Source organism: Ranitomeya variabilis, chromosome 1 (genome assembly GCF_051348905.1).
Source record: "Ranitomeya variabilis isolate aRanVar5 chromosome 1, aRanVar5.hap1, whole genome shotgun sequence".
In the NCBI taxonomy this organism is placed as follows: domain Eukaryota; kingdom Metazoa; phylum Chordata; class Amphibia; order Anura; family Dendrobatidae; genus Ranitomeya; species Ranitomeya variabilis.
In genome coordinates, this window is record NC_135232.1 from 563,885,095 (window position 1) to 563,957,183 (window position 72,089).

A 72,089-nucleotide genomic window follows, 5' to 3' on the forward strand; every position below is an offset into this window, starting at 1 on the left:
AACTCGCATGGTGCGAGTGCTGTGCGATTTTTTTCTCGCACCCATTGACTTGCATTGGCGAGTCTCGTCCGAGAATCGCAGCAATACGCAGCATGCTGCGATTTTTTTCTCAGCCGATCCAGATTTTTCTCAGTCCGATTTCGGCTGAGAAAAAAATCGCAAATCAAAAGACACCTATTAACTAACATTGGTCCGAGTGCAATCCGATTTTTTATCGGATTGCACGCGTCCGTTTTCCTCGCAAGTGGAAAGGGACCCTTAGGGACATCTGTAAGAACCCTGTATTTAACCCGTTTCTCATGTACCGCACCATGGATTTAATGGTGTTAGCTAAATTAATATATGAAATAAATACCAATTTGAGGATAAATACTTCAAAGGAGTTGGGTACTGCTGTTTCACATTAAAAACAATTTAATAACATGAGTGTACTTACTTATTTGTCTCTGTGCCTCACGTGGCTGCTGGTCATAATGTGGGAATAGGGACCCACATATACTGCTCCATGCTGCCTCTTTTTGGGCCCTGTTGGCATAGTTGGGATCTCTCTGGTCCCAAATGACTGGCTTTTCTTGCACCAAAATAATTAGCATGTCCACATTGATGATAGCCATGCTGATTCTCACTCCGTGGAGGCGTGCAGCAGACTTCCGGGTTCACTGTCTGGCTTTCTCAGCTAATTAGCATGTCTCAGCTTCCTGATTGAGGGCTTGGGACATTTCCTGGCACCTGCCAGAGTGTAGCGTATTTCTCGCAAGTCACACGCATGGTCCGTATGCATTCCGTAATTTGCGCGCCCCCATAGACTTTCATTGGCGTATTTTTTGCGCAATACGGTGACAAACGCAGCATGCTGTGATTTTCAAGGGCCGTACAATACCGTATATTACGGATGCGTAATATACGGCTGATAGGAGCAGCCCCATAGACATTCATTGGGTCGTGTGTAATGCGTATTTTACGGTCGTATTTTCGGCGCTCATACGTCCGTAAAACTCGCTAGTGTGACACCGGCCTAACTGCTACCTCAATCAAAGGTTCTTTTCCTTTAGTAAGCTGCTGATCATCCAGCAATATACGATGACTCTGGTCCACATAAATAAATGTCTCTCTCTGTTTCATTGAAGCAGCAGTGCCATCTGCGATTAAACCTCCTCTTTGGACAGGCAAAACAACAAGTTCTTCCACTCCTTTATAAAAATGCCAGGAGTTAATACTCAGCTTGCAACTTTTTAGTCACTGTAAATGGGTGATGAAGAAATTCCTTCAATTCAGCCACCTGTGTCCATTGACCTTCATGTAGTGTTACCTGAGGGTTGGCCATATCTACAAGGAAGGGTTTCAGCTCAAGCAATCACTCAGTCATTAAATAGGTGCTGCCCCACTGAGTGGCTTGATCCACAATTGCCCTTTTTCCAGCACGTCTCTTCAAGATGGAATCAATTTTAAGGGCTCTGGCAGCAATAGTCAATTTCCTCACTTTGCTAATCAGAGTTCCAGCATGCCCCGCTTGCAGACTATCCCTTATCGCCAGCTGCAGCGTGTGCACAACAGAAGCAGCTTCAACAAGATCATCTAATAGCAAAGTATAATTTTGCTGTTCTTCTGTAGTAATATCTGTTTGTTCCTCCATTATGGGAACATGACTTTTGGATATGGGATGGATCCCACTCCTTCTTAAAACCACCATAACTACTGTAAACCTAGGTATTAAAATAAATACACAAAACACATTATTTTGGTTGTCAAAATGGCCACAGCTTTTATTCAAATCACAGGATTAAATAATCACAGTAGGAGTCAGGTGGAGTGCCAGTACATTGGGATTCACAAGTACTGCGATATCCCCATCTGTCTGACATACAGCACCAGGACAGCCATAAAGGGGCGGCACGCACTGGCTTGCCATTCAAGCAGAGCCAGTAAACTTTCAGGGCACCAATGACCCTATTATCCTCACTCCTGTGCTTAACCACTGTGCCCGCCCCTGATTGATTTTACCATTACAACGTCCTTGAGGCTGGCCACCAAAGCCGAGCCTGCTCACCACCATGAGGTTTTATATCCTCTATTAGTTAAAATGAGTCCACCTTAACTTGTCTGCAACTTCCACCTGACTCCTAAACCACAAAGCCGTGACGGGTTATAAATTCCAAGTCTCATTTAACACTTTTTTTTTTTTTTTTAAATAATGAAATCATTTTTGTAAACTTAAAAACTAGAAGTCCCTGCAAAAGCATTAATGGGACTAAACTTGGCAAACTCCTGACTCACAAAGAGTCATCCTACAGCGCTCAGGAGAGGAAAAACCCCCTGTGGATGAAACCTCCAGGGAACTATGGCTGAAGGATTGCCCTTCCCTTGGGCTTAGAAGGTTACCGCAAATAATAACTCTTTATAGCCTATATACAATTGAACATGGTACAAGATATACAATGACAAATTCAAAAATACAATAAAACATTTATCATTATACAAGCAATAATTAAAAAGTTTAAGGACAAAGATTATAAACAGGGCGGGAGGGCGGGTAATGTTTCCTCCTGTCCATCCTGTGAGAGAAAGAGGGAGAGCCAGAGTTGCCTCCCCTATATAAGCCCCAGGCACAAACATCTAAACTTCCTCTTAAAGCAACAACACTCCTGTTTAAAATCTACACCGCAATACAAACAAAAGCTACAGGAGTTCTCGGTCCACCCATCCCCAAGTCATTTCCACCTCCGTCTAGTCTCCGGTCGTTTCTGGACTGTGGCCTTCCATCTCCAACATACTGAATGTGAAATGTTCTTCTTGCTGCTGTTCACCTTCATTATTCTCATTCATTAGTTTAATTGTACTTATCATGTTTGCAGCATTATTACTTACACTAGCAAGAACCTGTTTTTTTAGTTGATAATCTTGCAGAACTTTTTCCACTAAAATGTGGAGAAACTGGCTGCTGTGAAGAGCTTTAGTATCTTTTAGTGCCAGCATCTTAGTAACAATTTTTTTGTTGTCACAAACATATCGAACATTGATAGCAAAGTAGTTCACTCTGTGACGTGTGCGGGCATCCATTTAAGTCTTTTTAAGCTCTTCCTTTTGGTTAAGAGCTTCTTCAATCACTAATTTTCTAATACTTTCTCTTTCAAGAGAAACACCAAGTTAGTGGGACAATTCTCCATTAAGAGCTGTAAAAGCTGGTCATGCAAATAATGATAATGGTACACAGTCCTTCACAACAAGCTTGATGAGCTGTCTTTCAAACACATCTTCTGTAATTGTTGCAGTAACTTTGTCACTTACAAAATATCTTGTAACTGATGTTTGAGACGCTCTTTCCTCCTCCTTTGCCTGGCAGGAAGTGCTGGTCTCTGGTTTCTTGGTGCTGCTGTGATCTTTTTCAATCACAGCTTTGTAAATTTATGGGTAGCAGTGTCTTCTTAGATTGGAAGCTCTTGAAGGAGCATTTTTATCACTGTCTGAGTGTGCACTGATTTTGGCATCACAGCATTTGTTTTCATCTGGGTCGCTTATACACTGACACACAAAATGTTTTTTCTCCTGAGTCACTGTAAAATGCTCAAATACAGCTGACTTCATAAGATGCTTCTTAGACATTTTGTAATTATGTAAATTCGCTCTCAAAATATTTTTGTCCTGAAAAAAAATAAGGTATATTGTAATTCTTGCAAGAATAGGGAATCATGCACTGTATAATTTAGGATATAAATCTTTACATGAATCAATAAGATAGTATAAAGTTTGTAAAATATGTTAGATAGCTTTATGCTGAACTTTCAATGTCAGGCTTGCCTCAGGGTACAGTTCACTAAATGCTTCACATCATATTTCTTCACAGTCTATGAAGAGGGAAGGAGGGAGGGATCATGTTTGCGCTGAATCATATATATGTTCTCATCGATCCTGTTACTGTATTTCTGAATTTGAGATGCTAGAAAACATTTTTTCCCCTTATATTCTACGTATGTATAGTGTATATAAGTCATCAAGGCAGCTAAATTCTCCAAACATGAGCTAAGAGGAAAAACAAACTAAAACATCAAGCAATATATAGTGGACTATTGATTTATGCACAGTTTATTGAAAGTTTAGATATGCTTTAGAAAGTAATTACCTTTTTTAATCCTGCTTTCCTGTTCACTCCAGAAGTTCTGACATAAATTAAGGCTTTCCTTCCATGTGTGGTTGTTATTTTTTCCCCTTATCTGTAGAGGAGGAGCCTCACTACTTATCATGAACATAAACTGCAGCATAGATTCATTTCAGCTAAAAGTCTAGACTTTAGATCAGGAGTAGGACAGATATTTATAGGACATTTCATAACTTTCCCAAATTCTTATGAAAAAAATATTCCCCACAAACTGCATTTAACTACTGTACCCAATTTATTATATATTTTAGGAGTCAGAGTCGGTCCATTTTATACCAAATCCAACTCCACCAAAATGGGCTCAGAGACTGACTACACAGCCCTGGGTGGGTGAAGTCCTTTATTGTCAAACTACTGTGTTTTCTCTTTTTAAATCATAATGACAACCCTAAACATGCAAATGACCCTGATCTAAAGTTCACATACCCTGCTGATTTTGGCCTAATAACATGCCCAGAAGTTGACACAAATGGGCTTGAATGGCTACTAAAGGTAACATCCTCACCTGTGATCTGTTTGCTTGTGATCAGTCTGTGTGCATAAAAGCTGAGTGAGTTTCTGGGATCCAGACAGACTCTTGCATCTTTCATCCATCCACTGATGTTTCTGGATTGTGAGTCATGGGGAAAGCAAAAGAATTGTCAATGGATCTATGGGAAAAGGAAGTTGAACTGTACAAAACAGGAAAGGGATACAAAAAGATATCTAAAGAATTGATAATGCTAGTCAGCACAGAGACAAGCTTCAAAATTTCTGGAACAAGGTCATTTGGAGTGATGAGATCAAAATTGAACTTTTTGGCCACCAGCATACATGTTACATTTGGAGAGAGGTCAACAAGGCCTATGATGAAGGGAACACCATTCATACTGTAAAGTACAGAGGTGGATCACTGATGTTTTGGATATGTTATCAGCAAATACTGGAGGCAAATTTCCACTCATCAGCTGGGAAGCTGTGCATGGGAGGTACATGACAACGATCCAAAACACAAGCACAAGCTGACCTTTAATTGGCTACAGCCGAACAAAGTGAAGGTTCTGGAGTGGCCATCTCAGTCTCCTGACATCAATATCATTGAGCCACTCTGGGGAGATCTCAAGCGTGCAGTTCATGCTTCACAGCCCATAAATTTACAGTAACTGAATGCTTTTTGACAAGAAGAGTGGACAGCTTTACCATCTGAGAAAATAAAGAACCTCATCCACAGCTATCATAAAAGACTTCAAGCTGTCACTGATGTTAGAGAGGGCATGATGTTAGAAATGGGGGTATGTGAACTTTTGATAAGGGTCATTTGGATCCTGTCCAGTAAGAGCAGCATATGTGTCTTGGGCTACTTTCACACAACAGTTTTTTGCCGTCAGGCACAATCTGGCGAATTTTGAAAAAAACGGATGAGAGAGAGAGAAGAGACCAGAATGGAAAATTCATGATTTGAATGGAAAATGCATGGTTTGTGTATTGCTGGGCGTTTTTTCACCGGACAGAAAAAACGTTCCTAAGCAAGTTTTCTTCGGCCGCCAGAAAAAGAATTTTCGACGGATGTGGCAAAAAACGGATGAAACGTGAAGCCATCCGTCGCAATCCAGCGCTAATACAAGTCTATGAGAAAAAAAACGGATTGGGCGGCCACTTTTGCCAGATCTGTTTTTTTCAAAATTTGCCGGAGTGTGCCTGACGGCAAAAAATTTAATAGCATTCTTCTGGCGACCAACCATGCAGTCCATTTTTCTTCAAGTGCTGACCTATTGTGCATCTTGAAACAGCCACACCGCTAGCTTTCAGAGAGTCCTGTATTTCAGCTGATGTTATTTGTGGGTTTTTCTTTGTATCCTGAACAATTTTCCTGGCAGTTGTGGATGACATTTTTGTTGGTCTACCTGACCGTGGTTTTGTTTTTACAGAGCCCCTGATTTTCCATTTATTAATCACAGTTTGAATGCTGCAGACGGGCATTATCATTTCTTTGCATATCTTTTTGTATCTCTTTCCTATTTTATACAGTTCAACTACCTTTTCCCATAGGTCTTTTGACAATTCTTTTGCTTTCCCCATGATTCACAATCCAGAAACATCAGTGGCTGGATGAAAGATGCAAGAGTCTGTCTGGATCCCAGAGACTCACTCAGCTTTTATGCACACACACTGATTACAAGCAAACAGGTCACAGGTGAGGATGTTACCTTTAGTAGCCATTCAAACCCATTTGTGTCAACTTCTGTGCATGTTATCAGGCCAAAATCACCAGGGCTTGTGAACCTTTGATTAGGGTCATTTGGATATTTTGGGTTGTCATGATTTAAAAAGTGAAAGCACAGTAGTTTGAGAATAAATGGCTTCACCCAACCACTATCCATGAGTTGAGAAAAAGTTTTGGTGTTCTCATTCATATTATCTGAAAAAAAGGCCAAAAAAGCAAAAATTCTGCTGGGGTATGTAAACTTGTAAGCACAACTGTATATAGCCACACACACATAGATATATATTTCTTACTTTGCCTCATTTATTATGTATATTGCTGTCCCTTTTGTTATACACAGCTCCGTCCCTTATACATCGGATTATATAGCGCCCCCTGTTTTTTATTACATACCATCCTGTCTTGTTAGATATATAATGCAATGACAGCTAATGTAACATGGGAAAGCATCTTTTCTAATGGAGGAGCTGATGAACTGGTCATCTGGTCACCGGCTGCTCCTTCAGCAGTCATTTTATATCTAACAAGCGAGGATTATGTAATAAAAGAGGGCGCTGTGAATAACAAAAATAGCAAAAATACACTATGTAAGGGACAGCATTGTACATAACAGCAGAGGAATCTATATAATAAGGGAAGGCACCATACATAACTAGAGAGGATAGTACGTAATAAGGGAAAGTCTTATACATAATAAAAGAGAAAACTGTGTAACTAAGGACGGTTCTATACATAATAAATGAGAACTCTATATACTAAGGGACTGTACTATACATAATTTAGTAGACCATATACTAAGGGACTGTGCTATACATAATAAGTGAGTACGCTATATGCTAAGGGACTGTGCTATACATAAGTGAGTACACTATATACTTAGAGATTGTGCTGTACATAATGTGGCTACATTCTTGTATTCGTGTGCAGTGTTAGGGTACGTTTCCACATTCAGGAAACGCTGCGTTTTTGACGCTGCGTTTTTCCGCAGCGTCAAAAACGCAGCGTCCAGATGTTACAGCATAGTGGAGGGGATTTCATGAAATCCCAACTCCACTATGCGTTAAAAAATGCATGCGTTTTTGCCGCAAAAATGCATGCGCGGTGCGTTTTTTCAAAACGCAGCATGTTGCTACAATGAGCAAAACACGCAGGAACACCGCAGGTGACCTGCCAGTGACCTCAGGTGCAGTTTTGGTCAGGATTTTACTTGCATAAAATCCTGACCAAAGCCTGAAGCAAGCCTGAACGTGGACACATACCCTTAGTGTGCTGCGTGCTTTTACAGATGCATTGAGCCTCAAAATTGGATCAGAACAGGACATTCTCTGACCCTCACACATCTCATTCTCAGATCTGGGATTTTCACAGATGTATGAATGGACTTATAAAACCCTGCGAGTTTGTGTGCCGTCTGATAAAAAAAATTTGGAAGCACACGGATATTTCACACAAATGTGAGAATGTGACCTAAGGGCACACAGTGCAGATACAGAATAATATCTACATCCAGGCACTTACCACTGACGTCTCGTCTAATAAGAGCCATTTTCTGCTTTTTCTTCTCCATCTGGACAGACCTTTGTATCTACATCCTTCAGTCACGACTCATCTTGCCTCAATGATCGTCGCAGACCTGAAAATAACAAGATCACATACATTGTATACATACAAGTGTCTCCCCCCGAGTACAGATATGTACCCACTGTTAATACACTATTAGCCAATCACCATTAAAAATATAAAGTGATAAGCAGAACATTTCCCTCCATTAACTATAATCTCTGACTCCCAGTAATATAAACTATTCAGTCTCGCCCCAATTAACTGTAAGGCTATGTGCTCACAGAATATATGCAAGGTTTTACAGTACAAGCAAAGTGGCTGAGATCCCTGAAGTCTCATGCGCATGTTACTTATTTTTTCCTGGCAGATTTGCAGCAGATTCAAATCTGCATAATGTCAGTTTTTGCAATGAATTTCACCCATAATAATGAGTGGGGGAAAATAAGCAACAAAAGCATGTCAAAAATATTGCAAAAAAAAATAAAAAATTGCTCAGTGTTCTTTCTGCCAGCACATTAGGACATGCAGCAGAATTTTCTCCTGCAAATCCTGAACGTGTGCACATAGCCTTAGTCCCTGTCCTGTGTAACCCCCACTCATGATAAACTCTTGTTAGCATTATAATGAATTTGTGGGTGGGAGAAGGCATTACCAGGTACTGAACATCCTCTCCCACCTCCCAATTCATTACAAGTCCCTGACAGCTTCTTCTCCCACCTTTCAATTCATTATATAGGGGCTTATGTCACTTATTGCCTCCTCTTCCCAATAAATTATAAGTTCCCGATAGCATCACAATTAATTGTCAGATGGAGGAGGACACTATCAGAGGCTTAGCACCCTCCTCCACCACCCAATTAATTTAACATCCATATCTAACGTTCTCCTCCCCCTAAGTCCATTATAAGTCTCCCTTCCTCACATCCCAATCCCTCATTGTCCTCTCCTCCACCTCCATCATTGCTCTCTCCACCACTTCCATCATTGCCCTCTCCCACCACCTCAATCATTGTTCTCCACCACCTCCATCATCGCCCTCTCACATCACCTCCATCATTGCCCTCTCCCACCACCTCCATAATTGCCCTCTCCACCATCCCCTAATGTATTTTTAAAATAAAAAAACACCACTCACCTCTCCGGACATTCCCGCGCAGCAGCAACATCATCGTCTCCGGCAGCTTTCTCTCTCTAGCACAGGTGCACTCTGAATCATTACTTCATCCAGCCGTGCAGCTGTGTCAGACAGAAAGCGCCATGCAAGAAGCAGAGGAGAAGGCAGCAGAGCTGCAGGGATCACTCTCTGCCCAACGCACATGAGAGCAATCTGATCATGGGCCCCCCAGAGCCTCAGGACCGGAGAAAGGCCAGATTGGTCTGATTATTAGATGCCCTGCAGGGGACACCCCCACCTCCGGGCCTCGATGCAGCAGCACCGATTGCACCGGCGGTATGTCCACCCCTGTGTCCTACTTACAATGCCTGGGCATGGTCCTGATGAGGCGGTCGATGTTCTCCTGAATGATCACCTCCCAGACCTGGATTAAAGCATCAGTCAACTCCTTAACAGTCTGTGGTGCACCGTGGCATTAGTGGATGGAATGAGACATGATGTCCCAGTTATGCTCGAAAGGATTCAGGACTGGGGAACGAGCAGGCCTGTCCATAGCAGCAATGCCTTCATCATGCAGGAACTGCTGACTAGAAACGAGCGAATATTTCAATGTTCAGTTTGGATTACGATTGCTGAATTTGCAAAATTCGCCAATTTATTAGTTGAATATTCACCGAACTCTATTCAAGGCAATGGGAGGCAAAAACAAATGCATGCACAACATCTTATAAAGGCCCCAAAAGCTGCCAAAACACATGAAGACATGGACAGACACCAGAAAAGTGGCCTCAATTCACCCACAGTACAAATTGTAGCATTGCACTGCAGCAATCAGCCAGGCATAAGGAATCGGGGTCTGGACCAGCATTTACAGCTTTCAATTGAGCGTCACAGTAAGACGAGGTGGGTGAGGGATTGGTGTAGGCCTCCTGTGCTTGGTGCCCTGATACCACATGCAACAGCTCAACCTGCTTTCATGCTGAGCTACACTCAGGTGTCACAAATATACAACCCCTGGCATTTCCTGTTTTGGAGACATACGTCTTTAAGTTTCCAGTCTTGATGCTTTGATGTCTTCCTTGGTCTACCAGTATGTTATCCTTTAACAACCTTTCCATGTTGTTGGTATTTGGTCCTGATTTTAGACACAGCTGACTGTGAACAACCAACATCTTTTGCAACATTGTGTGATGATTTACCCTCTTTTAAGAGTTTGATAATCCACTCCTTTTTTTCAATTGACATCTCTTGTGTTGGAGCCATGATTCATGTCAGTCCACTTGGTGCAAAAGCTCTCCAAGGCGTGATCACTCCTTTTTAGATGCAGACTAACGATCAGATCTAATTTGATGCAGGTGATAGTTTTGGGAATGAAAATTTACACGGTGATTCCATAACTTTTTCCCTCATAATTGAGTGACTCCAAAATTTTTACCCTATGGTTACTTAAAAAAGTAACCATTATTGACTACCACATTTTTTGTTCTTGATTTGTTTTAGTGTTTCTAAAAGCTAGAAAGTTGCCATTTGAAATTACTTACCGTATATACTCGAGTATAAGCCGAGATTTTCAGCCCAAATTTTTGGGCTGAAAGTGCCCCTCTCGGCTTATACTCGAGTCATGATCGGTGGTGGGGTCGGCGGGTGAGCACTGTCATATACTCACCTAGTCCCGGCGTTCCTGTCGCTCCCCCTGCCTGTCACACTGTCTTCGGTGCCGCAGCCTCTTCCCCTGAGCGGTCACGTGGGACCGCTCATTAGAGAAATGAATAGGCGGCTCCACCTCCCATAGGGGCGGAGCCGCCTATTCATTTCTCTAATGAAGCGGTGCCGGTGACCGCTGATAGAGAAAGAGGCTGCGGCACCGAAGACAGGCAGGGGGAAGGAGCGGGACGCCGGGAGCAGGTAAGTATTATTACATATTCACCTGTCCTCGTTCCACACGCCGGGCGTCGCGCCATCTTCCCGGCGTCTCTCCGCTCTGACTGTTCAGGTCAGAGGGCGCGATGATGCATATAGTGTGCGCGCCGCCCTCTGCCTGATCAGTCAGTGCGGAGAGACGCCGGGAAGATGGCGCCGAGGAGCTGCAAGCAAGACAGGTGAGTATGTTTTTTTTTTTATATTGCAGCAGCAGCAACAGCTATGGGGCAATAATGGACAGTGCAGAGCACTATATGGCACAGCTATGGGGCAATGGTGCAGAGCACTATATGGCACAGCTATGGGGCAATGGTGCAGAGCACTATATGGCACAGCTATGGGGCAATGGTGCAGAGCACTATATGGCACAGCTATGGGGCAATGGTGCAGAGCACTATATGGCACAGCTATGGGGCAATGGTGCAGAGCACTATATGGCACAGCTATGGGGCAATGGTGCAGAGCACTATATGGCACAGCTATGGGGCAATGGTGCAGAGCACTATATGGCACAGCTATGGGGCAATGGTGCAGAGCACTATATGGCACAGCTATGGGGCAATGGTGCAGAGCACTATATGGCACAGCTATGGGGCAACGGTGCAGAGCACTATATGGCACAGCTATGGGGCAATGGTGCAGAGCACTATATGGCACAGCTATGGGGCAATGGTGCAGAGCACTATATGGCACAGCTATGGGGCAATAATGGACGGTGCAGAGCACTATATGGCACAGCTATGGGGCAATGGTGCAGAGCACTATATGGCACAGCTATGGGGCAATGGTGCAGAGCACTATATGGCACAGCTATGGGGCAATGGTGCAGAGCACTATATGGCACAGCTATGGGGCAATGGTGCAGAGCACTATATGGCACAGCTATGGGGCAATGGTGCAGAGCACTATATGGCACAGCTATGGGGCAATGGTGCAGAGCACTATATGGCACAGCTATGGGGCAATAATGGACGGTGCAGAGCACTATATGGCACAGCTATGGGGCAATGGTGCAGAGCACTATATGGCACAGCTATGGGGCAATGGTGCAGAGCACTATATGGCACAGCTATGGGGCAACGGTGCAGAGCATTATATATATGGCACAGCTATGGGGCAACGGTGCAGAGCATTATATATATGGCACAGCTATGGGGCAACGGTGCAGAGCATTGTATATATGGCACAGCTTTATGTGGAGTATCTATGGGGCAATGGTGCAGAGCATTGTATATATGGCACAGCTTTATGTGGAGCATCTATGGGGCCATAATGAACGGTGCAGAGCATTATATGTGGCACAGCTTTATGTGGAGCATCTATGGGGCCATAATGAACGGTATGGAGTATCTATTTTTAATTTTGAAATTCACCGGTGCCTGCTGCATTTTCCACCCTAGGCTTATACTCGAGTCAATAAGTTTTCCCAGTTTTTTGTGGCAAAATTAGGGGGGTCGGCTTATACTCGGGTCGGCTTATACTCAAGTATATACGGTAAGTTTTGAGCCATGTCTGTGATCTGCTTTTTTTCTACAAAATTAAACAACTGAATGAACAATCCTCCAAGGCTGGTGATTACGTAATTTTTGCTAGGGGTTGTATAAATTTTGTAGACTACTGTCAGAAAAATCTAAGGATAGTAACATGGGTAGCTGAGTCCAAGGAAGTGGAGGCTTGATGGTCTCGGAGGCCTACTGCTACAGTCAATAAGCATGAAGGAGACCCAATCAGGAGTGTTCACATTTGTAAAAATTATTGGCAGACACCAACAAAGTGGCATCAATTTCACCACACTATCGATAGTATAATATGGACTGACAGATCTTCCACTACACCCAACCCAGCCAATGGACACTCAACCAGGGGTGTTCACATTTTCAAACATTATTGGCAGACAATACCAAAGTGGCATCAATTTCACCACAGTAGAAATAGTATAATAGGGACAGACAGGTATTCCACTACACCCAATCCAGCAGATGGACACCCAACCAGGAGTGTTCACATTTTCAAAAATTATTGGCAGACAATACCAAAGTGGCATCAATTTCACCACAGTAGAAATAGTATAATAGGGACAGACAGGTATTCCACTACACCCAATCCAGCAGATGGACACCCAACCAGGAGTGTTCACATTTCCAAAAATTATTGACAGACACCACCAAAGTGGCATCAATTTAACCACAGTAGAAATAGTATAATATGGACTGACAGATCTTCCACTACACCCAACCCAGCAAATGGACACTCAACCAGGGGTGTTCACATTTTCAAAAATTATTGGCAGACACCACCAAAGTGGCATTAATTTCACCACAGGAGTAAAAATAGTATAATAGGGACCGACACGTCTTCCACTACACCCATTCCAGCAGATGGAGACACAACCTTGACTATTCACATTTCCACACATTTGTGTTAACATCTGCGGCAACAACAGGCACAGAAGCCACATTAAAGATATCACAGAGTGCAGTTCGGCAAAATTAATGCCGTACCATACGTTCACTGTTAGTTCCTCAATAACCAGCCTATTAGAGGAAGCAGCCTGCACCCTCCTTCGATAATTGTCGGTCAATCTAGTAATTGTCCAGATGATAGGGGGCAGCAATGAGCTGTTCAACACAAAGATCATAGCGGGTGATTCTTCCAGGGCTGTGATATCTTGACAAATTGGTGGCAAGCGGTGGGATCTTAGAGAACATCAGTAAACTGATTTGAGAAATCATTTTTGTTGAAACAAAAACAAGGAGACCTGTGTATGTGAACTTATCCTTAAACCAAACTTTGGACTTAACAATCAAGCCCGCAGGTACCGGGCACTCACAAATTAAGATGCAAACGTGTATATGAAGAAAAAGTAGAGGCACTCACTGGCCTTCTAAAATCCAATGTCTTTCCAAGAGAGGGAACCAGCACATGTGTGGGATGACGATCGTTCTGCGCTTTCTTGTGCTTCTACTAGTCCTGTAATATCACTACTTTTAGTTCCCATATATGCATGAAATCATTCTTGTCAGTGAAGACTTGCACGGTTCTTGAGACAATTCTGTGCAGAGTTTCTGGGACATTACTGTACATGTCCAGTGCAGTTACACCCCACCCCTTCTCGTGTTTTGCTGTCCCATCTTTTTGGCAATGATGACTACAGTTAGAAAGCCCTGGTATATCAAGCAGTCCAAGGATACCCTTACTGACATCTGTACCCTGAGACATGAAGAGGAGGCCAGCCAAGGTGCAGGTGGTGCTGCTGCAGAGAACCCATCTATGAATGCCAGACATAACTGCAACCGTAGTTGCACATGGCCTTGGATTTACTCGACGTAGATGATCGCAAGGGATGACTGCTAGTGATAAGCGACACTAACCCCTTAGTGACAGAGCCAATTTGGTACTTAATGACCGAGCCAATTTTTACAATTCTGACCACTGTCACTTTATGAGGTTATAACTCTGGAACGCTTTAACGGATCCTGCTGATTCTGAGATTGTTTTTTCGTGACATGTTGTACTTCATGCTAGTGGTAACATTTCTTCGATATTACTTGCGATTATTTATGAAAAAAATGGAAATATGGTGAAAATTTTTAAAATTTTGCAATTTTCAAATTTTGTATTTTTATGCCCTTAAATCAGAGAGATATGTCACACAAAATAGTTAATAAATAACATTTACGACATGTCTACTTTACATCAGCACAATTTTGGAAACAAAATTTTTTTTTGTTAGGGAGTTATAAGGGTTAAAATTTGACCAGCAATTTCTCATTTTTACAACACCATTTTTTTTAGGGACCACATCACATTTGAAGTCATTTTGAGGGGTCTATATGATAGAAAATAACCAAGTGTGACACCATTCTAAAAACTGCACCCCTCAAGGTACTTAAAACCACATTCAAGAAGTTTATTAACCCTTTACGTGCTTCACAGGAACTCAAACAATGTGGAAGGAAAAAATTAACATTTAACTTTTTTTGCAAACACTTTAATTCAGAACCATATTTTTTTATTTTCACAAGTGTAAAAACAGAAATTTAACCATACATGTTGTTGTGCAATTTCTCCTGAATACGCTGATACCCCATATGTGGGGGTAAACCACTGTTTGGGCGCACCGCAGAGCTTGGAAGAGAAGGAGCGCCGTTTGACTTTTTCAATGCAGAATTGGCTGGAATTGAGATCGGATGCCATGTCACGTTTGGAGAGCCCCTGATGTGCCTAAACAGTGGAAACGCTCCACAAGTGACACCATTTTGGAAACTAGACCCCTTAAGGAACTTAACTAGATGTGTGGTGAGCATTTTGAGCCCCCAGGTGCTTCACGGATGTTTATAACGTAGAGCCGTGAAAATAAAAAATCACATTTTTTCTACAAAAATTATCTTTTTGCCCCAAAATTTTTATTTTCCCAAGGGTAACAGGAGAAATTAGACCACAAAAGTTGTTGTGCAATTTCTCCTGAGTACGTTGATACCCCATATGTGGGGGTAAACCACTGTTTGGGCTCACTGCAGAGCTTGGAAGAGAAGGAGCGCCGTTTTACTTTTTCAATGTAGAATTAGCTGGAATTGAGATCGGATGCCATGTCGCGTTTGGAGAGCCACTGATGTGCCTAAACAGTTTAAACCCCCCACAAATGACACCATTTTGGAAACTAGACCCCTTAAGGAACTTATCTAGATGTGTGGTGAGCACTTTAAACCCCCAGGTGCTTCCCGGAAGTTTATAACGTAGAGCCGTGAAAATAAAAAATCACATTTTTTCTACAAAAATTATCTTTTTGCCCCAAAATTTTTATTTTCCCAAGGGTAACAGGAGAAATTAGACCACAAAAGTTGTTGTGCAATTTCTCCTGAGTACGTTGATACCCCATATGTGGGGGGTAAATCACTGTTTGGGCTCACTGCAGAGCTTGGAAGAGAAGGAGCGCCGTTTTACTTTTTCAATGTAGAATTAGCTGGAATTGAGATCGGATGCCATGTCGCGTTTGGAGAGCCACTGATGTGCCTAAACAGTTTAAACCCCCCACAAATGACACCATTTTGGAAACTAGACCCCTTAAGGAACTTATCTAGATGTGTGGTGAGCACTTTAAACCCCCAGGTGCTTCCCGGAAGTTTATAACGTAGAGCCGTGAAAATAAAAAATCCTTTTTTTTTTCACTCAAAAATGATTTTTTAGCCTGCAATTTTTTATTTTATCAAGGGTAACAGGAGACATTGGACCACAAAATCTGTTGACCAGTTTGTCCTGAGTATGCTGATACCCCATATGTGGGGGGAGGGCACTGTTTGGGCACCCATCAGGGCTCGGAAGGGAAGGAGCGCCGCTTGGAATGCAGACTTTGATGTGATGGTCTGCAGGTGTCATGTTGCATTTGCAGAGATCCTGATGTACCTAAACAGTAGAAACCCCCCACAAGTGACTCCATTTTGGAAACTAGACCCCCCAAAGAGCTTATCTAGATGTGTGGTGAGCACTAGGACCCCCCAACTGCTTCACAGAAGTTTATAATGTAGAGCCATGAAAATAAAAAAAATCATATTTTTTCCACAAAAATGATCTTTTCACCCCCAAATTTTTACTTTCACAAGGGTAACAGGAGAAATTGGACCCCAAAATTTATTGTGCAATTTATGCTGAGTAGGCTGATACCCCATATGTGGGGGTAAACCACTGTTTGGGCGCATGGCAGAGCTTGGAAGGGAAGGAGCGCCGTTTTGGAATGCAGACTTTGATAGAATGGTCTGCAGGCATTATGTTGCGTTTGCAGAGCCCCCGATGTACCTAAACAGTAGAAACCCCCCACAAGTGACCTCATTTTGGAAACTAGACCCCCCAAGGAACTTATCTAGATGTGTTGTGAGAACTTTGAATGCCCAAGTGCTTCACAGAAGTTTATAATGCAGAGTCGTGAAAACAAAAAAAAATATTTTTTTCACAAAAAAGATTTTTTTAGCCCCCCAATTTTTATTTTCACAAAGGTAACAAGAGAAATTGGACCCCAAAAGTTGTTGTCCAATTTGTCCTGAGTACACTGATACCCCATGTGTGGGGGGGACCACTGTTTAGGTGCATGGCTGAGCTCGGAAGGGAAGGAGTGCCGTTTTGGAATGCAGACTTTGATAGAATGGTCTGCGGGCGTTATGTTGCATTTGCAGAGCCCCAGATATACCTAAACAGTAGAGACCCCCCAGAAGTGACCCCATTTTGGAAACTAGACCCCCCAAGGAACTTATCTAGATGTGTGGTGAGAACTTTGAATGCCCAAGTGCTTCACAGAAGTTTATAATGCAGAGTCGTGAAAATAAAAAATATATTTTTTTCCACAAAAAAAGATTTTTTAGCCCCCAAGTTTTTATTTTCACAAGGGTATCAGGAGAAACTGGACCCCAAAAGTTGTTCAATTTATCCCGAGTACGCTGATGCCCCATATGTAGGGGTAAACCACTGTTTGGGCGCACGGCAGAGCTCAGAAGGTAGGGAGCACCATTTTACTTTTTGAGCACAAAATTGGCTGTGGTGTTTAGAGACCCCCTGATGTACCTAAACAGTGGAAACCCCCCAATTCTAACTCCAACCCTAACCCCAACAAACCCCTAACCCTAATCCCAACCCGGTCCATAATCCTAATCACAACCCTAACCCCCAAAACACCCCTAACCATAACCCTAATCAAAACCCTAAACCCAACAACCCCCTAATCCTAATCTCAACCCTAACCTCAAAACCTAACCCTAATCCCAATACACCCCTATCCTTAATCCCAACCCTAGCCTTAACCCTAATCCCAAACCTAACCCTAATCCCAAATGTAGCCCTAATGCCAACCCTAATCCAAATCCTAATCCCAACTCTAACCCTAACTTTAGCCCCAACCCTAGCCCTAACCCTAACTTTAGCCCTAAACCTAGCCCCAACCCTAACCCTAACTTTAGCCCCAACCCTAGCCCTAACCCTAGCTCTAACCCTAATCCTAGCTCTAACCCAAGCCCTAACCCTAACCCTAAGGCTATGTGCACATGTTGCGGATTTTGCTGCGGATCCGCAGCGTTTCCGCAGCTGTGGGTCCGCAGCAGTTTCCCATGAGTTTACAGTACAATGTAAACCTATGGGAAACATAAAACGCTGTGCCCATGCTGCGGAAAAAAACACGCGGTTTACATTCCACAGCATGTCAATTCTTTCTGCTGATTCTGCAGCAGTTTTACACCTGCTCCATAATAGAAAACCGCAGGTGTAAAACCGCAGTGGAATCCACACAAAAACCGCGGTACATCCGCGATAAATCCGCACGAAAAACTCAGCATTTTGGTCCTGCGGATTTATCAAATCCGCTGTGGAAAAATCCGCAGAGAACCATTCTATGTGTGCACATATCCTAACCCTACCCCTAACCCTAACCCTACCCCTAACCCTACCCCTAACCCTACCCCTAACCCTAGCCCTAACCCTAACCCTAACCCTACCCCTAACCCTAACCCTAACCCTACCCCTAACCCTACCCCTACCCCTAACCCTATTTGGAAAATAGAAATTCATACATTTTTTTAATTTTATTATTTTTTTCTTACTAAGGGGGTGATAAAGGGGGGGGTTATTTACTATTTTTTTTATTTTGATCACTGTGATAGGATCTCACAGTGACCAAAATAAAAAAAGAGGAAGAATTTTCTTCTGCCGGCCGGCAGATCATGGCGGGCGCATTGCGCATGCGCCCGCCATTTTCTTACCGGAGCAAGAAGCCGGCGGCCAGCAGAAGAAGCAGGAGGACCTAGGGACACAAATAAGTATAACAGGGTCCCCGAATCCCCCTATTTCTCTGTCCTCTGATGTGCGATCACATCAGAGGACTGAGAATGACATCGCTTTTTTTTTTTTTTTTTGCGGTCGCCGGTAAACAGTTAATTACCGGCGATCGCAAAACAGGGGTCGGTAAAAACCGACCCCGATCATGTTCTTTGGGGTCTCGGCTACCCCCGGCAGCCGAGACCCCAAAGAACATCCGGGTGCCGGGTGGCGGGCACACTGCGCATGCGCCCGCCATTATTTCCCCGGAAAAAGATGGCGGCACCCATCGGAAGTCACGAGGAGCACCGGGGGAGGTAGGTAAGTATTGGGGGGCTATCGGGGGCTATTGGGGACCACATTTCTCTGTCCTCCGATGTGCCATCACATCGGAGGACAGAGAAATTAAATGGCAAATCGCGTTTTGTTTTTTTTTGTTGCGACCGCCGGTAAACGGTTAATTACCGGCGATCGCAACTCGGGGGTCGGTAAAAACCCCCCGAATCATGTTCTCTGGGGTCTCGGCTACCCCCGGCAACCGAGACCCCAGAGAAAATCCGACTCTGGGGGTGTCATGGTTCTCAATGGCAAGAGACCGTAGTAAAGCATACAAAAGGACTAGCTCTTGGAAGATGGGAACTCAAGCTGACTGTGAGCTAAACCTACCGCACAACTAACAGTGGCCGGGTAGCGTGCCTACGTTTTATCCCTAGACGCCCAGCGCCAGCCGGAGAACTGACTGACCCTAGCAGAGGAAAATACAGACCTGACTTACCTCTAGAGAAATTTTCCCCAAAAGGCAGACAGTAGCCCCCACATATAATGTCGGTGATTTTAGAGGAAATTGACATACGAAGTATGAAGATAGGTTTAGCAAATTGAGGTCCGCTTACTAGATAGTAGGAAGACAGAAAAGGGGACTACACAGTCAGCTGAAAACCCTTTCAAAACACCATCCTGAAATTACTTTAAGACTCTAATATCAACTCATGACACCAGAGTGGCAATTTCAGCTCACAAGAGCTTCCAACCTCAGAAATATTCAAACACAGAGAACTGGAACAAAAATGCAAAACAAACTTAGGACTGCAAGTTCAACTTAGCTGATAGTAGTCTAGGAGCAGGAACATGCAACAGAAAGGCTTCTGGTAACATTGTTGGCCGGCATAGAAATGACTGAGGAGCAAGGCTAAATAGACAACTCCCACATCCTGATGGAAACAGGTGAACAGAGGCGATGAAGCACACAAGTTCAGTACCACCAGTGACCACCGGGGGAGCCCAGAAACCAAATTCACAACAGTACCCCCCCTCAAGGAGGGGGCACCGAACCCTCACCAGAACCACCAGGGCGATCAGGATGAGCCCTATGAAAGGCACGGACCAAATCGGAGGCATGAACATCAGAGGCTGTCACCCAAGAATTATCCTCCTGACCGTAGCCCTTCCACTTGACCAGATACTGAAGTCTCCGTCTGGAAACACGGGAGTCCAAGATCTTCTCGACAACGTACTCCAACTCACCCTCAACCAACACCGGCGCAGGAGGCTCAACGGAAGGCACAACCGGTACCTCATACCTGCGCAACAATGACCGATGGAAGACATTATGAATAGAAAAAGATGCAGGGAGGTCCAAACGAAAGGACACAGGGTTAAGAATCTCCAATATCTTGTACGGGCCGATGAACCGAGGCTTAAACTTAGGAGAAGAAACCTTCATAGGGACAAAACGAGAAGACAACCACACCAAGTCCCCAACACAAAGACGAGGACCAACACGACGACGGCGGTTGGCAAAATGCTGAGTCTTCTCCTGGGACAACTTCAAATTGTCCACCACATGCCCCCAAATCTGATGCAACCTCTCCACCACAGCATCCACTCCAGGACAATCCGAAGACTCCACCTGACCGGAAGAGAAACGAGGATGAAACCCCGAATTACAGAAGAAAGGAGAAACCAAGGTGGCAGAACTAGCCCGATTATTGAGGGCAAACTCCGCCAAGGGCAAAAAGGCAACCCAATCATCCTGATCCGCAGATACAAAACACCTCAAATAAGTCTCCAAGGTCTGATTAGTTCGCTCGGTCTGGCCATTAGTCTGAGGATGGAAAGCAGACGAAAAAGACAAATCAATGCCCATCCTAGCACAGAACGCTCGCCAAAATCTAGACACGAATTGGGTTCCCCTGTCAGACACGATATTCTCCGGAATACCATGCAAGCGAACCACATTTTGAAAAAACAGAGGAACCAGCTCGGATGAGGAAGGCAATTTAGGCAAGGGGACCAAATGGACCATCTTAGAGAAACGGTCACACACCACCCAGATGACAGACATCTTCTGAGAAACAGGGAGATCAGAAATAAAATCCATGGAGATGTGAGTCCAAGGCCTCTTCGGAATAGGCAAAGATAACAACAATCCACTAGCCCGAGAACAACAAGGCTTGGCCCGAGCACAAACATCACAAGACTGCACAAAACCTCGCACATCTCGCGACAGGGAAGGCCACCAGAAGGACCTAGCCACCAAATCCCTGGTACCAAAGATTCCAGGATGACCAGCTAACGCAGAAGAATGGACCTCCGAGATGACTCTACTGGTCCAATCATCAGGAACAAACATTCTACCAGGCAGGCAACGATCAGGTCTATCCGCCTGAAACTCCTGCAAGACCCGTCGCAAGTCTGGGGAAACAGCAGATAATATCACTCCATCCTTAAGGATACCTGTAGGTTCAGAATTACCAGGGGAATCAGGCTCAAAACTCCTAGAAAGGGCATCCGCCTTCACATTTTTAGAACCCGGTAGGTAAGAAACCACAAAATCAAACCGAGAGAAAAATAACGACCAGCGCGCCTGTCTAGGATTCAGGCGCCTGGCAGACTCAAGATAAATCAAATTCTTGTGGTCGGTCAATACCACCACCTGATGTCTAGCCCCCTCAAGCCAATGACGCCACTCCTCAAAAGCCCACTTCATAGCCAAGAGCTCCCGATTACCAATATCATAATTTCGCTCAGCGGGCGAAAATTTACGAGAAAAGAACGCGCAAGGTCTCATCACGGAGCAGTCGGAACTTTTCTGCGACAAAACCGCCCCAGCTCCGATTTCTGAAGCGTCGACCTCAACCTGAAAAGGAAGAGTAACATCAGGCTGACGCAATACAGGGGCGGAAGAAAAGCGGCGCTTAAGCTCCCGAAAGGCCTCCACAGCAGCAGGGGACCAATCAGCAACATCAGCACCCTTCTTAGTCAAATCAGTCAACGGTTTAGCAACATCAGAAAAACCAGTTATAAATCGACGATAAAAATTAGCAAAGCCCAAAAACTTCTGAAGGCTCTTAAGAGAAGAGGGTTGCGTCCAATCACAAATAGCCTGAACCTTGACAGGGTCCATCTCAATGGAAGAGGGGGAAAAAATGTACCCCAAAAACGAAATTTTTTGAACCCCAAAAACACACTTAGAACCCTTTACACACAAGGAATTAGAGCGCAAAACCTGAAAAACCCTCCTGACCTGCTGGACATGAGAGTCCCAGTCGTCCGAAAAAATCAAAATATCATCCAGATACACAATCATAAATTTATCCAAATATTCACGGAAAATGTCATACATAAAAGACTGAAAGACTGAAGGGGCATTTGAAAGACCAAAAGGCATTACTAAATACTCAAAATGGCCCTCAGGCGTATTAAATGCGGTTTTCCACTCATCCCCCTGCTTAATTCGCACTAAATTATACGCCCCACGAAGATCAATCTTAGAGAACCACTTGGCCCCCTTTATTCGAGCAAACAAATCAGTAAGCAGTGGCAAAGGATACTGATATTTAACCGTGATTTTATTCAAAAGCCGATAATCAATACACGGCCTCAAAGAGCCATCTTTTTTAGATACAAAGAAAAAACCGGCTCCTAAGGGAGATGACGAAGGACGAATATGTCCCTTTTCCAAAGACTCCTTAATATATTCCCACACAGCAGCATGTTCAGGCACAGATAGATTAAATAAACAACCCTTTGGAAACTTACTGCCCGGAATCAGATCTATTGTACAATCGCAATCTCTGTGCGGAGGTAGTGAACCAAGTTTAGGCTCCTCAAAAACGTCACGATAATCAGATAAAAATTCCGGAATCTCAGAGGGAATAGATGACGAAATGGAAACCAAAGGTACGTCCCCATGAGTCCCCTGACATCCCCAGCTTAACACAGACATTGCTTTCCAGTCGAGGACTGGGTTATGAGATTGCAGCCATGGCAATCCAAGCACCAACACATCATGCAGATTATACAACACAAGGAAGCGAATAATCTCCTGGTGATCCGGATTAATACGCATAGTTACTTGTGTCCAGTATTGTGGTTTATTACTAGCCAATGGCGTAGAGTCAATACCCTTCAGAGGTATAGGAACTTCCAGAGGCTCTAAATTAAACCCACAGCGTTTGGCAAAGGACCAATCCATAAGACTCAAAGCGGCGCCAGAGTCGACATAGGCGTCCGCGGTAATAGACGATAAAGAGCAAATCAGGGTCACAGATAGAATAAACTTGGACTGTAAAGTACCAATTGAAACAGACTTATCAACCTTCTTAGTACGTTTAGAGCATGCTGATATAACATGAGTTGAATCGCCACAATAGAAGCATAACCCATTTTTTCGCCTAAAATTCTGTCGTTCGCTTCTGGACAGAATTCTATCACATTGCATAATCTCTGGCGCCTTCTCAGTAGACACCGCCAAATGGTGCACAGGTTTGCGCTCCCGCAAACGCCGATCAATCTGAATAGCCATTGTCATGGACTCATTCAGACCTGCAGGCACAGGGAACCCCACCATAACATCTTTAATGGCATCAGAGAGACCCTCTCTGAAATTCGCCGCCAGGGCGCACTCATTCCACTGAGTAAGCACAGACCACTTACGAAATTTTTGGCAGTATATTTCAGCCTCATCTTGCCCTTGAGACAGGGCCATCAAGGCTTTTTCAGCCTGAATCTCTAAATGAGGTTCCTCATAAAGCAACCCCAAAGCCAGGAAAAACGCATCCACATTGAGCAACGCAGGATTCCCTGGTGCCAAAGCAAATGCCCAATCCTGAGGGTCGCCCCGGAGCAAGGAAATCACAATCCTGACCTGCTGTGCAGGATCTCCAGCGGAGCGAGATCTCAGAGACAAAAACAATTTACAATTATGTTTGAAATTCTGGAAGCGAGATCTATCCCCGGAGAAAAATTCAGGCAAAGGTACTCTAGGTTCAGATATAGGAGCATGAATTACAAAATCCTGTAAACTTTGAACCTTCATAGCGAGATTATTCAAACCTGTAGCTAAACTCTGAGGATCCATTTTCATCAGGTGAAATCAGAACCATTCAAGGATTAGAAGGAGAGAGAGACGAAGGCTGCAGTAAGCAGAGATGCTAGTGAATCAACTAATGAGCAAACTCAGGGAAAAAAAAAAAAAAAAAATTCTCTGCAGACTTCTTTTCTCTCCTTTCTTCTGCCAATTATTTTAACCCTTGGCCGGCCAAACTGTCATGGTTCTCAATGGCAAGAGACCGTAGTAAAGCATACAAAAGGACTAGCTCTTGTAAGATGGGAACTCGAGCTGACTGTGAGCTAAACCTACCGCACAACTAACAGTGGCCGGGTAGCGTGCCTACGTTTTATCCCTAGACGCCCAGCGCCAGCCGGAGAACTGACTGACCCTAGCAGAGGAAAATACAGACCTGACTTACCTCTAGAGAAATTTTCCCCAAAAGGCAGACAGTAGCCCCCACATATAATGTCGGTGATTTTAGAGGAAATTGACATACGAAGTATGAAGATAGGTTTAGCAAATTGAGGTCCGCTTACTAGATAGTAGGAAGACAGAAAAGGGGACTACACAGTCAGCTGAAAACCCTTTCAAAACACCATCCTGAAATTACTTTAAGACTCTAATATCAACTCATGACACCAGAGTGGCAATTTCAGCTCACAAGAGCTTCCAGCCTCAGAAATATTCAAACACAGAGAACTGGAACAAAAATGCAAAACAAACTTAGGACTACAAGTTCAACTTAGCTGATAGTAGTCTAGGAGCAGGAACATGCAACAGAAAGGCTTCTGGTAACATTGTTGGCCGGCATAGAAATGACTGAGGAGCAAGGCTAAATAGACAACTCCCACATCCTGATGGAAACAGGTGAACAGAGGCGATGAAGCACACAAGTTCAGTACCACCAGTGACCACCGGGGGAGCCCAGAAACCAAATTCACAACAGGGGGGCGCTATTCACTTTTTCCACAGCGCCGTTAATTAACGGCGCTGTGGTTTAAGTACCCTTAGCGGCCGCCGTTAAAAGGCGTATCGGCGGTCGTTAAGGGGCTAAAATGCTTGGGTGCACGTTGCTCGGTCGAACAATTTGTAATTCTCGGGTACTCTGACAGAACAACGAGCCCAATGTAAGTCTATAGTAGACCCGAGCATCCCCCTGGAGGTCCTTTTAAGGTCTAAAAACATCTAAAAATGATGGAAACACTGCTCAAATGACACGGGACCATCATGGGGATCGCCCCTGGAAGCATTTCTGACTCCTAGGTCACAGCTGTAAACAATGTTGTCAGAGTTTCACGCCATTTTAACAGGTGCACCAAAAAACAAAACAAAATGGATTTTGCTGGGAAATATGTTAAGGAACATCCTTTCCAGGCTTGTATATAAGGCAAAATAACTAACCCCAAACAAAAGTGTTCCTCCACCTCTTGGGCTATGTTCCCACACAGCGTTTTTGATGCATTTTTCAACTTTAGCATTGCTTTCAAGCAATACAAATGCATTCACTGGGAAATGTCATTGTACCATTTAATAACCCTAGGTGGCCATGTGGTGTGTGACACATAAGCAGACACATCATGTTTCATTTATGAAGGAGGGACTCTTAAAATCACAGAGCCTATTTTTAGAGGGGCATCAAGCGGCATTAATATTATTAAAGGGCCGTTAAACAGTGGGCCTCCTATACTGTTATTGCCTATGCAGTGAGTGGCTGGGCTGCCAAAAACTAGTACGCACCTCAATAACCCCTTTCACGAGATGTACAGGAGGGCCTCCTGAAAAATTTTTGCATTGAATGCAAGGCCTGGCCTGCCCCAAAGTTACATGCACCCCAATAATTGTTTTAGCTGACATACTTGATGGCCTCATGACAAAATTGTTCCCATTAGAAAAAAGTGTGTCTCCTATATAGTGTTGAGCATTCCGATACCGCAAGTATCGGGTATCGGCCAATATTTGCGGTATTGGAATTCTGATACCGAGTTCCGATATTTTCAGTATATCGGATACCGGAATCGGAAGTTACCATAATTCAGAGCCAGAATTCAGCCAATGATGAATGATTAGAAGTGTGGGCACATCCTGTTCTGTATGGTGGGCATGGAAGTACTGGCATGGCTGTGATTGGCTGCTAAAATGATGTCATGATGCACTATAAAAGTCGCTGCCGCCATTTAGGGCTCACTCTGCTGTGAATTCCGTTAGGGACAGGACGCTGTGTTCTGACTGAGGGCCAGTTTAGAGATAGCGATTTGCTTCATTGTGCTTTACCAAGGCTAATTTAGCAACCGCTGTGTGAGATCCTTGCTTTTGCCTTGCAGCGCTGTTCACAGCTGTCTGCAAGGTCTCTGTGTGTGTGAGTGCACATCGCTCTGTAGCCTGTCTGCAGCCACAGCCGGTTGCAGTCAGCTCAGAGTGCGTCACTGCCTCATACCGTTCTATCCATTGTCCTTTTTTGCAATTAGTGCAGCCTGCTGCACATCTTTTCAAATATTTCCTATTAGTGGCTTTCCATCCGTATCTAGCTAAATTATGGAAAAACACTACATAGGATTACATAGAGCAGCTTTTTTTGGCCTTGCAGCGCCGTTTACGGCTGTCTGCACAGTCTCTGTGTGAGTGCACATCGCTCTGTAGCCTGTCCACAGCCACAGCCAGTTGCAGTCAGCTCAGGTTGCGTGACTGCCTCATACCGTTCAATCCATTGTCCTTTTTTGCAATGAGTGCAGCCTGCTGCACATTTTTTCAAATATTTCCTATTAGTGGCTTTCCATCCGTATCCAGCTAAATTGTGGAAAAACACTACATAAGATTACATAGAGCAGCTTTTTTTGGCCTTGCAGCGCCGTTTACGGCTGTCTGCACGGTCTCTGTGTGAGTGCACAGCGCTCTGTAGCCTGTTCAGAGTCACAGCCGGTTGCAGTCAGCTCAGGGTGCGTGACTGCCTCATACCGTTCAATCCTTTGTGCTTTCTTGCAATTAGTGCAGCCTGCTGCACATTTTTTCAAATATTTCCTATTAGTGGCTTTCCATCCATATCCAGCTAAATTGTGGAAAAACGCTACATAGGATTACATAGAGCAGCTTTTTTTGGCCTTGCAGCGCTGTTTACGGCTGTCTGCGCGGTCTCTGTGTGAGTGCACATCGCTCTGTAGCCTGTCCGCAGCCACAGCTGGTTGCAGTCAGCTCAGGGTGCGTGACTGCCTCATACCGTTCAATCCATTGTCCTTTTTTGCAATTAGTGCAGCCTGCTGCACATTTTTTCAAATATTTCCTATTAGTGGCTTTCCATCCGTATCCAGCTAAATTGTGGAAAAACACTACATAGGATTACATATAGCAGCTTTTTTTTGGCCTTGCAGCGCCGTTTACGGCTGTCTGCACGGTCTGTGTGTGAGTGCAGCTCACTCTGTAGTCAGTTTTGAAAAAAAAAAAAAAACATTAATAAAGTTCACCAAACACACCACTTTACAGTTGTGTAGGCCACATTAGCTCATATTAAAGTCTAGTCCACACTTTAGAAAATTAGTGTTTCTTATACCTGTTAGGAGCTGTTCAGGAATAAGCACACTCAGTCAACCAAGATGAAGAAGGCAGGGAGTAAGGCACGTGGGCGTGGGTGCGAAGCAGGGAGAGGACATGGGGATTCTGTGCCTGCCGCGGGCACCAGTGACTCATCATCACCCAGTTTCAGCAGGGAACAGTCCTTCATGCGCAGCTTTGTAGGAGATCGCCGTACACCGCTGCTGCGTGAAAAACAAATTGAAGCCGTTGTCGGATGGATGGCAGCTAACGCATCGAATTCAATTAGTGCCACATCCTCTCAGGCACAGAGCACTGGAGAGCACCCATCTGTCTCTTCACCACCTGCCAAATTGCCCAGGCAGTCAGAGAGCCCAGGACAGGAGCCATCTCTACTCCTGTTCTCTGAATCACTTGGCTTGGAAACAGGGGGCCAGCCAAGCAGCATTGGAGAAATGGAAGAAGAGGCAGTATGCAGTGATGCCCAACAGCTTTGTCTCTCTGACTCTGAAGAGACGGGTGGGCCAGTGCCTCCGGTCACCACACTGCAGTACGCATCTGATGATGAGACTCAGTTGCCACTTTCTGGTGTGTACTGTGCTGCCGAGACTACCCAGGAGAAGCAGTTGGTGGCAGAGGGTAGTGTAGATGATGAGGTCCTTGACCCATCGTGGCGTGAGGTACAGGAAGGTGGCGGGACAGCTGAGGAAGAGATTCCCCGAACGGGCCAAAGAGGGAGAGGGAGGGGGAATCTGCGGTTCCTGTAGCCTCCACTTCGGCACCCGTTAGGAGCACGCCTCTTCCAAAAGCCAAAATGGGCGCTCCCAAGACTTGGAGGCCTGGTCCTTTTTTGACACAGTTGCAGATGACATTTGCTTTGTCAAATGCAAGGTGTGTCATCAGAAAGTCAAAAGAGGGAAAAATGTCAGCAACCTCAATACCACAAATATGTGGAAACATGTGCGGACCAAGCACGCGGTGGAGTTACAAAAACACACTGAAGACCTAGGCCAACCAACAGCGGCACCTACCACCTCTTCAGCTCGTGTTGTTGCCTCTTCCTCCAGCTCACACACAGCTGGTTCGGCTTCCTCCCAGGATCGCCATGGAAGAACCTCAGGCACTGTTGTCCAGAGACCCACTGTAATTCCACCCACAGCACCACATTCCCAGTCATCCTTACACTCCCAGCCCAGTCTACAGCCATCGGTAGCACAGGCATGGGAGAAAAGGCGGCCATTCTCGGCAAACCACCCCCGAGCACAGGCTCTGAATGCTGGCATTGCAAAACTACTGTCCCTTGAAATGCTGTCATTCAGGCTGGTGGAGACTGACAGCTTCCGTAACTTGATGGCATTGGCAGTCCCACAATACAATGTGCCCAGCCGCTTTAATTTCAGCAGGCAAGCCGTCCCTGCCCTGCACAAGCACGTGGAGGGACACATAAAACACGCGCTACTGAACGCCGTCAGTAGCAAGGTCCACCTCACCACCGATGCGTGGACCAGTCACCATGGACAGGGGCGATACCTTTCCCTCACTGCCCATTGGGTTAATGTTGTTGAGCCGGGTACAGATCGTGCGAGTGGCGCAGGATGTGTTCTGCCAACTCCATGGATTGCAGGAATCCAGTCTGTACGCATTGACTCCTCCTCATACACAAGTTCCTCAGAATCATCGCTGCAGGAGCCGTCACAGTCCACCTCCACATGGACCCGTGAACGTTTACCTGTTATGACCGACATGAGCACAGCTGTGGCCAAACGTCAACAGGCCGTCTTGAAATTAATTTCTTTGGGGAATCGAAGCCACACAGTGCAGGAGCTCTGGAATGCCATCAAGCAGGAGAGCGATGTGTGGTTTGTGCCAACGAATCTCCAGTCTGGCATGGTAGTGTGTGACAATGGCCGAAATCTGGTGGCAGCTCTTGCCCTAGGCAACCTCACTAACATCCCATTTCTGGCACATGTGCTCAACTTGGTCGTGCAGAGTTTTTTGAGGGACTATCCGGATCTTGATGCACTGCTGCACAAGGTCCACCTAGAGTGTGCTCACTTGCGGCGTTCCAGCATGGCAAGATCACGCATTGCAGCTCTGCAGTACCGATTCCGCCTTCCGGAACATCGCATCATATGTGACCTACCCACCAGGTGGAATTCCACGTTACATATGTTGGAGCGGTTGTGTGAGCAGCAGCCAGCAGTAACGGAGTACCAGCTGCATCAGGCGCAAAGAAATCGCACTCCGCGCCGTTCAGACTTCACAACCACTGAGTGGGCCACTATGAAGGACGTCTGCCAGGTTTTGCGTTCCTTCGATGATTCCACGCGGATGGCAAGTGCAGATGATGCACTAGTCAGCATGACTGTCCCCCTTATCTGCCTGCCTGCAACAAACACTGCAAGCGCTAAGGGATGATGTTGTGGAAGAGGTGGAGGATGAGGAGTCACCAATTCCATCAGCTTCTGGACAGTCAGCACTACGTGGTTCCTCACAAAGGCCTAGGCAGGGGACACTTTGTGAGGAGGATGAGGAGGAGTCAATGGAGGAGGAAGACATCGGTCCAGAAGAGGGAGTTACACAATTCTCCAGTAGTCAGTGTGTAGAGCGAGGGTGGGGTGATGCAGAGCAGGCAGAGATAACGCCTCAAGCAGGGGACAACGTTTCTTGGCCAGTTGGCAGTCTGTAGCACATGGCTGATTACATGCTGCAGTGCCTGAGAAACGACCGCCGCATCGCCCACATTCTCAACACCGCTGATTATTGGGTGTACACCCTCCTAGATCCTCGCTACCGGGACAACTTACAAAGCCTCATAACACCGTTGAACCGGGAGCGTAAAATGCGGGAGTACCAAGACACACTGGTGAATTCCATCATCTTCTCCAGTACAAATGAGAGCAGTGCTGCTAGTGCTTTACAAAGCAGCTCAGTGCGTCGAGGCAGTGGAGGCAGCTCTGCACAAAGAGGGAGCAGAAGTAGTGTTTCAGCACAAGGCAAGACCAGTATGGCCCAACTGTGGCACAGTTTTGTGTGCCCGCCACACATGTCTACACCATCACAGATGGCTCCAGTAAGCAGGAGGCAACGTTTCCGTCAGATGGTGACAGACTACATGTCTTGCCCTCTTACTGTACTCCCAGACTTCTCTTTCCCCTTCAAATTTTGGGTCTCTATGCTGGATACATTGCCAGAGCTAAGCCAGTATGCATTGGAGGTGCTGGCTTGCCCTGCTGCTAGTGTATTATCGGAACGCGTCTTTAGTGCCGCAGGTGGTGTACTAACAGACCGTCGCATGCGACTATCCTCCGATAACGTTGACCGGCTTACTTTTCTGAAAATGAACAAGGCCTGGATCTCGCAGGAATTTGACACTCCTCTTCCAGATTAAATAATTGGCTGGCTACAGTATCCAGGTCTCCTGTTGCGTTCATGTTTCTACCACCTAAACTGTAATCCATGGGCTCCAACACCACCAGTTGATGCTCAGAAGTGCTGTCTGCACAGTCAAAACACATGACCCAGTGTTATTGGGTTTCAGTAACATCAGCTGATCCCCAGCTGTGTAGCCGGCAACGTGTCCTGCAAATGCCACGCAGACACAACAGACACTAAGCTGCCTCCAGTGCAGGCTTCGGCCTACACTCTGCTCCTCTGCTCCTCCTGCTGTCCCTGGGCTCTAACACCGCCAGTTGGTGCTCGGAAGTGCTGGCTGCACAGAGAAAAACACTCGCCACTGTGTCAGTGGGGTTCACTAACGTCAGCTGTTCCCCTGCTGTGTAGCCGGCAACGTGTCCTGCAAACGCCATGCAGACACAACAGACACCAAGCTGCCTCCAGTGCAGGCTTCGGCCTACACTCTGCTCCTCCTCCTGTCCCTGGGCTCTAACACCACCAGTTGGTGCTAGGAAGTGCTGGCTGTACAGAGAAAAACACTCGCCACTGTGTCAGTGGGGTTCAGTAACGTCAGCTGTTCCCATGCTGTGTAGCCAGCAATGTGTCCTGCAAACGCCACGCAGACACAACAGACACTAAGCTGCCTCCAGTGCAGGCTTCGGCCTACACTCTGCTCCTCCTGCTGTCCCTGGGCTCTAACACCGCCAGTTGGTGCTCGGAAGTGCTGGCTGCACAGAGAAAAACACTCGCCATTGTGTCAGTGGGGTTCAGTAATGCCAGCTGTAACCCTGCTGTGTAGCCGGCAACGTGTCCTGCAAACGCCACGCAAACACTACAGACAATAAGCTGCCTCCAGTGCAGGCTTCGGCCAACACTCTGCTCCCCCTGCTGACCCTTGGCTCCAACACCGCTAGTTGGGGTTCTAGGAAGACAATCTTGAATAGGTCCCCCTGGTTCCAGTACCGTCAGCTGGTTCCGGGCAGAGCCTTTGGCTTAGGTGCCTGCTTCTGGGTATCCGAGTTCCACCAACGTCAGGTGGTCCTTGGTAGTGCTTTCTGGCACGGGTACCTCCTGCTTAGTAACCGAGTTCCAGTAACGTCAGCTGGTCCTTGGTAGTTCCATTGGCTCTTGTACCTTCGGCTACCCATCCGGGTTCCAGTACCGACAGCTGGTTCTCGGCAGTGTCTTTTGCTCCTGTACCTTCTGCTCCCCATCCTGGTTCCAGTACCATCAGCTGGTTCCGGGCAGAGCCTTTGGCTTAGGTGCCTCCTTCTGGGTATCCGAGTTCCACCAACGTCAGGAGGTCCTTGGTAGTGCTTTCTGGCATGGGTACCTCCTGCTTAGTAACCGGGTTCCAGTAACGTCAGCTGGTCCTCAGTAGTTCCATTGGCTCTTGTACCTTTGGCTACCCATTCGGGTTCCAGTACCGTCAGCTGGTTCTCGGCAGTGTCTTTTGCTCCTGTACCTTCTGCTCCCCATCCTGGTTCCAGTACCGTCAGCTGGTTCCGGGCAGAGCCTTTGGCTTAGGTGCCTCCTTCTGGGTATCCGAGTTCCACCAACGTCAGGTGGTCCTTGGTAGTGCTTTCTGGCATGGGTACCTCCTGCTTAGTAACTGGGTTCCAGTAACGTCAGCTGGTCCTCGGTAGTTCCATTGGCTCTTGGACCTTCGGGTAGCCAACCGAGTTCCAGTTCCATCAGCTGGTTCTCGGCATTTTCTCAGCCTTCTTGTTCCTTCTGCTACATTTCCAAGTTCAACACCCTAAAGACGACGACCTGGAAGACCGAGAAGCAGAAGAACAAGAGGCTGCAGAACAAAGAGCACAAGAACATTAAGCATAAGACTAAATATCAGAGCAAAAGATATTATCTAAATTATAAGCAGAAGAAGACTAAGCAGTGTATGGGGGTGAGTCCGTTTCTCCTCGTGGTGCCCCTGGAAAAAGCCTGCTGCTGCAGGCCTAACTGAACGCGGACAAATCCTGTTGTAACTCTTTTGTGACAGGCAGAACGGAAGGTGTAATTTTCAAATTTTATAGATAACAACTACAGGAATGCGTGTCACAAATAAGAATATGACGAAGAAGTAGAATATGAAGAAGAATAATAGTTTAATAAAAAGAATATGAAGAATGTAACAAAAAAAAAAATAGGTAGAAGATGAAGAAGAAGCTGAATAAGGTGAAGAAGAAGTTGATGTCAAAGATGCTGCTGCTGAGGATGATGAAGAAGAAAGTGTGGGAGAAGTAAAAAAGAAGGTGAAGGGCAAGGATGTAGTGAAACATCAGTATCTGAGAAAATAAAAAAAATCTTAACAGTCAATATCTTTGTAACTCCGAACATCTTAAATTTTTTTTTTAAATTCCTGCTATTCTATTTGATTGGGCTAAACCTATATGCCTTTAATGTGTCCGCCACCTCCCCCAATACATCCTACATTATTCTTAGTTGTTTTCCTTCATGTTGAATGAACCTACAAGGAAAGAAAGGGTTTATTTTTATTCCGATATTTTGGTCCCATTGACTTGTATTGGTATCGGGTATCGGTATCGGCGATATCCGATATTTTTTGAATATCGGCCGATCCACTCCGATACCGATACTTTCCGATATCGGAAGGTATCGCTCAACACTACTAATGACATCTTATGGTTATAACTGGTGCTACATTATGAAAATTACTTGCTATTCATAAATGGGCAGAACACTCTTGTGGAGCTACTGAAACAGGCTAAGGGACCTTTTTAACCCCTTTACCCCCAAGGGTGGTTTGCACGTTAATGACCGGGCCAATTTTTACAATTCTGACCACTGTCCCTTTATGAGGTTATAACTCTGGAACGCTTCAACGGATTCCGGTGATTCTGACAGTGTTTTCTCGTGACATATTGTACTTCATGATAGTGATAAAATTTCTTTGATATTACCTGTGTTTATTTGTGAAAAAAATGGAAATTTGGCGAAAATTTTGAAAATATCGCAATTTTCCAACTTTGAATTTTTATGCAATTAAATCACAGAGATATGTCACACAAAATTCTTAATAAGTAACATTTCCCACATGTCTACTTTACATCAGCACAATTTTGGAACCAAAATTTTTTTTTGTTAGGGAGTTATAAGGGTTAAAAATTACATAGTTACATATTTATTAAGGTTGAAGGAAGACTTTAAGTCCATCTAGTTCAACCCATAGCCTAACCTAACATGCCCTAACATGTTAATCCAGAGGAAGGCAAAAAAAACCCATGTGGCAAAGAGTAAGCTCCACCTTGGGGAAAAAAATTATTTCCCGACTCCACATACGGCAATCAGACTAGTTCCCTGGATCAACGCCCTATCAAGGAATCTAGTGTATATACCCTGTACATTATACTTTTCCAGAAAGGTATCCAGTCCCCTCTTAAATGTAAGTAATGAATCACTCATTACAACATCATACGGCAGAGAGTTCCATAATCTCACTGCTCGTACAGTAAAGAATCCATGTCTGTGATTATGCTTAAACCGTCTTTCCTCCAGACGTAGAGGATGCCCCCTTGTCCCTGTCTCAGGTCTATGTTTAAAAAGATCATCCGAAAGGTCTTTGTACTTTCCCCTCATATATTTATACATTAAAATAAGATCACCCCTTAGTCTTCGTTTTTCCAAAACTAAATAGCCCCAAGTGTAATAATCTATCTTGGTATTGCAGACCCCCCAGTCCTCTAATAACCTTGGTCGCTCTTCTCTGCACCCGCTCTAGTTCAGCTATGTCTTTCTTATACACCGGAGACCAGAACTGTGCACAGTATTCTAAGTGTGGTCGAACTAGTGACTTGTATAGAGGTAAAATTATGTTCTCCTCATGAGCATCTATGCCTCTTTTAATGCATCCCATTATTTTATTTGCCTTGGTAGCAGCTGCCTGACACTGGCCACTGAATATGAGTTTGTCATCCACCCATACACCCAGGTCTTTATCGGTCGTCCATGACAGCACTACGGAGAGAGGGGATCCGCCCTTCAGGAACAGGAAACCTACAGATACATAAGGGCGGCACCTCTCCCACGCATCAGTTGGTTTCCTGTTCCTGGAGGACAGGATTCCCTGCAGATACGACTTCGTTTCTCCTATCAATACCCAGGCCGGCTGTCCGACCCAGGTAGCGAGGGGGTCTCCTACCTCGGGCAGTGCGGGTCCCTGGAAGCGCCACGGTGGGTCCGGGTAGGGCTCCACGACAGTGAGCGGTGCAGTGTGGAGCGACGTCCGGAGGAGGTCCATCCCCAGTGGTCAGCAGGTGAGTATGTCCCCCCCCCCGGGGTCCGCTCTCCCCCCTGGGCCTCGGTCTTCCCCACTCTGATCCCCGTCGGTGCGGTGCGGCGCGGCGTCCTGTGTGCTCCTTTTGATTCGGGACCGGAGCTGGGGGTCGGACGCCGGCCTCTGCCGCGGTCACCGCTGGGCTGCGGCCGTGGAAGCGGCGGTGGCGTAGCGGGGGGGCGGCTGGATGGTCCGGCGGCACCGTTCCCCGGCTTCCGGGCACGTTTCTGAGCGTTCTGCCCGAAACCGGAAGTGACGCGCAGGGGGCGGGGCCAAAACCGGAAGTCAAACGCCGGCCGGTTTTTTTCTAAAAACGCCGCTGTCCTGCATGCGGCGGGGGCGGGGGGGGGGGGCGTTTGGGTGCAGGGGGGGGTGGAGCAGTCACCTGCAAGTCGGGGGGGTGGATTTGGCCACACACCTGCACTGATTCCGGATCCGGGGGAGGGCTATTTATAGCCAAACAGAATGCTGCAGCACTGCTTGTGAGCCCATCTGCAGCTATGGATGAGCCGGAAGCTGCCGTCGGTCTGCTGGAGCAGGAGCAGGATGGATCCTCGGAGAAGTCCCATGCGAACCCCCAGCTGAAGACCCGCGGACGCAGTAACCAGACCAGTCGCAGATCTAAGCAGAAGGATCTGGACCGACCCCCCAGTAATCCGGTACCTACCGCTACTGCCTGGGTAAGAGATCTTCGTGGATGTACCCTGATGCAGTCTTTTCCTATGTTTATTTCCGTAGGGAAAAAAAAGCGCTGGTAAATCAAAAAACAAGGAGTGCGCGCTATGCGCTTGCCCTTTGCCAGACGCCTACCCTAAGAGACTTTGTCAGTCGTGTGTACGGCAGACGGTAGGAAATAAATTGATGGGAACACTGATAGCGGTAGCGCCAGATAAATTACATAGCCTTTTTCTCCGCTCCCATAGGTGGCGGAAGAGTCTCCTGATTTCACATCAAGCCTTAGGGAGATTATCAGGAAGGAGGTGAAAGATTCCCTGAAATCCCTGTCCCGGGGGGAGTCTTCAAAAAGAAGAAGGGAGCCTAGCGCCTCAGAGTCGGAGTTGTCCGCTGGCCCTAGTAGGGAGAATGAGTCAGACGCCTCTGTCTCCTCAGCGTCCTCTTCGGAAGAGGAGTCTAACCGGTTCTGTTTCCCATTGGACCAAATGGACAAACTTATTAAGTCAGTTAGATCCACCATGGGGGTGGCTGATGAAAGGCCAGAACTCTCTACACAGGACCTAATGTTTGGCGGTCTAGACCCTAAAAAACGTAGGTCTTTTCCGCTCAATGACAAGGTCCAGAACCTCATCAAAAGGGAATGGAAAAAACCGGAGAAGAAAGGCTCTTTTCCACCTGCCTTTAAACGCAGATATCCCTTTGAGGACCCCATGGTGAATACATGGGATAAGGCGCCGAAATTGGACGCAGCGGTGTCTAAGGCGTCTAAAAAATCATCTATCCCCTTCGACGACATGGCTTCCCTAAAGGACCCTCTCGATAAGAAGGCTGACTCATTCCTTAAAGGGACATGGGAGATGTCGGCGGGTGCCCTGAGACCTGCTGTAGCGGCGACATGTGCAGCCAGATCGATGATGGTCTGGCTGGATCAGCTAGGGTCTAAGTTGGAAGGCGGTGTTTCCAGAGACTCTATGTTGAAATTCCTGCCAACAATTCAGAATGCCGCTGCCTTTCTCGCGGACGCATCTGCGGATTCGGCAAGAATGGCGGCTAGGGCGGCCGGACTATCAAACGCAGCACGCAGGGCCCTATGGCTGAAATGTTGGCCAGGTGACCTTCAATCCAGATCCCGTCTGTGCTCTATCCCATGCGAAGGGGAATACCTGTTTGGTCCAGTCCTAGACGAACTGCTGGAGAAAGCTGGAGACGAGAAGAAAAAGTTTCCCAATCTACCAGCTACCTCTTACAGGCGTCCCTTCACAGGGAAAAGATTCTTTCGGAGGAGACCAGCCAGAGACCAGAGCAGATGGGATGAGAAAAAGAAGAAAGGTACTGGATTTATGTTTGGAGGTGGAGGACGTCAGGAGCCATCCCGTGAGGTCAAAAAACCACCCCAATGACTAGTCGCCCCGGTGGGAGGTAGACTATCTGCCTTCTACCCGGCCTGGTCCAAAATCTCCAGCAGTGATTGGATTTTGGGGTTAATAGCTACGGGTCTGCGGCTAGAGTTCTCCTCCATCCCTCAGAACTTCTTCAGAGTTACCCCACTCAGGTCCTCTCCAGCAGAACAGGCGGCCCTGGAAGCAGAAGTTCACGACCTGCTCAGTAAGAATGTCCTGTCAGAGGTTCCGGAAGGAGAACAGGGTAGAGGATTCTACTCTCCTCTATTTCTAATAAGTAAACCTGATGGCTCCTTCAGAACAATTATTAACCTTAGGGCTCTTAATAATTTCCTGACCGTCCAATCATTTAAGATGGAAACTATTAACACCGCAATAAAGCTGCTGTTTAAAAACTGCTTTATGGTAGTATTGGATTTGAAGGACGCCTATTACCATATCCCCATTTATGCAGGTCACCAACGATACCTGAGGGTGGCGGTAAGGTTGGATGGGGTAATCAGACACTTCCAGTATAGGGCCCTCCCCTTTGGTATATCGGTCGCCCCTCGAGTGTTTACCAAAGTTATGGCGGAGGTTATGGCTCACTTGCATGAGTCCAACATTCTAATAATCCCCTACCTGGACGATCTCCTTATCGTAGGTAAAACGGCGGATCACTGTCTGGAACAGTTACATAAAGTGATGTCTGCTCTGGAGCGTCTGGGGTGGATGCTAAATGTCAAAAAATCACGCTTACAGCCCATGACGGTGCAGCGATTTTTAAGCCTGACCCTGGATTCCCAGGTTCAGGAATGCCGTTTGCCTCAAGAGAAAATTGATCGCCTGCACCTTCAGGTGCTGAATGCCTCTAAAAACCCCACCATGTCCCTTAGAAGAGCCATGTCTCTGTTGGGCTCTCTCTCGTCCTGTATTCCAGCGGTCCGATGGGCCCAGTATCATACGAGGATACTTCAGGGCGAGGTGCTGTTACAACAAAAAAGGTTGGGGGGATGTCTGGAGAGCCTGATGACCCTATCCCAAGACGCTATTATATCCCTCGGATGGTGGCTAGTCCAAGAGAACCTGTCCACAGGGGTCCCCTGGGAATATAATGTAACTCGTATAGTCACCTCGGACGCTAGCCCTTCTGGATGGGGGGCTCACATGGGGGATACATTGATCCAGGGGCTTTGGGATCAGGATCAGATAGAAATGTCTTCCAACCTAAAGGAGTTAACGGCTGTGGAACAGGCAGTTAAATCACTCCTTGTCTATCTACAGGGCCACCACGTGCGGGTATTCTCGGACAATCGGGTCGCCGTGGCATACATAAATCACCAAGGCGGGACTCGTTCCAAATCCCTAATGTGCGTAGCAGATCGTCTATTCCATCTAGCAGAGCAACATCTTCTCTCATTGACGGCTCTTCACATAAGAGGGGCAGAAAACACTACAGCGGATTTCTTAAGCCGCAACACATTGAGGCAGGGGGAGTGGTCCCTGAACGACTCCATCTTCAACCTCATCGTGGAAAGATGGGGTCAACCAGAAATAGACCTGTTTGCCACAAAAGAAAACAGGAAAGTGGCACAATTCTGCTCTCTCAACCCCAGAGAAAATCCTCTGTCAGTAGACGCCCTCCTCATAGACTGGAACTTCAGGCTAGCCTACGCCTTTCCTCCCCTGTCTCTACTTCCTCTGGTGGTGAGGAAAATCAGGAAGGACAAAGCCACAGTGATAATAATTGCCCCCTTCTGGCCCAGAAGGACGTGGTTTCCATGCCTGAGGGCTATGTCGATATCCGACCCATGGGTCTTGCCAGACATCCCGGATCTCCTGTCCCAGGGCCCAGTCTACCATCCTCGGGCGGTTGGCCTTCATCTGACGGCGTGGATTTTGAGCGGGCGCTGTTAAAGGATAGGGGGTTCTCTCCGGGCCTCATTAACACTCTGCTGAAGAGCAGAAAAATAATCACCACAAAGATTTATGTTAGGATCTGGAAGAGGTTCCTTCAAAACTCGGGGGTAATAGCTGGTCAGTCAATACCAATAGACCAGATTTTAGAATTCTTACAGAAAGGGTTAGATATGGGGTTATCCCCAAATACACTTAAAGTGCAGGTATCAGCCTTAGGGGCCCTCTTTGGCTGCAACATTGCTGAGAATCACTGGGTCAGCAGATTCATCAGAGCGACAAAACGGTCCAGGCCAATGGTGAAGAATAGGGTCATGCCATGGGACCTGAACCTAGTCCTCTCAGCCATGACAGAGGCCCCATTTGAGCCAATTGCATCAGCCTCTATTAAAAATGTATCACTTAAAGTAGCCTTCCTGGTGGCCCTAACATTGGCGCGTAGGATAGGCGACATCCAAGCATTATCCAGGGTTCCCCCTTACATGCAGCTTAGGGATGATAGAGTGATACTATCCCCTGATCCAGCATATCTTCCTAAAGTAGTGTCCAGGTTCCACAGAACACAGGAAATAGTTCTTCCATCCTTCCTCCCCAATCCTACTAACGATAAGGAAAGGAAGCTACACACTTTAGATGTAAAAAGATGTATCCTGGAATATCTGGCAGTAACTGATCCCTGGAAGATAGATAACGCCCTATTCGTGTCCTATCAGGGTAGTAGGAAGGGTCACAGGGCATCAAAATCTACTTTAGCTAGATGGATCAGGGAGGCTATCTCGCTGGCATACATCTCAAAGGGCAAGCCGGCGCCTGAAGGTCTGAAAGCGCATTCCACTAGAGCTATGGCGGCTTCGTGGGCGGAAAGATTGGAGGTGTCGATCGACCAAATTTGTAAGGCTGCTACTTGGTCTTCTCCACACACATTCTATAACCATTATAGATTGAACTTGGGTGCCTCTTCTGACCTTTCGTTTGGTGTAAGGGTGCTGCAAGCTGTAGTCCCTCCCTAGTTAGTTACTCTCTGTAATTCTCTCCGTAGTGCTGTCATGGACGACCGATAAAGTCTTAGTTACTCACCGGTTAACGGTGTTTTTCGGAGTCCATGACAGCACCTGTACATACCCTCCCGTCTTCTTAAGTTCTGGGTGTACACCTCTTCCTTTATTTATATAATTCACGGGTAGTGAATAGTTAGTTATTTGTATCATTGTTTATTATGTATGCTATTAACCTTGGTGGTCCTCTTGTGCTCTGTAAACCAACTGATGCGTGGGAGAGGTGCCGCCCTTATGTATCTGTAGGTTTCCTGTTCCTGAAGGGCGGATCCCCTCTCTCCGTAGTGCTGTCATGGACTCCGAAAAACACCGTTAACCGGTGAGTAACTAAGACTTTTTCATTGACTGTTTTGCCCAGAGTTTTAGAATAAACTTAGAATAAACTTTAGAATAAACATAGTTATACATCTTATTACTTCTATCCAAGTGCGTGACCTTACATTTATCCCCATTAAAGCTCATTTGCCATTTATCAGCCCAAGCTTCTAGTTTACATAAATCATCCTGTAATATAAAATTGTCCTCCCCTGTATTAATTACCCTGCAGAGTTTAGTGTCATCTGCAAATATTCAAATTCTACTCTGAATGTCCCCTACAAGGTCATTAATAAATATGTTAAAAAGAAGAGGGCCCAATACTGACCCCTGTGGTACCCCCATTGCTAACCGCGACTGTTGTGAACTCTGTTTTCAGGCTCCCTCTTGTGGTCACAGGTGGTTTTGTGTGACTTTTGTTTTGGGCTCCCCCTGGTGGCTTTGTTTGTTATCCTGCGGGTCTGTGGCTGATCAGCTGCCTCGTTATTCACTTGGGAGTTTCCTATTTAGCTCTGTTCCACTTCCACTTGTTGCCGGCTGTCAATGTACTCAGTGCTATTCTGATTACTCCTGATTATCTTCGGTTTCAGTCTCTTCAGGAGAAGCTAAGTTCTGTTTAATTATTTTTTGCTCATCAGTCTGCAATATGATTTCTGTGTATAACAGCTTGCTAATATGTGATTTCTTCTGCTGGTTTGCTCTGGGGTACAGAGTTGCTTTCCCCGCACCGTTAGTTGGTGCGGGGGCTCGAGCGATCTCTGCGTGGATATTTTGAATAGGGTTTTTAATTGACCGCACAGCTCCCTTCCTATTTTCTGCTTTCTAGTGTTAGCGGGCCTCATTTGCTAAATCTAATTTCATCTCTGCGTTTGTGCTTTCCCCTTTACTCACCGTTAATATTTGTGGGGGGCTATTCTATATCTTTGGGGTCATTTCACTGAGGCAAGTGAGGACTTTCGTTTCCCTCTAGGAATAGTCAGTTTCTCAGGCCGTGAAGAGACGTCTAGGATTTTCAGGTACGTTCCACGGCTGCCTATAGTTGTTTGCGGATAGGATCAGGTTGCGGTCAATTCAGTTACCACTTCCCCAGAGTTTGTAGTCGGTTTAGTTACTTAGCTAGTCCTACTTGCGATCCTTGCCACTAGGATCATAACAGTACAGCCGGCCCGTAAAGTGTTAATTGCATGGCAGAAGCAGGAGAAAAGAAGCCTTGAGATTTTTTTTTTTTTGCCGTGTGTCTAGCTGCTGTGTGTCTAGCTTCTCTCCTCCTCTTAATCTTGGTGTGGCTCTGAACTCAGCTGCTGATATGGATATTCAGAGTTTGGCCTCCAGTGTAGATCATCTTGCTGCAAGGGTACAAAGTATTCAGTATTCAGGATTTTGTTGTTCACAGTCCTATGTCAGAGCCTAGAATACCTATTCCGGAGTTGTTTTCTGGAGATAGATCTAGGTTCCTGAATTTTAAGAACAATTGTAAATTGTTTCTTTCTTTGAAACCTCGTTCCTCTGGTGATTCCGTTCAGCAAGTTAAAATTATAATCTCTTTCTTGCGTGGTGACCCTCAAGATTGGGCCTTCGCATTGGCGCCAGGGGATCCGGCATTGCTCAGTGTTGATGCGTTTTTTCTGGCCCTTGGATTGCTCTATGAGGAACCTAATCTTGAGAACCAGGCTGAAAAAGCGTTGTTGGCCCTCTCTCAGGGGCAAGTTGAAGCAGAGGTGTACTGCCAGAAATTTCGGAAATGGTCGGTGCTTACTCAGTGGAATGAGTATGCCCTGGCTGCAAATTTCAGAAAAGGTCTTTCTGAGGCCATTAAGAATGTCATGGTGGGGTTCCCTACGCCTGCAGGTCTGAATGAGTCAATGACTCTGGCCATTCAGATTGATCGGCGTTTGCGGGAGCGCAAACCTGCGCACTGTTTGGCGGTGTCTTCTGAACAGACACCTGAGTCTATGCAATGTGATAGAATTCTGACCAGAAGTGAACGGCAAAATTATAGACGGCAAAATGGGTTGTGCTTTTATTGTGGTGACTCAGCTCATGTTGTCTCAGCATGCTCTAAGCGCAAAAAAAAGGTTGATAAATCTGTCACCATTGGTACTTTACAGCCTAAGTTCATTTTGTCTGTTACCCTGATTTGTTCCTTGTCATCTTACCCGGTTATGGCTTTTGTAGATTCAGGTGCTGCCCTGAGTCTGATGGACTTGTCATTTGCCAGGTGCTGTGGTTTTGTTTTGGAGCCTTTAAAATTCCCTATTCCACTAAGGGGAATTGATGCTACGCCATTGGCTACGAATAAACCTCAGTACTGGACACAAGTGACCATGTGCATGACTCCTGTTCATCAGGAGGTGATTCGCTTTCTTGTGCTGCATAATTTACATGATGTTGTCGTGTTGGGTCTGCCATGGTTGCAGACTCATAATCCAGTCCTGGATTGGAAAGCAATGTCTGTGTCAAGTTGGGGTTGTCAGGGAATTCATGGCGACGCTCCTGTGGTGTCAATTGCTTCATCCACTCCTTCTGAAGTCCCTGCGTTTTTGTCAGACTACCAGGATGTATTTGATGAGCCCAAACTCAGTTCTCTACCTCCTCATAGGGATTGTGATTGTGCTATAAATTTGATTCCTGGTAGTAAGTTTCCTAAGGGACGACTTTTCAATTTGTCAGTGCCGGAGCATGCTGCTATGCGGAGTTATATAAAGGAGTCCTTGGAGAAAGGACTTATTCGCCCCTCCTCCTCCCCTCTTGGGGCGGGGTTCTTTTTTGTGGCTAAGAAGCATGGTTCTCTGAGACCTTGTATTGATTATCGCCTTCTAAATAAAATCACGGTCAAATTTCAGTATCCTTTGCCATTGTTATCTGATCTGTTTGCTCGCATTAAGGGGTCTAGTTGGTTCACCAAGATAGATCTTCGTGGTGCGTATAACCTTGTGCGTATTAAGCAGGGTGATGAATGGAAAACTGCATTTAATACGCCCGAAGGCCATTTTGAGTACTTGGTGATGCCTTTTGGACTTTCTAACGCTCCTTCTGTCTTTCAGTCTTTTATGCACGACATCTTCCGCGAATATCTGGATAAATTTATGATTGTGTATCTGGATGATATTCTGTTTTTTTCTGATGATTGGGAGTCCCATGTTAAGCAGGTCAGGATGGTGTTTCAGGTCCTGCGTGCCAATGCTTTATTTGTGAAGGGCTCAAAATGTCTTTTTGGAGTCCAGAAGGTTTCTTTTTTGGGTTTCATTTTTTCTCCTTCTACTATTGAGATGGACCCAGTCAAAGTTCAGGCTATTCATGACTGGACACAGCCTACATCTGTTAAGAGTCTTCAGAAGTTCTTGGGTTTTGCTAATTTTTACCGTCGCTTCATCGCTAATTTTTCTGGTGTTGTTAAGCCTTTGACGGATTTGACCAAGAAAGGTTCTGATGTTACTAACTGGTCTCCTTGCGGCTGTGGAGGCCTTTCGGGAGCTGAAGCGCCGGTTTTCTTCGGCTCCGGTCTTATGTCAGCCAGATGTCTCTCTTCCTTTCCAGGTCGAGGTTGATGCTTCCGAGATTGGAGCAGGGGCTGTTTTGTCGCAGAGAAGCGCCGATGGCTCTGTGATGAAGCCATGTGCTTTCTTTTCAAGAAAGTTTTCGCCTGCCGAGCGGTATTATGATGTCGGTAATTGGGAGTTGTTGGTTATGAAGTGGGCATTTGAGGAGTGGCGACATTGGCTCGAGGGAGCTAAGCATCGTGTGGTGGTCTTGACTGATCACAAGAATCTGATTTATCTCGAGTCGGCCAAGCGGCTGAGTCCTAGACAGGCTCGTTGGTCATTGTTTTTCTCTCGTTTTGATTTCATGGTCTCGTACCTGCCTGGTTCGAAGAATGTAAAGGCTGATGCTCTTTCTAGGAGTTTTGTGCCTGACTCTCCTGGAGATTCAGAGCCGGCTGGTATTCTCAGAGAAGGGGTGATTTTGTCTGCCATCTCCCCAGATTTGCGATGAGTGCTGCAGGAGTTTCAGGCGGATAGACCTGACCGTTGTCCACCGGAGAGACTGTTTGTCCCGGATAGATGGACCAGCAGAGTTATTTCCGAGGTTCATTCTTCGGTGTTGGCGGGCCATCCTGGAATATTTGGTACCAGAGATTTGGTGGCCAGGTCCTTTTGGTGGCCTTCGCTGTCGCTGGATGTGCGTTCCTTTGTGCAGTCTTGTGGAATTTGTGCTCGGGCTAAGCCTTGCTGTTCTCGTGTCAGTGGGTTGCTGTTACCTTTGCCTGTCCCGAAGAGGCCTTGGACGCACATTTCCATGGATTTTATTTCGGATCTCCCTGTCTCTCAGAGAATGTCTGTCATCTGGGTGGTGTGTGATCGTTTTTCTAAGATGGTCCATTTGGTGCCCTTTCCTAAGTTGCCTTCCTCCTCCGAGTTGGTTCCGCTGTTTTTTCAAAATGTGGTTCGTTTGCATGGGATCCCTGAAAATATTGTTTCCGACAGAGGATCCCAGTTTGTGTTTAGATTTTGGCGGACCTTTTGCGCTAAGATGGGCATTGATTTGTCTTTTTCATCAGCCTTCCATCCTCAGACGAATGGCCAAACCGAACGAACTAATCAGACCTTGGAAACCTATTTGAGATGTTTTGTTTCTGCTGATCAGGACGATTGGGTGACTTTTTTGCCATTGGCCGAGTTTGCCCTTAATAATCGGGCTAGTTCTGGTACTTTGGTTTCTCCTTTTTTTTGTAATTCGGGGTTTCATCCTCGTTTTTCCTCGGGTCAGGTGCAGCCTTCTGACTGTCCTGGAGTGGATGTTGTGGTGGATAGGTTGCATCAGATTTGGAATCATGTTGTGCACAATTTGAAGCTGTCACAAGAGAAGGCTCAGTGCTTTGCCAACCGCCGTCGCTGTGTGGGTCCCCGACTTCGCGTTGGGGACTTGGTGTGGTTGTCTTCTCGCTTTGTTCCTATGAAGGTCTCCTCTCCTAAGTTCAAGCCTCGGTTTATCGGTCCTTATAAGATTTTGGAAGTCCTTAACCCTGTGTCATTTCGTTTGGACCTCCCAGCATCGTTTGCTATTCATAATGTGTTTCATCGGTCGTTGTTGCGGAGGTATGTGGTGCCTGTGGGTCCTCCGGTTGAGCCTCCTGCCCCTGTGCTGGTTGAGGGAGAATTGGAATACATGGTGGAGAAGATCTTGGATTCTCGTATTTCTAGACGGAGGCTTCAGTATTTGGTTAAATGGAAGGGCTATGGTCAGGAGGATAATTCCTGGGTTGTTGCCTCTGATGTTCATGCGGCCGATTTGGTTCGTGCCTTCCATGTGGCTCACCCTGATCGCCCTGGGGGTTTTGATGAGGGTTCGGTGACCCCTCCTCAAGGGGGGGGGGTACTGTTGTGAACTCTGTTTTCAGGCTCCCTCTTGTGGTCACAGGTGGTATTGTGTGACTTTTGTTTTGGGCTCCCCCTGGTGGCTTTGTTTGTTATCCTGCGGGTCTGTGGCTGATCAGCTGCCTCGTTATTCACTTGGGAGTTTCCTATTTAGCTCTGTTTCACTTCCACTTGTTGCCGGCTGTCAATGTACTCAGTGCTATTCTGATTACTCCTGATTATCTTCGGTTTCAGTCTCTTCAGGAGAAGCTAAGTTCTGTTTAATTATTTTTTGCTCATCAGTCTGCAATATGATTTCTGTGTATGATGAGTTTAGTCCAGCTTGCTAATATGTGATTTCTTCTGCTGGTTTGCTCTGGGGTACAGCGTTGCTTTCCCCGCACCGTTAGTTGGTGCGGGGGCTTGAGCGATCTCTGCGTGGATATTTTGAATAGGGTTTTTAATTGACCGCACAGCTCCCTTCCTATTTTCTGCTTTCTAGTGTTAGCGGGCCTCATTTGCTAAATCTAATTTCATCTCTGCGTTTGTGCTTTCCCCTTGACTCACCGTTAATATTTGTGGGGAGCTATTCTATATCTTTGGGGTCATTTCACTGAGGCAAGTGAGGACTTTCATTTCCCTCTAGGAATAGTCAGTTTCTCAGGCCGTGAAGAGACGTCTAGGATTTTCAGGTACGTTCCACGGCTGCCTATAGTTGTTTGCGGATAGGATCAGGTTGCGGTCAATTCAGTTACCACTTCCCCAGAGTTTGTAGTCGGTTTAGTTACTTAGCTAGTCCTACTTGCGATCCTTGCCACTAGGATCATAACACGCGACCCAGTCCGAGTGTGCTCCATTAATAACCACCCTTTGTTTCCTATCCCTGAGCCAGCTCTCAATCCACTTACACATATTTTCCCCTATCCCCATTATTCTCATTTTATGTAACAACCTTTTGTGTGGCACCGTATCAAAAGCTTTTGAAAAGTCCATATACACTACATCCACTGGGCTCCCTTGGTCCAGTCGGGAACTTACCTCTTCATAGAAGCTGATCAAATTAGTCTGACATGAACGGTCCCTAGTAGTGTTGAGTGATACCTTCCGATATCGGAAAGTATCGGTATCGGAAAGTATCGGCCGATACCGGCAAAATATCGGATCTCACCGATACCGATACCCGATACCAATGCAAGTCAATGGGACGAAAATATCGGAATTAAAATAAACCCTTTCTTTCCTTGTAGGTTCATTCTACATGAAGGAAAACAACTAAGAATAATGTAGGATGTATTGGGGGAGGTGGCGGAGACATTAACCCCTTCACCCCCAAGGGTGGTTTGCACGTTAATGACCGGGCCAATTTTTACAATTCTGACCACTGTCCCTTTATGAGGCTATAACTCTGGAACGCTTTGACGGATCTTGGCGATTCTGACATTGTTTTCTCGTGACATATTGTACTTCATGTTAGTGGTAAAATTTATTCGATATAACTTGCGTTTATTTGTGAAAAAAATGGAAATTTGGCGAAAATTTTGAAAATTTTGCAATTTTCCAACTTTGAATTTTTATGCCCTTAAATCACAGACATATGTCACGCAAAATACTTAATAAGTAACATTTCCCACATGTCTACTTTACATCAGTACAATTTTGGAACCAAAATTTTTTTTTGTGACGGAGTTATAAGGGTTAAAAGTTGACCAGCAATTTCTCATTTTTACAACACCATTTTTTTTAGGGACCACATCTCATTTGAAGTCATTTTGAGGGGTCTATATGATAGAAAATACTCAAGTGTGACACCATTCTAAAAACTGCACCCCTCAAGGTGCTCAAAACCACATTCAAGAAGTTTATTAACCCTTCAGGTGTTTCACAGGAATTTTTGGAATGTTTAAATAAAAATGAACATTTAACTTTTTTTCACACACAATTTATTTCAGCTCCAATTTGTTTTATTTTACCAAGGGTAACAGGAGAAAATGGACCCCCAAATTTGTCCTGAGTACGCTGATACCCCATATGTGAGGGTAAACCACTGTTTGGGCGTATGGCAGAGCTCGGAAGGAAAGGAGCGCCATTTGACTTTTCAATGCAAAATTGACTGGAATTGAGATGGGACGCCATGTTGCGTTTGGAGAGCCCCTGATGTGCCTAAACACTGAAACCCCCTACAAGTGACACCATTTTGGAAAGTAGACCCCCTAAGGAACTTATCTTGATGTGTGGTGAGCACTTTGACCCACCAAGTGCTTCACAGAAGTTTATAATGCAGAGCCGTAAAAATAAAAAATCATATTTTTTCACAAAAATGATCTTTTTGCCCCCAATTTTTTATTTTCCCAAGGGTAAGAGAAGAAATTGGACCCCAAAAAATGTTGTGCAATTTGTCCTGAGTACGCTGATACCCCATATGTGGGTGTAAACCATTGTTTGGGCGCATGGCAGAGCTTGGAAGGGAAGGAGCGCCATTTGACTTTTCAATGCAAAATTGACTGGAATTGAGATGGGACGCCATGTTGCGTTTGGAGAGCCCCTGATGTGCCTAAACATTGAAACTCCCTACAAGTGACACCATTTTGGAAAGTAGACCCCCTAAGGAACTTATCTAGATGTGTGGTGAGCACTTTGACCCACCAAGTGCTTCACAGAAGTTTATAATGCAGAGCCGTAAAAATAAAAAAATCATATTTTTTCACAAAAATGATCTTTTTGCCCCCAATTTTTTATTTTCCCAAGGGTAAGAGAAGAAATTGGACCCCAAAAAATGTTGTGCAATTTGTCCTGAGTACGATGATACCCCATATGTGGGTGTAAACCATTGTTTGGGCGCATGGCAGAGCTTGGAAGGGAAGGAGCGCCATTTGACTTTTCAATGCAAAATTGACTGGAATTGAGATGGGACGCCATGTTGCGTTTGGAGAGCCCCTGATGTGCCTAAACATTGAAACTCCCTACAAGTGACACCATTTTGGAAAGTAGACCCCCTAAGGAACTTATCTAGATGTGTTTTGAGAGCTTTGAACCCCCAAGTGTTTCACTACAGATTATAACGCAGAGCCGTGAAAATAATTTTTATTTTTTTTCTCAAAAATGATTTTTTAGCACCCAGCTTTGTATTTTTACAAGGGTAACAGAATAAATTGGACCCCAAAATTTGTTTTCCAATTTGTCCTGAGTACGCTGATACCCCATATGTGGGGGGGAACCACTGTTTGGGCGCATGACAGAGCTCGGAAGGGAAGGAGCGCCATTTGGAATGCAGACTTAAATGGATTGGTCAGCAGCCATCACGTTGCATTTGCAGAGCCCCTGATGTACCCAAACAGTACAAACCCCCCACAAGTGACCCCATATTGGAAACTAGACCTCCCAAGGAACTTATCTAGATGTGTTGTGAGAACTTTGAACCCCCAAGTGCTTCACTACAGTTTATAACGCAGAGCTGTGAAAATAAAACATCTTTTTTTTCCCACAAAAATGATTTTTAGCCCCCCAAATTTTTATTTTCCTAGGGATAACAAGAGAACTTGGACCCCAGAAGTTGTTGTTCAATTTGTCCCGAGTACGCTGATAACACATATGTTGGGGTAAACCCCTTTTTGGGCGCACGGGAGAGCTCGGAAGGGAAGGAGCACTGTTTTACTTTTTCAACGCAGAATTGGCTGGAATTGAGATTGGACGCCATGTCGCGCTTGGAGAGCCCCTGATGTGCCTGGACAGTGGAAACTCCCCAATTCTACCTGAAACCCTAACCCAAACACACCCCTAACCCTAATCCCAACGGTAACCCTAACCACACCCCTAGCCTTGACACACCCATAATTCTAATCCCAACCCTAATCCAAACGTAAATGTAATCCAAACCCTAACCCTAACTTTAGCCCCAACCCTAACTTTAGCCCCAACCCTAACTTTACCTCCAACCCTAGCCCTAACCCTAACCCTACCCCTAACCCTAAACGTGACTGAAATACGTGGCACTGAAATACGTGGCACTGAAATACGTGGCACTGAAATACGTGGCACTGAAATACGTGATACGTGGCACTTAAATACGTGGCACTGAAATACGTGATACGTGGCACTGAAATACGTGGCACTGAAATATGTGATACGTGGCACATATGTGGGAAATGAAATGAAATACGTGGCACTGAAATACGTGGCACTGAAATACGTGGCACTTAAATACGTGGCACTGAAATACGTGGCACTGAAATACGTGGCACTGAAATATGTGATACGTGGCACTTAAATACATGGCACTGAAACACGTGGCACTGAAATACGTGATACGTGGCACTGAAATACGTGGCACTGAAATACGTGGCACTGAAATACGTGGCACTGAAATACGTGGCACTGAAATACGTGGTACTAAAATATGTGGCACTGAAATACGTGATACGTGGCACTGAAATACGTGATACGTGGCACTGAAATACGTGATACGTGGCTCTGAAATACGTGGCACTGAAATACGTGGCACTGAAATACGTGGCACTGAAATACGTGGCACTGAAATACGTGGCACTGAAATACGTGGCACTATGACTGTCAGAAAATGTTCATTAAACGGTTAGGGGTGAGGTTAGGGGTAGAGTTAGGGTTAGGGTTTGGATCCCTTTATCACCTTGATGGTGGTGGGTGGCTTTTCAGTGTGTTTTCTGTTTTTTTTCGATAAAAATGCATGCGTTTTTAATGCAAACAAACGCATGTGCTTAAAAACGCAAGAAAATACTGCAGGTTGTATTTCTGAAAATGAACGCATGCAGAAAAAAACCGCATGCGTTTGAAAACGCGACCAAACGCGTACAAAAAAACCGCATGCGTTTTCAATGTTAAATATAGGGAAAAAACGCATGCGTTTTTTTGTGCAAAAAACGCTGCAGACAAAAACGCAAGTGTGAAACCAGCGACGCTTTTTATAGCAAAAAAGTTTTTGCGTCTCCACATTTTGAGACCTATAATTTTTCCACATTTTGATCCACAGAGTCATGTGAGGTCTTGTTTTTTGCGGGACGAGTTGACGTTTTTATTGGTAACATTTTCGGACACGTGACCGTTTTTGATCGCTTTTTATTCCGATTTTTGTGAGGCAGAATGACCAAAAACCAGCTATTCATGAATTTCTTTTGGGAGAGGCGTTTATACCGTTCCGCGTTTGGTAAAATTGATAAAGCATTTTTATTCGTCGGGTCAGTATGATTACAGCGATATCTCATTTATATCATTTTTTTATGTTTTGGCGCTTTTATACGATAAAAACTAAAATATAGAAAAAATAATTATTTTGGTATCGCTTTATTCTCAGGACTATAACTTTTTTATTTTTTTGCTGATGATGCTGTATTGCGGCTTGTTTTTTGCGGGACAAGATGACGTTTTCAGCGGTACCATGGATATTTATATCAGTCTTTTTGATCGCGTGTTATTCCACTTTTTGTTCGGCGGTATGGTAATAAAGCGTTGTTTTTTGCTTCGTTTTTTTTTTTTTTTCTTACGGTGTTTACTGAAGGGGTTAACTAGTGGGGCAGTTTTATAGGTTGGGTCGTTACGGACGCGGCGATACTAAATATGTGTACTTTTATTGTTTTGTTTTTTTTATTTAGATAAAGAAATGTATTTATGGGAATAATATATATATTTTTTTTATTATTTATTTAGGATTTTTTTTTTTTTTTTTTTTACACATGTGGAAAAATTTTTTTTTTACTTTGTCCCAGGGGGGGACATCACAGATCATTGATCTGACAGTGTGCACAGCACTCTGCCAGATCGACGATCTGCTGTGCAGGGCTGCAGGCTTACCAGCGCCTGCTCTGAGCAGGCACTCGGTAAGCCACCTCCCTCCCTGCAGGACCCGGATGCCGCGGCCATCTTGGATCCGGGACCTGCAGCCAGGAAGGAGGTAGGAGACCCTCGCAGCAACGCGATCACATCGCGTTGCTCCGGGGGTCTCAGGGAAGCCCGCAGGGAGCCCCCTCCCTGCGCGATGCTTCCCTATACCGCCGGTACACTGCGATCATGTTTGATCGCGGTGTGCCGGGGGTTAATGTGCCGGGGGCGGTCCATGACCGCTCCTGGCACATAGTGCCGGATGTCAGCTGCGATATGCAGCTGACACCCGGCCGCGATCGGCCGCGCTCCCCCCGTGAGCGCCGCTGATCGGTGATGACGTACTATCCCGTCGGCGGTCATACGGGCCCACCCCACCTCGACGGGATAGTATGTCTGATGTCAGGAAGGGGTTAAAGGCATAGAGGTTTAGCCCAAACAAATAAAATAGCATGAATTTTAAATTTTTGTTAAGACGTTCGGAGTTACAAAGATATTGACTGTTAAGATTTTTTTTATTTTGTCAGATATTGATGTTTCACTACTTCCACGCCCTTCACCCTCTTTTTTACTTCTCCCACACTTTCTTCTTCATCATCATCAGCATCTTTGACATCAACTTCTTCTTCACCTTATTCATCTTCTTATTTTTTTTTTTACATTGTTCATATTCTTTTTATTTAACTATTATTCTTCTTCATTATTCAACTTCTTCATCATATTCTTATTTGTGACAGGGATTCCCGTAGTTGTTATCTATAAAAGTTTGAAGACTACACCTTCCGTTCTGCCTGTCACAAAAGAGTTACGTTTGTCCGCGTTTAGTTTGGCCTGCAGCATCAGGCTTTATCCAGGGGCACCACGAGGAGGAACGGACTCACCCCCATACACTGCTTCGTCTTCTTCTGCTTATAATTTAGATAATATCTTTTGCTCTGATATTTAGTGTTATGCTTATGCTTAATGTTCTTCTGCTCTTTGTTCTGCAGCCTCTTGTTCTTCTGCTTCTCGGTCTTCCAGGTCGTCGTCTTTAGGGTCTTGAACTTGGAAATGTAGCAGAAGGTACAAGAAGGCTGAGAAAATGCCGAGAAACAGCTGATGGAACTGGAACTCGGATGGCTACCCGAAGGTCCAAGAGCCAATGGAACTACCGAGGACCAGCTGATGTTACTGGAACCCGGTTACTAAGCAGGAGGTACCCGTGCCTGAAAGCACTAACAAGGACCACCTGACGTTGGTGGAACTCGGATACCCAGAAGGAGGCACCTAAGCCAAAGGCTCTGCCCGGAACCAGCTGACGGTACTGGAACCAGGATGGGGAGCAAAAGGTACAAGAGCAAAAGACACTGCCGAGAACCAGCTGACGGTACTGGAACCCGGATGGGTAGCCGAAGGTCCAAGAGCCAATGGAACTACCGAGGACCAGCTGACGTTACTGGAACCCGGTTACTAAGCAGGAGGTACCCGTGCCTGAAAGCACTACCAAGGACCACCTGACGTTGGTGGAACTCGAATACCCAGAAGGAGGCACCTAAGCCAAAGGCTCTGCCCGGAACCAGCTGACAGTACTGGAACCAGGATGGGGAGCAGAAGGTACAAGAGCAAAAGACACTGCCGAGAACCAGCTGACGGTACTGGAACCCGGATGGGTAGCCGAAGGTCCAAGAGCCAATGGAACTACCGAGGACAAGCTGACGTTACTGGAACCCGGTTACTAAGCAGGAGGTACCCATGGCTGAAAGCACTACCAAGGACCACCTGATGTTGGTGGAACTCGGATACCCAGAAGGAGGCACCTAAGCCAAAGGCTCTACCCGGAACCAGCTGACGGTACTGGAACCAGGATGGGGACCTATTCAAGCTTGTCTTCCTAGAGCCCCAACTAGTGGTGTTGGAGCAAAGGGTCAGCAGGGGGAGCAGAGTGTAGGCCGAAGCCTGCACTGGAGGCATTTGGAGGTCTGTTGTGTCTGTGTGGCGTTTGCAGGACACGATGCTGGCTACACAGTAGGGCAACAGCTGGTGTTGCTGAACCCCACTGACACATTGGCAGGTGTTTTTTCTCTGTGCAGCCAGCACTTCTGTGCGCCAACTGGCATTGTTAGAGCCCAGGGTCAGCAGGAGGAGCAGAGGGAGCAGAGTGTAGGCCGAAGCCTGCACTGGTGGCAGCTTTGTGTCTGCGTGGCATTTGCAGGACACGTTGCCGGCTACACAGCAGGGGAACAGCTGGCGTTGCTGAACCCCACTGACACATTGGCGGGTGTTTTTCTCTGTGCAGCCAGCACTTCCGGGTGCCAACTGGCGGTGTTAGAGCCCAGGGACAGCAGGAGGAGAGGGAGCAGAGTGTAGGCCGAAGCCTGCACTGGCGGCAGCTTTGTGTCTGCGTGGCGTTTGCAGGACTCGTTGCCGGCTACACAGGAGGGGCACAGCTGGCGTTGTTGAACCCCACTGACACATTGACGGGTGTTTTTCTCTGTGCAGCCAGCACTTCCGGGCGCCAACTGGCGGTGTTAGAGCCCAGGGACAGCAGGAGGAGAGGGAGCAGAGTGTAGGCCGAAGCCTTCACTGGCGGCAGCTTTGTGTCTGCGTGGCGTTTGCAGGACACGTTGCCGGCTACACAGAAGGGGAACAGCTGGCATTGCTGAACCCCACTGACACATTGGCGGGTGTTTTTCTCTGTGCAGCCAGCACTTCCGGGTGCCAACTGGCGGTGTTAGAGCCCAGGGACAGCAGGAGGAGAGGGAGCAGAGTGTAGGCCGAAGCCTGCACTGGCGGCAGCTTTGTGTCTGCGTGGCGTTTGCAGGACACGTTGCCGGCTACACAGCAGGGGCACAGCTGGCATTGCTGAACCCCAATGACACATTGGCGGGTGTTTTTCGCCCACGGACAGTAGGAGGAGCAGGCTGGAGGTATTGCCGCAACACAGCAGGGGAGCAGCTGGCGTTACTGAACCCCAATAACAGAGGAGCGACTGTTGACTGTGCAGACAGCACTTCTGGGCACCAACTGGCGGTGTTAGAGCCCAGGGACAGCAGGAGGAGCAGAGGAACACAGTGTAGGCCAAAGCCTGATTGTAGCAAGTCGAAAGGGATCCTTTAACCCCCCCCAAGGCGTTTGTAGCTGAAAGAGCCATCTTGTACAGCACTAAGGATGCAAAAGGAAAAGGTGGCTGTTTTAATTATGCTCCTTGCAAACACAGAACTAAACACTTATAAAATGTGTCCCCTGATACCGTGAGACCGTCCCGGAGGTGGGACTTTCCTTCGTAATGGGACACAGCACAGCCATCATTCCTACCCCCTTGGTGGTGTGCCCGCCTCCTCAGCATTGTTTGAATCTGTCCTGGAGCCTGCACTGTTATGTTATCCCTTGGCCAGGCACACTTAGCGCTGCCCGTCTTCTGACATCATTCAGGTGTCAGGCTGGTAGCGCCTGTGCGGCCACGCTGCTCGAGATCCCACCTCGCAGTGTTGTCTAATGAAATCCCTCTGCGGGCCTGGGATCCATGGGCATGCGCAGTGCATATCCTCGCCTCTCACTCCCGTCCCTCCGGCTTCTTCAGACTGTGCGGCATCACGGCCGTGGCATGCTATTAGGGATCAGCTGATGGTGCAGAGTCTGAAGAAGGTGGAGGGAGATGAGTGAGAGCCTGAGGTGAAGATATGCACTGCGCATGCCCATGGATCCCAGGCCTGCAGTGTGATTAAATCAGAAGACACTGCAAGGCGGGATCTCGGCCAGCGCGGCCGCACATCCGCAGTCAGCCTGACACCAAATGATGTCAGAAGACGGGCAGCGCTAGGTGTGCATGGCCAAGGGACAACATAACAGTGCAGGCTCCGGGACAGAATCAAACAACGCTGAGGAGGCGGCGCACGGCACCAAGGGGGTAGGAATGACGGCTGTGCTGCGTCACATTATGAAGGAAAGTCCCACCTCCGGGACGGTTTTACGGTATCAGTGGACACATTTTATAACTGTTAAGTTCTGCGTGTGCAAGGAGCTAAACTAAAAGAGCTACCTTTTCCTTGTGCAGCATTACTGCTGCACAAGGTGGCTCTTTCAGTAACAAACGCCTGGGGGGGGACAGGTTCCCTTAAATTTTTGTTGTGCCAGCGTGGCGGTCGCATGACACGTTGCCGGATACACAGCAGGGGAGCAGCTGACGTTACTGAATCCCACTAACACATTGGCGAGGTGTTTGGCTCTGTGCAAACAGCACTTCCGGGCAACAACCAGCAGTGTTGGAGCCCAGGGACAGCAGGAGGAGCATAGTGCAGGCAGGCCGAAGCCTGCACTGGAGGCATGTAAATGTCTGTTAGTGTGCCAGCGTGGCGGTCGCATGACACGTTGCCGGATACACAGCAGGGGAGCAGCTGACGTTACTGAACCCCACTAACACATTGGCGAGGTGTTTGGCTCTGTGCAAACAGCACTTCAGGGCAACAACCAGCAGTGTTGGAGCCCAGGGACAGCAGGAGGAGCATAGTGTAGGCCGAAGCCTGCACTGGAGGCATGTAAATGTCTGTTAGTGTGCCAGCGTGGTGGTCGCATGATACGTTGCCGGATACACAGCAGGGGAGCAGCTGACGTTACTGAACCCCACTAACACATTGGCGAGGTGTTTGGCTCTGTGCAAACAGCACTTCAGGGCAACAACCAGCAGTGTTGGAGCCCAGGGACAGCAGGAGGAGCATAGTGTAGGCCGAAGCCTGCACTGGAGGCATGTAAATGTCTGTTAGTGTGCCAGCGTGGCGGTCGCATGATACGTTGCCGGATACACAGCAGGGGAGCAGCTGACGTTACTGAACCCCACTAACACATTGGCGAGGTGTTTGGCTCTGTGCAAACAGCACTTCCAGGCACCAACTAGCGGTGTTAGAGCCCAGGGACAGCAGGAGGAGCAGATTGGAGGTATTGCCGCACACACAGCTGGGGAGCAGCTGACGTTACTAAACCCCAATAACAGAGGAGCGACTGTTGACTGTGCGGACAGCACTTCCAGGCACCAACTAGCGGTGTTAGAGCCCAGGGACAGCAGGAGGAGCAGAGGAACACTGTGTAGGCCGAAGCCTGATTGTAGCAAGTCGAAAGGGAACCTTTAACCCCCCCCAAGGCGTTTGTAGTTGAAAGAGCCAGTTTGTGCAGCACAAAGGATGCAAAAGGAAAAGGTGGCTCTTTTAATTATGCTCCTTGCAAACACAGAACTAAACACTTATAAAATGTGTCCCCTGATACCGTGAGACCGTCCCGGAGGTGGGACTTTCCTTCGTAATGGGATGCAGCACAGCTGTCTTTCCTACCCCCTTGGTGGCGTGCGCCGCCTCCTCAGCGTTGTTTGATTCTGTCCCGGAGCCTGCGCTGTTATGTTATCCCTTGGCCTGGCGCACTTAGCGCTACCCGTCTTCTGACATCATTTGGTGTCAGGCTGGCTGCGCCTGTGCGGCCGCGCAGGCCAAGATCCCGCATCGCAGTGTCGTCTAATGTAATCCCACTGCGGGCCTAGGATCCGTGGCCATGCGCAGTGCTTATCCTCGCCTCTCACTCCCCTCCCTCCGGCTTCTTCAGACTGTACGCCGTCACGGCCGTGGCATGCTATTAGGGATCAGCTGACAGCGCACAGTCTGAAGAAGGCGGAGGGAGATGAGTGACAGCCTGAGGTGAAGATATGCACTGCGCATGGCCATGGAACCCAGGCCCGCAGTGTGATTAAATCAGAAGACACTGCGAGGCGGGATCTTGGCCTGCGCGGACGCACAGGCGCAGTCAGCCTGACACCAACTGATGTCAGAAGACGGGCAGCGCTAAGTGTGCCTGGCCAAGGGATAACATAACAGCGCAGGCTTCGGGAAAGAATCAAACAACGCTGAGCAGGCAGCGCACGGCACCAAGGGGGTAGGAATGAAGGCAGTTCTGCGTCACATTACGAAGGAAAGTCCCACCTCCGGGAGGCCGAGATCCCGCCTCGCAGTGTCGTCTAATGTAATCCCACTGCGGGCCTGGGATCCATGGGCATGCACAGTGCATATCCTCGCCTCTCACTCCCCTCCCTCTGGCTTCTTCAGACTGTGCGGCATCACGGCCGTGGCATGCTATTAGGGATCAGCTGCCGGCGCACAGTCTGAAGAAGGCGGAGGGAGATGAGTGAGAGCCTGAGGTGAAGATATGCACTGCACATGCCCATGGATCCCAGGCCCGCTAAATGTGCCTGGCCAAGGGATAACATAACAGCGCAGGGTCCGGGACAGAATCAAACAACGCTGATTAAGCGGCGCACAGAGCCAAGGGGGTAGGAATGACGGCTGTGCTGCGTCCCATTACGAAGGAAAGTCCCACCTCCGCGACGGTTTTACGGTATCAGTGGACACATTTTATAAGTGTTAAGTTCTGCGTGTGAAAGGAGCTAAATAAAAATAGCTACCTTTTCCTTGTGCAGCATTACTGCTGCACAAGGTGGCTCTTTCAGTAACAAACGCCTGGGGGGGGGACAGGTTCCCTTAAATTTCAGTTGTTGTGTCAGCGTGGCGGTCGCAGGACACATTGTCGACTACACAGCTGGGGATCAGCTGACGTTACTGACACCCAATAACACTGGGTCGTATGTTTTGACTGTGCAGACGGCACTTCTGAGCCTCAACTGGCGTTGTTGGAGCCCAGGAATTACAGTTCAGGTGGTAGAAAGATGAACACAACAGGAGACCTGGATACTGTAGACAGTCACCCAATTATTTAATCAGGAAGAGGAGTGGCAAATTCCTGCGAGATCCAGGCCTGGTTCATTTTCTGGAAAGTAAGCCGGTCAACGTTATCGGAGGATAGTCGCATGCGACGGTCTGTTAGTACACCACCTGCAGCACTAAAGACACGTTCCGATAATACACTAGCCGCAGGGCAAGCCAGCACCTCCAATGCATACTGGCTTAGCTCTGGCCATGCATCCAGCTTAGAGACCCAAAACTTGAAAGGGGAAGAGCCGTCTGGGAGTACAGTAAGAGGGCAAGACATGTAGTCTGTCACCATCTGACGGAACCGTTGCCTCCTGCTGACTGGAGCCGCCTGTGATGGTGTAGAAATTTGTGGCAGGCACACAAAACTCTGCCACAGTTGGGCCATACTGGTCTTGCCTTGGGCAGAGGCTCCCTCTTTGTGCAGAGCCTCCTCCACTGCCAGGACGCACTGAGCTGCTTTGTAAAGCACTAGCAGCACTTCTCTCAGTTGGACTTGAGAAGATGATGGAATTCACCAGTGTGTCTTGGTACTCCCGCATTTTACGATCCCGGTTCAACGGTGTGATGAGGCTTTGTACGTTGTCCCGGTAGCGAGGATCGAGGAGGGTGTACACCCAATAATCAGCCATGTTGAGAATGTGGGCAATGCGCTGGTCGTTTCTCAGGCACTGCAGCATGTAATCAACCATGTGCTGCAGACTGCCAACTGGCTAAGAAACGCTGTCCCCTGCTTGAGGCGTGAGCTCTGCCCGCTCTCTTCATCACCCCACACTCGATGTACACACTGACTACTGGACAATTGTGTAACTCCCTCCTCTGGACGGATGTCTTCCTCCTCCATTGACTCCTCCTCATCCTCCTCACAAAGTGTCCCCTGCCTACGCGTTTGTGAGAAACCAAGTGGCGCTGACTGTCCAGAAGCTGATGGAAATGGTGAGTCCTCATCCTCCACCTCTTCCACAACATCATCCCTTAGCGCTTGCAGTGTTTGTTGAAGCAAGCTGATAAGGGGGACAGTCATGCTGACTAGTGCATCATCTGCACTTGCCATCCGCGTGGAATAATCGAAGGGACGCAAAACCTGGCAGACGTCCTTCATAGTGGCCCACTCTGTGGTTGTGAAGTCTGAACGGCGCGGAGTGCGACTTCTTTGCGCCTGATGCAGCTGGTACTCCTTTACTGCTTGCTGCTGCTCACACAACCGCTCCAACATATGTAACGTGGAATTCCACCTGATAGGTAGGTCACATATGATGCGATGTTCCGGAAGGCGGAAGCGGCGCTGCAGAGCTGCAATGCGCGAACTTGCCGTGCTGGAATGCCGCAAGTGAGCACACTCTAGGCGGACCTTGTGCAGCAGTGCATCAAGATCCGGATAGTCCCTCAAAAAACTCTGCACGACCAAGTTGAGCACATGTGCCAGACATGGGATGTGAGTGAGGTTGCCGAGGCCCAGAGCTGCCACCAGATTTCAGCCATTGTCACACACTACCATGCCTGGCTGGAGATTCACTGGCACAAACCACACATTGCTCTCCTGCTTGATGGCATTCCAGAGCTCCTGCGCTGTGTGGCTTCGATTCCCCAAAGAAATTAATTTCAAGACGGCCTGTTGATGTTTGGCCACGGCTGTGCTCATGTCGGTCGTAACAGGTAAACGTTCACGGGTCCATGTGGAGGTGGACTGTGACGGCTCCTGCAGCGATGATTCTGAGGAACTTGTGTATGAGGAGGAGTCAATGAGTACAGACTGGATTCCTGCAATCCTTGGAGTGGGCAGGACACGTCCTGCGCCACTCGCACGATCTGTACCCGGCTCAACAACATTAACCCAATGGGCAGTGAGGGAAAGGTATCGCCCCTGTCCATGGTGACTGGTCCACACATCTGTGGTGAGGTGGACCTTGCTACTGACGGCATTCAGTAGCGCGTGTCTTATGTGTCCCTCCACATGCTTGTGCAGGGCAGGGACGGCTTGCCTGCTGAAATAAAAGCGGCTGGGCACATTGTACTGTGGGCCTGCCAATGCCATCAAGTCACGGAAGCTGTCAGTCTCCACCAGCCTGAATGACAGCATTTCCAGTGACAGAAGTTTGGCAATGCCTGCATTCAGAGCCTGTGCTCGTGGGTGGTTTGACGAGAATGGCCTCCTTTTCTCCTATGCCTGTACTACCGATGGCTGTAGACTGGCCTGGGAGTGTGAGGATTACTGGGAACGTGGTGCTGCGGGTGGAATTACAGTGGGTCTCTGGACAACAGTGCCAGAGATTCTTCCATGGCGATCCTGGGAGGAAGCCGAACCAGCTGTGTGTGAGCTGGAGGAAGAGGCAACACGAGCTGAAGAGGTGGTAGCTGCCGCTGTTGGTTGGCCTAGCTCTTCAGTGTGTTTTTGTAACTCCGCCGCGTGCCTGGTCCGCACATGTTTCCACATATTTGAGGTATTGAGGCTGCTGACATTTCTCCCTCTTTTGATTTTCTGATGACACACCTTGCATTTGACAAAGCAAATGTCATCTGCAACTGTGTCAAAAAATGCCCAGGCACTGCAAGTCTTGGGAGCGCCCTTTTTGGCTGTTGGAAGAGGCATGCTCCTAATGGGTGCCGAAGTGGAGGCTACAGGCTCCACTGTCTTCCCCCTCCCTCTCCCTCTTTGGCCCATTTGGGGAATCTCTTCCTCAGAGCTGCTCCCACCACCTTCCTGTCCCTCACGCCACGATGGGTCAAGGACCTCATCATCTACACTACCCTCTGCCACCAACTGCTCCTACTGGGTAGTCTCAGCAGCACAGCACGCACCAGAAAGTGGCACCTGAGTGTCATCAGCGGATGCGTACTGCGGTGTGGTGACCGGAGGCACTGGCCCACCCGCCTCTTCAGACTTAGAGAGAAAAAGCTGTTGGGCATCACTGCACACTGCCTCTTCTTCCATTTCTCCAATGCTGCTTGGCTGGCCCCCTGTTTCCAAGCCAAGAGATTCAGAGAACAGAAGTAGAGACGGCTCCTGTCCTGGGCTCTCTGACTGCCTGGGCAATTTGGCAGGTGGTGAAGAGACAGATGGGTGCTCTCCAGTGCTCTGTGCCCGAGAGGATGTGGCACTAATTGAAGTCGATGCGTTAGCTGCCATCCATCCGACAACGGCTTCAATTTGGTCTTCACGCAGCAGCGGTGTACGGCGCTCTCCGACAAAGCTGCGCATGAAGGACTGTTCCCTGCTGAAACTGGGTGATGATGAGTCACCGGTGCCCGAAGCAGGCACAGAATCCCCACGTCCTCTCCCTGCTCCGCACCCACGCCCACGTGCCTTACTCCCTGCCTTCTTCATCTTGGTTGACTGATAAAGATAAGCAGAAAAGTACTAACAGCTTAGTGTGCTTATTCCTGAACAGCTCCTAACAGGTATAAGAAACACTAATTTTCTAAAGTGTGGAGTAGACTTTAATATGAGCTAATGTGGCCTACACAACTGTAAAGTGGTATTTGGTGAACTTTATTAGTTATTTATTTTTTGGGGGCTGAACTGACTACAGTGCGAGCTGCACTCACACGGAGACCGTGCAGACAGCCGTAAACGGCGCTGCAAGGCCCAAAAAACCTCCTGTACGTTATCCTATGTAGTATTTTTCCACAATTTAGCTGGATACGGGTGGAAAGCCACTAATAGGAATTATTTGAAAAAAAGTGAAGCGGGCTGCACTATTTGCTAAAAAGGACAATGTAATAACCAGAAAAAATACATACAGGGTATAAATTAGGTATAACCAAAAAGGACTGAAAAAAACCCTTAAAATATAACTTTTAATATTCAGAGTAAAAATTACCCAAATATGTGGGTCAGGAGACAGTAACACCTTAATCTATACAATCAAATGAAAGGATAGAGACTAAAACGGTGTGGGGGGGGGCGTGATCTGATCCCTTACTCACCCTACCTCACAGCGGAGGTTGGCACCCTAAGTTCGACATGGCACCCCCACTCGTCGACGGCTCTCCCTTATGACCCTACAGGATCTTAACAAAATGAAACTTCCACCACACCAAACCTTATATAAAGTACAATAGTGCTTAAAAGGTGCAATAAAAGCTGTAAAAATCTTTTTGTGGATAAATTTCCACAAGAGAAGGGAGTATGGTTTGTTTCCCTTCTATTAATCTTATATATATAGGAGGTGCAATAGGTGTTTAAAAGACAAGGTAAATCAAAGCATTTGCAATATATAGCAACAGTAGTCCTGCCTACAGTCTCAGGACATGCCTGACACCTATGGTATTACTCAATACCTGAGTTATATACACGTAATATGGTATTTAGAAAAAATATATATAAGTGTAGGCAGAATAATGAGATATACAGAGCCACAATACTATGTCAGCATATCAGCATGATGACAACCCCCTGCCATACACTAGCACCTCAAAGATTCAAAACACAGACATAAATGGCAAAAAATGGTCAAGAAAAAATATCTAGGATGTACTCATCCATATGATGCCACCATCCCGACGCGTTTCCCCCTAGGACAATACGCCAGGGTTCATCAGGGGAGGAAATGGGGCTTTGCACAGTCCGAGGAAGCTATAATAAGCTGCGTCTCGGAATGACCGCTGCACAAGGTCCGAGGCAGCTATAATGGACTGCGTCTCAGAATGACCACTCACAATGAAGGACAATGTATTTTACGCTATGAGGCAGTGACGCACCCTGAGCTGGATACAACCGGCTGTGGCTGCACACAGACTACAGGGCGAGCTGCACTCACACGGAGACCGTGCAGACAGCAGTAAACAGCGCTGCAAGGCCAAAAAAACCTCCTCTACGTTATCCTATGTAGTGTTTTTCCACAATTTAGCTGGATACGGGTGGAAAGCCACTAATAGGAATTATTTGAAAAAATGTGAAGCGGGCTGCACTATTTGCTAAAAAGGACAATGTATTTTATGCCATGAGGCAGTGACGCACCCTGAGCTGGATACAACCGGCTGTGGCTGCACACAGACTACAGGGCGAGCTGCACTCACATGGAGACCGTGCAGACAGCCATAAACAGCGCTGCAAGGCCCAAAAAACCTCCTCTACGTTATCCTATGCAGTGTTTTTCCACAATTTAGCTGGATACGGGTGGAAAGCCACTAATAGGAATTATTTGAAAAAATGTGCAGCTGGCTGCACTCTTTGCAAAAAAGGACAATGTATTTTACGCTATGAGGCAGTGACGCACCCTGAGCTGGATACAACCGGCTGTGGCTGCACACAGACTACAGGGAGAGCTGCACTCACACGGAGACCGTGCAGACAGCCGTAAACGGCGCTGCAAGGCCCAAAAAACCTCCTCTACGTTATCCTGTGTAGTGTTTTTCCACAATTTAGCTGGATACGGGTGGAAAGCCACTAATAGGAATTATTTTAAAAAATGTGCAGCGGGCTGCACTATTTGCAAAAAATGAAAATGTATTTTACGCTATGAGGCAGTGACGCACCCTGAGCTGGATACAACCGGCTGTGGCTGCACACAGACTACAGGGCGAGCTGCACTCACACGCAGACTGTGCAGACAGCCGTAAACGGCGCTGCAAGGCCCAAAAAACCTCCTCTACGTTATCCTATGTAGTGTTTTTCCACAATTTAGCTGGATACGGGTGGAAAGCCACTAATAGGAACTATTTGAAAAAATGTGCAGCGGGCTGCACTATTTGCAAAAAAGGACAATGGAATGGATAGAACAGTATGAGACAGTGAACCACCCTGAGCTGAATACAACCGGCTATGGCTGCACACAGACTAGAGAGTGGGCTGCACTCACACACACACACACACACACAGAGACCTTGCAGATCGCTGTGAAAACAGCTCTGCAAGGCAAAAGCAATGTGAACACACAGCGGTTGCAAAATTAGCCTGGGAAAACCACAAAGAAGCAAATCGCTATCTCAACTGGCCCTCAGTCAGAACACAGCGTCCTATGCCTAACTGAATTCACAGCAGAGTGAGCCAGAAAGGGCGGCAGCGTTTTTTATAGTGCATCATGACATCATTTCAGCAGCCAATCACAGCCTTGCCAGTAGTTACATGCCCACCATGCTGAACAGGATGTGCCCACACTTGGAATCATTCCTCATTGGCTGAATTTGTGCTGTTTGAATTATGGGAACTTCCGATTCTGGTATCCGATATGCGGTAAGTATCGGCCGATACCCGATTCTTGCGGTATCGGAATGCTCAACACTAGTCCCTAGTAAACCCATGCTGATACTGGGTCATGAGGTTATTCCTCTTCAGATACTCCAGTATAGCATCCCTTAGAAAGCCCTCCAGGATTTTACCCACAGTAGAGGTTAAGCTTACTGGCCTATAATTACCGAGTTCAGTTTTTGTCCCCTTTTTGAATATTGGCACCACATTTGCTATACGCCAGTCCTGTGGTACAGACCCTGTTATTATGGAGTCCTTAAAGATTAAAAATAATGGTCTATCAATGACTGTACTTTCTGCAGTACTCGAGGGTGTATCTCATCCAGCCCGGAGATTTGTCAATTTTAGTGATTTTTAGACCCCGCCGTACTTCCTGCTGGGTTAAGCAGGTGACATTTAATTGGGAATTTTTATCACTAGTCATTTTGTCTGCCATGGGATTTTCTTTTGTAAATACTGATGAAAAAAAGTCATTTAGCATATTGGCTTTTTCCTCATCCTCATCCACCATTTTACCCAGACTATTTTTAAGGGGGCCAACACTATCATTTTTTAATTTCTTACTATTTATGTAGTTAAAGAATATTTTGTGATTATTTTTACTGTCTCTGGCAATGAGTCTCTCTGTCTCAATCTTTGCTGCCTTGATTTGCTTTTTACAGAATTTATTTAATTTTTTGTATTTATTTAATGCCTCCTCACTACCTACTTCCTTTAATTCTCTAAATGCTTTCTTTTTGTCACTTATTGCACCCCTTACAGCGCTATTTAGCCATATTGGGTTCCTCCTATTTCTAGTATGTTTATTCCCATACGGTATATACTGTGCACAGGTCCTATCCAGGATGCTAATAAACGTCTCCCATTTTCTTTGTGTATTTTTATGTCTCAGGATATTGTCCCAGTTAATTGCACCAAGATCCTCTCTCATCCGTTGGAAATTTGCCCTCCTGAAGTCTAGTGTCCTTGTCACTCCTCTACTACACATCTTATTAAAGGATACACGAAAACTTATTATTTTGTGATCACTATTCCCCAAGTGACCCCCAACTCTTATATTTGATATGCGGTCTGGCCTGTTGGTTAATATTAGGTCTAGCAGTGCCCCCCTTCTTGTTGGGTACTGAACCAGTTGGGAAAGGTAATTGTCACTCATAGTTGTCAAAAACCGATTACCTTTGCTGGAACTGCAGGTTTCTGTTCCCCAATCTATTTCAGGGTAGTTGAAGTCCCCCATAATAATGATTTCTCCTTGAGTCGCAGCTTCATCTATTTGCTTTACGAGGATATTCTCCATTGCTTCCATTATTTTTGGAGATTTATAACAAACCCCTATCAGTAATTTATTATTTTTTCCCCCTCCCTTTATCTCCACCCACAGGAACTCTACATTTTCATTAAATTCACCTAAATTATCACGCAGGATGGGTTTTAAGGATGATTTTACATATAGACACACCCCTCCCCCTCGCTTATCTGTACGGTCATTTCTGAACAGGCTATAGCCCTGCAAGTTAACAGCCCAGTCATGGCTCTCATCCAGCCATGTTTCAGATATCCCCACCATGTCATAATTATGCTCCAACAACATTAGTTCTAATTCGTCCATTTTGTTGGCGAGGCTTCTGGCATTAGTATACATGCACTTGATGTTCCTCTCTGTACCTCTATTCTTTCTTAAATTATTAACTGTTCTAACCTCACCTCCCATGCCACCGCCACCCCCAACTTCCTTATTTGTGCCCAGGTCTCTATCTGCACTTTCTTCCCCTCCTATAAATTGAATACCCTCCCCCCCAATCCCTAGTTTAAACACTCCTCCAACCTTCTAGCCATTTTCTCCCCCAGCACAGCTGCACCTTCCATATTGAGGTGCAGCCCGTCCCTAGCGTAGAGCCTGTAGCCAACTGAGAAGTTGGCCCAGTTCTGCAGGAACCCAAACCCCTCCTTCCTACACCAATTCTTGAGCCACTTATTAACCTCCCTAATCTCCCGTTGCCTCTCTGGCATGGCACGTGGTACAGGCAGTGTTTCGGAAAATACCACGTTGGAGGTCCTTGCTTTCAGCGTGCAGCCTAATTCCCTGAAATCATCTTTAAGGACCTTCCACCTACCTCTAACTTTGTCATTTGTGCCAATGTGCACCATGACCGCTGGGTTCTCACCAGCCCCTCCCAGTAATCTGTCCACCCGATCAGCGATGTGTCGGACTCGAGCGCCAGGTAGGCAGCACACCGTTCGACGATCCCTGTCTTTGTGACAGATTGCCCTATCTGTTCCCCTAATAATTGAGTCCCCCACTACCAGTACCTGTCTGGCCTGCCCTGCTCTCCTATTTCCCTCCTTACTGGAGCAGTCACTCCTCCGGCTTTCAGAGGACATGCCTGGCTGCAGCAGTGCTACCCCTGTACTGGCATCCCCCTCATCTGCCAACTTAGCAAACTTGTTAGGGTGTGCCAGATCAGGACTAGCCTCCCTGGCACTCTTCCCTCTACCTCACTTCCTAAATGTCACCCAGCTTGCTACTTCACTGTCCTGCAGCTCCATCCTACCATCCCCCCCTCTTCTATCCCATTGAGCGTCTGCTCAGTGAGCAGAAGACTCCTTTCCATGTTGTCAATGGATCTCAGTGTTGCCAGCTGCACATTTAGATCCAGAATCTGGGCTTCCAAATGCTCAACGTGCTCACATCTCGCACAGCAGTATGCACCGTCGACCGGCTGATCAAGCAATTTCTCATTTTTGCAACACAATTTTTTTTAGGGACCACATCTCATTTGAAGTTATTTTGAGGGGTCTGTATGATAGAAAATAATCAAGTGTGACAGCATTCTAAAAAATGCACCCCTCAAGGTGCTCAAAACCACATTCAAGAAGTTTATTAACCCTTCAGGTGTTTCACAGGAATTTTTGGAATGTTTAAATAAAAATGAACATTTAACTTTTTTTCACAAAAAATTTACTTCAGCTCCAATTTGTTTTATTTTACCAAGGGTAACAGGAGAAAATGGACCCCAAAAGTTGTTTAACAGTTTGTCCTGAGTACGCTGATACCCCATATGTGGGGGTAAACCACTGTTTGGGCGCATGGGAGAGCTCGGAAAGGAAGGAGCGCCGTTTGACTTTTCAATGCAAAATTGACAGGAATTGAGATGGGACGCCATGTTGCGTTTGGAGAGCCACTGATGTGCCTAAACATTGAAACCCTTCACAAGTGACACAATGTTGGAAAGCAGACCCCTTAAGGAACTCATATAGATGTGTTGTGAGAACTTTGAACCCCCAAGTGTTTCACTACAGTTTATAACGCAGAGCCGTGAAAATAAAAAATCTTATTTTTTCCACAAAAATTATTTTTAGCCCCCAGTTTTGTATTTTCCCAAGGGTAGCAGGAGAAATTGGACCCCAAAAGTTGTTGTCCAATGTGTCCTGAGTACGCTGATACCCCATATGTTGGGGTAAACCCCTGTTTGGGCGCACGGGAGAGCTCGGAAGGGAAGGAGCACTGTTTTACTTTTTCAATGCAGAATTGGCTGGAATTGAGATCGGATGCCATGTCACTTTTGGAGAGCCACTGATGTGCCTAAACAGTGGAAACCCCCCAATTATAACTGAAACCCTAATCCAAACACATCCCTAACCCCAACAGTAACCCTAACCACACCCCTAACCCTGACGCACACCTAACCTTAATCCCAACCCTATTCCCAACCGTAAATGTAATCCAAACCCTAACCCTAACTTTAGCCCCAACCCTAACCCTAACTTTAGCCCCAAACCTAACCGTAGCCTTAACCCTAGCCCCAACCCTAACCCTAGCCCCAACCCTAACCCTAACCCTTGCCCTAACCATAACCCTAACCCTAGCCCTAACCCTAGCCCTAACCCTAACACTAGCCCTAACCCTAGCCCTAACCCTAACCCTAGCCCTAACCCTAATGGGAAAATGGAAATAAATACTTTTTTTTTTTCATTTTTAATTTTTCGCAAGCTGAGGGGGTGATGAAGAGGGGTTTGATTTACTTTTATAGTGGTTTTTTAGCGGATTTTTATGATTGGCAGCCATCACACACTGAAAGACGCTTTTTATTGCAAAAAATATTTTTTGCGTTACCACATTTTGAGAGCTATAATTTTTCCATATTTTGGTCCAGAGTCATGTGAGGTCTTGTTTTTTTGCGGGACGAGTTGACGTTTTTATTGGTAACATTTTCGGGCACTTGACATTTTTTGATCGCTTTTTATTCCGATTTTTGTGAGGCAGAATGACCAAAAACCAGCTATTCATGAATTTCTTTTGGGGGAGGCATTTATACTGTTCCGCGTTTGGTAAAATGGATAAAACAGTTTTATTCTTCGGGTCAGTACGATTACAGCGATACCTCATTTATATCATTTTTTTATGTTTTGGCGCTTTTATACGATAAAAACTTTTATAGAAAAAATAATTATTTTTGCAGCGCTTTATTCTGAGGACTATGACTTTTTTATTTTTTCTTTGATGATGCTGTATGGCGCCTCGTTTTTTGCGAGACAAGTTGACATTTTCAGCGGTGCCATGGTTATTTATATCCGTCTTTTTGATCGCGTGTTATTCCACTTTTTTTGGGCATCATGTTATAGTGTAAGATCGCTGATCTGACAGTTTGCACAGCACTCTGTCAGATCGGTGATCTGACATGCACAGCTCCTCCAGGCTTCCCGGCGCCTGCTCTTAGCAGGCGCTGTGAAGCCACCTCCCTGCAGGACCCGGATGCCGTGGTCATTTTGGATGCAGGCCTGCTGCAGGGAGGAGGAGGTAAGAGACCCTCGGGGCAACGCGATCACATCGCGTTGCTCCGGGGGTCTCAGGGAAGCACGCAGGGAGCTCCCTCCCTGTGCGATGCTTCCCTATACCGCCGGAACACTGAGATCATGTTTGATCGCAGCGTGCCGGGGGTTAATGTGCCAGGGCGGTCCGTGACCGTTCCTGGCTCCTGACACATAGTGCCGGATGTCAGCTGCGATAGTCAGCTGACACCCGGCCGCGATCGGCTGCGTTCCCCCCGTGAGCGTGGCCGATCTCTATGACGTACTATCCCGTCGAGGGTCAGATAGGCCCAGGTCACCTCGACGGGATAGAACGTCTAAGGTCAGAGATGGGTTAAATGCTTAGGAAGCCTTTGCAGGTGTTTTTTTGCTAATTATTTTAATTTACTGAGATAATGACTTTTGGGTTTTCATTGGCTGTAAGCCATAATCATCAACATTAGAGCCCTTTCTCCCAACTTCCCAGCCCTCCACCTCCAAAACCATCTTCTCCACCATTACAGAAGATCGAATCTCCACTCTACTCTCAAGATCGCATCTCACCACCTGTGCACTTGACCCGATCCCATCCCATTTCATCTCAAACCTCGCCACAGTCTTCATCCCAACCCTAACCCATCTCTTCAACCTATCACTAACAACTGGTGTTTTCCCCTCAAGCTTTAAACATGCCTCAATCACACCTATTCTCAAAAAGCCCTCTCTTGATCCATCCTCTGTATCTAGCTATCGCCCTATATCACTTCTCCCCATGCCTCAAAACTTCTGGAACAACACGTCCATCTTGAACTTTCTTCCCATCTCTCTTCCTGCTCCCTCTTTGACCGCTTACAATCTGGCTTCCGGTCACACCACTCCACTGAAACTGCCCTAACTAAGGTCACCAATGACCTATTAACCACCAAGAGCAAGCGACACTACTCTGTCCTCCTCCTCCTGGACCTGTCCTCTGCCTTTGACACAGTGGACCATTCCCTATTACTACAGACCCTCTCATCCCTTGGCATCACAGGCTTGGCCCTATCCTGGATCTATTCATACCTAACAGACCGGACATTCAGCATCTCCCACTCACACACCACCTCCTCACCTCGCCCCCTATCTGTCAGAGTCTTGCAAGGTTCAGTCCTAGGGCCCCTGCTATTCTCCATTTACACCTTTGGCCTGGGACAGTTCATAGAACCTCACGGCTTTCAGCATCATCTCTATGCTGATGACACACAGATCTACATCTCTGGACCAGATATCACCTCCCTACTAACCAGAATCCCTCAATGTCTGTCCCCTATTTCATCCTTCTTCTCCGCTAGATTTCTAAAACTTAATATGGACAAAACAGAATTCATCATCTTTCCGCCATCTCTCACAACCCCCCCAACGGACCTATCCATTACAGTAACTGCTGCCCACTCTCCCCAGTCCCACAAGCTCGCTGCCTCAGGGTAATCCTTGACACTGATCTCTCCTTCAAACCACATATACAAGCCCTTTCCACTTCCTGCCGTCTTCAACTCAAAAATATTTCATGGATCCGTACATTCCTAAACCAAGAACCTGCAAAAACCCTAGTCCATGCCCTCATCATCTCTCACCTTGAGTACTGCAACCTCCTGCTCTGTGGCCTCCCCTCTAACACTCTCGCACCCCTCCAATCTATTCTAAACTCTGCTGCCCGACTAATCCACCGTCCCCCGCTATTCCCCGGCCTCTCCCCTCTGTCAATCCCTTCACTGGCTCTGCATTGTCCAGAGACTTCAGTACAAAACCCTAACCATGACATACAAAGCCATCCACAACCTGTCTCCACCATACATCTGTGACCTTGTCTCCCGGTACTTACCTGCACACAACCTCCGATCCCCACAAGATCTCCTTCTCAACTCCACTCTTATATCCTCTTCCCACAATCACATACAAGATTTCTCTCGCGCATCACCCTTCCTCTGGAACTCTCTACCACAACATATTAGACTCTAGCCTACCATTGAAACCTTCAAAAAGAACCTGAATATCCATCTCTTCCGACAAGCCTACAACCTGCAGTAATCACCGATTGACCAAACCTCTGCACGACCAGCTCTACCCTCACCTATTGTATCCTCACCCATCCCATGTAGATTTTGAGCCCTTAGGGGCAGGGGCAGGGCTGCCAGTAGGAATTTCAGGGCCCCATACTGTCAAAATTTTGGGGCCCCCTTGAAACTCCGCCCAGGCTCCACCCCCACCCCTCGAACCTTCCACAGTTCCTCCGCCTCTCTTGGAAAAGCTCCACTTCTGGTGAATATCGGTCTGCACTTGGACCGTGGTGCATGGACCGGCTGCGGGTCTCCAGATCTGAAATTTGCAGCCTCACAGCATGTATGAGGATGCTGGTCAGGAGATCGGCGCCCAGTCCGTGCACTGCTGTGGGTGCACAGACCGACAGCCCCCTTTCAAAAATTACACTGTTATAATAATAAAGATGTTTCCGATCATATATACCAACTTGCTTCAGTAATTCCCCACCCCCCTTCCAAACCCCAACCAAAA